The 72,089-nt window shown below is 38.3% G+C and overlaps 1 protein-coding gene across 1 annotated transcript; it reads right to left on the bottom strand.

Annotated features, from left to right (window-relative positions):
- Positions 1-34,943: 34,943 nt before the first annotated feature.
- On the bottom strand, positions 34,944-70,079 carry LRRN1 (leucine rich repeat neuronal 1). The gene is made up of 2 exons (XM_014063992.2): positions 69,664-70,079; positions 34,944-38,040 (listed from the first exon to the last, which is right to left on the bottom strand). The coding sequence occupies exon 2, from the start codon at positions 37,820-37,822 to the stop codon at positions 35,672-35,674; it is 2,151 nt and encodes a 716-aa protein (XP_013919467.2). The 5' UTR covers positions 37,823-38,040; positions 69,664-70,079; the 3' UTR covers positions 34,944-35,671.
- Between the last annotated feature and the right edge of the window lie 2,010 nt (positions 70,080-72,089).

Genomic DNA, 72,089 nt, shown 5'->3' with positions numbered 1-72,089 from the left:
GCAAATTTGTATTTGCATATTTATATGATTTTGGTCCATTTTTATGAAAAGCAGTCAGAAAGCAAATCTCAATGTAAATTACAAATTTTGAACTATACAGCAGGATAGCACAACTGCAGCACCACCATAAATGATACTGAAGCAAAATTCAGCTGAAAGTCTGAATGAACAGGTAAATCTTTCACTGAAATTGAAAGCTAATAAAATCTGTTGCCAGCCTGGCTAAATAGAAAAGACATTCTATAATCAGGAGCATCTTCTCCTGAATTGATACTCCACCAATTTCTAACAAATGTAGCACTATTAAGAGGCCACCTTTGCTCAAACTTCATGATCATACAAGTAAATTCTGGATAATGGATCTTTAAAATATCTTAATCTAAATCTTTATAGGTTAGTTCAAATATAGTGAGTTTTTCTTAGTTGCATATAACAGTCAATAACAATAAGTGTAAGCACTATATGGGGTAATGTAGCAATAGTACTTTGCACTAACTACATTTTCTGGACCATTTCCAAAGGCACCCTGTATAGACTGCAAGCAGATTAATACAAACAAGAGGCTATCACAGTGCATTGATTTCTATGGAAAGATGATTCCTTCCAGTAACAATTGCAGTTGATAAACCAATTGTGTATGTGCGTGGGGGGTGGGGGGGAGACACTTCTACGTCCAGAGAATACTTGAGTGTCTATTGATAATTATAATGCATTCTGTCTCACTTAAAGACCGCAGATAGGTTGGAGGATTCTCAGTCACCATGATCAACACAGTCTAATAGGTAAGAAACCAGACCATTTGAATGACCAATCAACAAGAGAATCAATCAGCTGCTTAGAATTTAAATGTAGCTCCAAATGAACAACCAATCACATCATTAAGTGACTACACTGGCACACAAGACATTTCTAAGCTAAGGGGAATAGGACAAGAAAATTCTGCTGCTGATGTTACCTACTCTTGGTAACGAAACGTTCAGAAACTAAATTGAAACAATCTTGGAGAGCAAACCACTGTCAAAATCTAAAACCTGACTACAAGTATTTTTTATTATTCCAAAAGAGTCTTAACATGTCTTAAATTTAGGCAGATTGACTGGACTATCAATATACCCAGAGTTGCTGACACTAATTTGTATTCATTTCAAGTATTTAGCGGAGGGGAAGGAAGAAAAAATAGAGAATATTCTGCAGATGGTGGTGAGTGACACTGTGAGTTGTGTAGCAACTGAACCAAAATGTATGAGCAACTTGCTTTTTTTATTTCAAATTATTTAAAACATGTGAACAGGCAACTGAATCAATCAAGATGTCAACACAGGAATCCCTTACCTAATGAGATTAAGTGGCAACTGGGTCAATGTATTATAAGTGCTCACAGAAGCACTTGATTGGTTCGGTTGTTTCACATTTTCCTTTTGAATAATTCACTTAAATGATACTACTGTAATTTTTAGCAGTTATACAGCATACATGCTTTCACAGCCCATCGCTAGTTGAATCCTGGTAGTGTAGCAATATTAGCAACAGGTTTTTCCATATTGATAAACTGTGGACAGTAAAATGAATATGGATGAAGACATCTTTTGTATGATTATGATGTTCCATGCTTGTACTGAATTTGACAGAGGAGAAGGGGCCAGCGAGTTGCTTGTTTTTCCATAAAAGCCTTATATAGTCTACCAACTGCAAACAAAGGTATTGAATGGTGCCTATGAAATGATTTATTTCCAAACCATTTGTAATCAAATAAGAGCCAAGGTGGTGCAGTACTGCAAGCTACTTCTGCCAACAGCCTGCTGCCAGCAATTTGGCAATTCAAATCTCACCAGGCTCGAGGTTGACTCAGCCTTCCATCGTTCCGGGTAAAATGAGGACCCAGATTGTTGGGGGCAATAGGCTGACTCTGCAAGCCACTTAGAGAAGGCTGTAAAAGCACTGTGAAGCAGTATATAAGTCTAAGTGCTATTGCTTTTTCTAAGCCAAATTTAGCTAAGAAAAGTTAATACAGGTAGTCTCGACTTACAACAATTAGTTTAGTGACCATTCAGAGTTACAATGGACTGAAAAAAGTGACTTACGACTGTTTTTATGCAACCATTGCAGCATCCCATGGTCACATGATCAAAATTCAGATGCTTAGCAACTGATTCATATTTATGATGGTTAAAGGTAAAAGTTCCCCTCACACTTATGTGCTACTTGTTCCCAACTCTAGAGGGCAGTGCTCATCTCCATTTCAAAGCTGAAGAGCCAATGCTGTCCAAAGATGTCTCAGTGGTCATGTGGCTGGCATGACTAAATGCCGAAGGTGCATGGAACACTGTTACCTTCCCACCAAAGTGGTCCTTATTTTTCCACTTGTATTTTTACCTGCTTTCGAACTGCTAGGTTGGCAGAAGCTGGGACAAATAACAGGAGCTCACTCCGTTATGTGGCACTAGGCATTCGAACCACCGAATTGCCGACCTTTCTGATCAACAAGCTCAGCATCTCAGTTAGCCACTGAGCCACCATGTTGCAGTGTCCCAAATCATGGGATCCCCCTTTTCAGCCTTTTGACAAGCAAAGTCAATGGGGAAACCAAATGCACTTAACAACCATGTTACTAATTTAACAACTGCAGTGATTTGCTGAACAACGGGGGCAAGACAGGTTGTAAAACACACTTAACAAATGTCTCATTTGTACTTGAGAGACCGCGTGCTGCCAATTACCTCCCACAGACCCATTAGATCTCACAGGGTTGGCCTCCTCCGGGTGCCATCTACCAGCCAATGTCACCTGGCTATTACCCGGGGAAGGGCCTTCTCTGTGGCAGCTCCGGCCCTCTGGAATGAACTCCCCGCAGGGATTCGGACCCTCACCTCTCTCCAGGCCTTCCGAAAAGCCGTCAAAACCTGGCTTTGCCGGCAGGCCTGGGGGTGATGAGTTCCCTCCCCTCTCGACATGTATGGTTGTGCGACTGTTGTCTACTTTTATTATTTGTATTTTGTCTTTTTATGTTCCCCCTTTTCCCCCTTGAATTGTTCGCCGCCCTGAGTCCTCTCAGAGAAGGGCGGCATACAAATAATAAAATACAAATACAAATACAACATAAATGGTGGGCTCAATTGTGGTCATATTCTGAAGAGTAACTGCAACTGAATATAGTGAATTTACTCTTGCACATAGCTCATGTTTCTTTTTAAACGCCACCTCTTAGTTTCTAATGCCCATGGAAAAATTATTCTATGAAATAATCTGCACAAAGTATCTAGAACCCCCGAACAGCTATTTCAGTATTATATCCTTGTTTTTACACTTAACTACTCGCTGCACTGACATTGTTTGGGGGAAAAGTACATTCATCTTAACAGCTTGAATATCTTTGCCATTCTCCCTTGACAAAGGAAACAGAAGCGTCAGATATAGTCATGCTTTCCCAATTTCCAAGAAAGTTAAGCTGAATTATTTTTGCTAGCTGGGAAGATAATTCTCAGTGATGGTATTTAATTGGTGACAGCAGCTGAGTTTTAAAAGACATAAATGTTAGCATCCATGGAAAAATAGAAACAGCAGTATTGCATTTTCTTGAAGAGGAAAATGAACATCCCCAACAGCATTGGACAGTGTGAAATAGCAAATGCTGGCAAAAGAACAGCAATGAGATGCTAAAAAGCTGAGCTGTGTGCTTTGCTCAGACTATCCTTTGTTCTGTGTCCATCCCACATAAGACCAATTGACCCAGATGTTCCAATCTGCCATCCAGCAACAAATTTTAAAAAGAAGTAAAATTGAATTGGTGGTAGGGGCCATGCATAGAATGGGGAAGGCATCTAGTCTTTAGCCTCAGACAGCAAAATGGTGCTTATTAAGAGTTAGGCTGGAATTAAAATAAACTACCAGCAACAATAAATACCCATTTTGGTTATTTGTGTTAGCATTTTCTGTGCATTGATTGTGACAATTGACTATAGTTCTTGATAGCCACATGTTAGCTTTACTACAGCTGGAAAGAATTATCCCAGTTAAATTGAATTATGCACTGTATATGTTGCTGTACACCAGTAGTGAAATTCAATTTTTACTACTGGTTCTGTGGATGTGGTTTGACGGGCCAGGTAGGGGAAGGATACTGTAAAATCTTCATTCTCTCCCCATTCCAGGGGAAGGTTACTGCAAAATCCCCATTTCCTCCCAATCAACTGGGACTCGGAAGCAGAGAATAGATAAGGTCGGGGACAGCCAGAGGTGGTATTTGCTGGTTGTCCAAACTCTTCAAAATTTCCGCTACCAGTTCTCCAGAACCTGTCAGAACCTGCTGAATTTTACCCCTGCTATACACTGTACATAGTATGTATCATATTATGTATATATTGTACATACCTATATACATCCCTTTACAACATATTATCCAAAATCAAAGAAAGGTTATTGATATGACTTGTCTTGCAAAGCAAAAAGTTGAAGTATCTGTATGCTGTCACCTTTGGGAATAATACATTTCAAATCTATTGGGGAAAAAACTAAGCTAGTCCATCTTTGATCATTGTTTTCCAGATGTCTTCGAATTTAAGAACTGAAATTCTGGGTAGTTATATCTAGAAGTACTGAGAGTTCAAGTCTAACACATCTTGGTACACATTAGAATGGGCTATCACAAAAATTCAAGAATTGACTTGGGTTGGTGGTAATAAGGGCAGAGTAGCTGGAATTGTGATGTTTCTGTCTTAACAAAAACCATTTTATTACTTATCCCTGGTTTAGTTAGTTTGCCTATTTTGATTAGGTCAAATATGATTTATTTTTGCCAATATAGTCTATTGTACAATCAAATTCCTGTAAAGCATAATATTGAGCTTATGGAGAATTCATATTCATATGCCAGTAATGGAACCACTGAATAATTGAGATTTACTTCTAATTCTAAATTTTGTATATCATTTCAGCCATGAACAAGGTATTAGCCATTGTGCCAAGGAGAAGATAATATGCAGGCATCAAATGCGTAATTACTGAGCTCCTACATGGTTATCACAAAAGTCTTTTGCTCTAAAGAACAAGATAATGAGGATTAATGTGTCATAAGACAGCTATGGGGGAGGAAGCATTAGTATTGATGAAAAACAATGATCTTCGAGGAGAACTTTGAGCGGATAGCGTTACAGACCATTGTTTACTAAAAGCTATGTATTTGGCAACATAGTGACAATTTGGCAAAATTTTAGGTGTGAGAAGGTGGAAGCAAAGCTTTTTGCTGCACTGCTGAATAATAGGAGGAAAAGCTGGCATTATTTGTCTGCAGCAAAGAGAAAACTGCTGTATTAGTTTGTTTCCCATTTTAGAGATTGTCATTTCAGATCCCAAGGAATATTGTCACTTTAGAGGAACTGATGTTGTGAAATATGTGTCACTTAATATGTTCTACAGAAAGGGTTTTGCAGATGGCAAGGGGTATATTCACATGATGTCTCTAGGGAAGATTTTGTGTTGCTTATACTGATTCCCTGTGCGATGTTAAGCCTTTTCCGCATTAGCTAAGCTCACAAAACTGGTCTCACAATGGCAAATCACTCAAACTATTCAGAGAAAAAGGCCAGATTTTGGAAAACAGAATGGAGGTATAAAATAAGCCCAGCATTAGGTGCATAAGATTATATTGATGGATTTTTAAAATAGTTTTTCAGTGAAATACAGGAAGGTATCTGTAACTCAGGATTGAACTGGTCCTTGGTGTTCTCTGTGCTTGGTGGTTTGCTTGAAGACGTTTCATTATACAATTAGGTAACTTCACTAGTGCAAGTGAGTGTACAGTTAATCTTTCACTTTATATCTCATGAAAGTAAAATCATAATCAAATAAAAATGATAATCACAACAACATCCACAATCGTGAGGCAGAGCAAAATCATTTACCCTATTTTTCAGAATATAAGATACACTCTCCCCACACTAAAAGTGGGTGAAAATTTCAGTGTAGACCAAATACGGGCCCATTTTTGAGCTCCTGAACCTTCCGCATGCCACATTTTCGCCCTACCCAGGCCCCAGAAGTGCCTGCAGGCAAAAAATGGGTGCATTTTTGGCAAAAATGGGACACACGAAGGGTTTGGGAGGCCAAAAATGGGCCTGTTTTTGGCCTGCAAAGTGCTTCTGGGGACTGGGCAGGGCAAAAACGCAACATGTGGATGCCAAAAACTATTTTTTTCTTGTTTTCTTCCTCTAAATCTAGATGTGTCTTATAGTCTGAAAAACATGGTAACTAATAATGTCTGCATAGCAGATTTACACATCGTCCTGACTCTAAAAAGATAGTACAATTATGACCATATAGACCTCAATCATGGAGATGAAAGTTAGTGCAGAGTCCTCATTCTTAAATATTATGTCATTTTATTTTGTTTCTATCCATGTGCTTCCAATTCACTACTTAATGGTACAGCATCTTATGAAGACAAGGCTATTCACCCAAAACCCTGAGCCTGGGTAAAAGCAAATCAGTTTGTATTTCATTTTTATCTACAGTATATTGATTTTGTTGTGTTCTGTTGTTTTATTTTAGGATTTTATGATTTTAGTGATTTTTATCTTGTTACGGATCTACTGACTTAGAGTGGTTATAAATATTTCATTAAAATAATGAATCAGTGATGAGTAACAAATATTATATATCCCTCAGTGCACAAAAATTACTCAGATAGTTAGAGTAGAACAAAGAAAAGCACAAGAAATAAACGTATGGAACAATAAAATAATATCAAATCATTAAAAGAGCATTAAAAACAAGTCCTGGCAATTTCAAAGGTCAAATTAAAGAACTGTATCTTAATTCACCTCTGAAAAAACCCCAAACTTTCCCCCTAAGAGGTAGCAAAACTCAATTCTCACTTTAAAATTAAGATATAGATTTCCCAATGAATCATTGAAAAAATTCCCTTCTCACCTCTATGGGTGACATGACTTTCTCAATCTTGGATTCTGTACCAGAGTCTTAATGTTTGAGGATTCTGTGCAATATCTTGGCACTTTCTAGCACTGTACCCTTCTGGACAGAGAGTTCTCATGCTTCTTGGGATTAGGTGGAACCACTCTCCCAAGTTAGGAGTCACAGACCAAAGAGCTCCTACCACCACGGGGACCACTTTGCTCTCCACTTTCTACATTCATTCTAATTTCTCCTTCAAGTCCTGGTTTATGTCACTCTCATATTTGAGGTGGGCAGGTGAAGCATTAGGGGATCTTTGATCAAAGACCCCTACTGGGATTTGAACATTTGTTTCCCATGTCAAAGGGGCATTGTAACCATGATATTATCTGGCTCCTAAGAGAGGAAATACATTTTAGCTCTGTAAAGCAAGATAAAAGTTTTCCCGACTGACCATTGTACACACACACACACACACACACACACACACACACACACACACCTAGCTGTCATTACAGCTTATGGTAGCCTTATTGAGCTATGTGCTATATAAAAATATTTTCTTTGATCTGTTCCGAAACACTTTTAGTTCAAATTCAGTGAATGATTTTAGTTTCCATGAGTTTATCCACATTAGTGATGAATCATAATAGTGATGTCTAGGTGAATGCTATAAATCTCTAATATAGATAGCTGCCAATATTATAAGCTAAGCCTATCCACTTTTTCCACACCATGCATAATAATAGACCCCTTTCTCATAGGAGAGCTACTTCAGCCTCTTGACCATTTTGGTGGCCCTTTTCTATAGGTAAACAATAATCACTATAAATTCTTGATATCTAGAGTCTAAAATTATTTTATTGCACCATTGACTACATGGAAAATCTACTGTGTTTTCCCGAAAATAAGACAGGGTCTTATTTTCTTTTGACCCCTGAAATAAGCGCTTGGTGTTATTTTTGTGGTGCAGGAGGCTGCGAGTGTGGTCATCTCATGGGGGGAGGGCCTATTTTCAATGGAGGGCTTATTTTAGTAGATGTGCTCAAAAGCTTGATTGGGATTATTATCTGGGGAGGTCTTATTTTCAGGAAAACAGGGTAGATCTATTTTTTATATATTTTCACAGGCTGTTATTAATAATGTTAAAAAAATGAGTTTCATCTATTACTTTATGATTCCATTAACCTTTACTTGCTTACTCTTAGTTCCTTGGAGCACCTTGGCCTATTATATCACGGTCAACCCTCTGGGTAGATGAGATCAATTTTGCTTCTTCACAGATACAGAGAAATGATGAAAACTGTACATTTGAAACCTTGCAGCATTTTTATACCCATATTCTGCATCCAAAATCCACACTATGCACCATTAACTCAGAAAAAAGAATCCATGTCTGCAAAACACTGCTTTTTGTTAATTAAGCCTCTTCTTGCTGGAGAAAATGAAGAATCATTAACTGCTGATACCGCCCCAAGGGTACAGAGCTATCCCGAGGGATGCTACTGTTTATTTTCCTATCTTAGTTAATCCAATTATTTTAAGTAGAATAATGCCCAAGGAGGTTTGGCTAGAGCCAAATGAAAGAAAGATGGTGCAACTGCTGCCCTTCTGGGGTCCTTTCTGAAAACCCCCTCGAAGCATTTCAATTCTGTGAAATACAGATGATGCCGTTAAACATTTATTTCCCTGTCAAAGACTAATTGGAAAAAAAATATATCCAGAGATCTGGTTTTGTTTAGCAGGTTTCAAGATCTTAACATTATAAACTACAAAGCTTCAATTTTTAGGTGAGTTTTTCCATATATTTTATAGTCTGCCAAGGCTTGCCACTATTTGACATACATGCCTTCTGCAAAAGAAGCGAAATTGAAAGAAGAAAACAGAACCCCAGAATTATAGAATAGGAAATGACCATTTAGACCAGTGATTGCTAATCTTTCCCGGATTAAGTGCCCAAAGCATGCACGTGCCCCCCGAACCTCCAAAATGCAATGTGCGTGCAGCCCCCGAGCATGCACCCACCCCTGTCATTGTGGACGTGCCCCTGTGCATGCACCCCATCCCTGTGCATGTGCCCCATTCCTTGCATGTGCCTCACCCCCCTCATGCTCCCCCACATGCACTCCGTCCTTCTGCACATGTGTGTGTACCCCCCATGCCTCCCCCACATGCATGCATCCCCCACACCCTCGGTCTCCCTGCATGCATATCAGATACCAAATGACTAGCTGGCTGGGGGGAGGCACATATGTGCATATGTGCGGTGAAGCTGAACTAGGGTGACAGCTTGCATGCCTACAGAGAGGCACTGTGTGCCACTTGGTGCACACATGCCATAGGTTCACCATCATGGATTTAGGGTATCAAATCCCTGCTCACTATAGGAATTTAAATTAAAGCCCATCTCCACTAGAACACATTAAGTGAAATGAAACTTATTCCCAATATTCTACAATCAATACTCCTCAAAACCTTAACTAATATGTATTAAGCATTGACCATCATTTTTTTTGCTTTTGTTTGTCCAATGTTATAAATGAAGATATTTTCAGGCATGTGCTCACTGGCCATAATATGTGTATATATGTGTAGAGAGAAAATATAGGTTATAATTTCCACTATAAGTACCTAATAAAGAAAGGAGCAACATCGCTGCCTAAATAAAGTATGTGCCTTCCTCTTTCAGGAAATCCTATATACCAGTCTGTGAGTGAGTGAGAGTGAGAGTGTGAGTGAGTGAGTGAGTGAGTGAGTGAGTGAGTGAGTGAGAGAGAGAGAGAGAGAGAGAGAGAGAGAGAGAGAGAGAGAGAGAGAGAGAGAGAGAGAGAGAGAGAGATGAGGACCCAGATTGCTGGGGGCAATATGCTGACTCTGCAAACCTCTTAGAGAGGGCTTAGAATGAGCTGTAAAGCAGTACATAAGTCTAAGTGCTATTGCTATTGCTAAAGCTTGATAGGAGACAAAAACTACTTAAAAATGAAGAGATGTGATCCATCTGAAAATATTCTCTAACTATGCAGAATCTTTTTAGAAACAAAAAAAAATGGAGAAAAACTTCTGGAAGAAATAAAAACGGTTTTAATTTAAAAAAAATAAAAATTCAAATAGTTTACATCTATAAACCTATGTGCATCTCTCTCTGTACACACACACACACACACACACACACACACACACAAACACACACACTTCTAGCAGAGTCTGACTAGGACATAAAAAGAATTCAAATGGGTTCAAAATTGCTTACCTTATCTGAACTAGACTGATAGTAGACACCAGCAGTACGTAGAAATAAAATTGACAATTCTTTATTCTCTGGGTGATGAGTGAACAGAGAAAGCAAACAGGAGTGCCACTGGATTTCAACAGGAAGAAAAGATAAGGAAGAGAGAAAAATAGCCAGAGAAAATCTGCTTTCTGATGGATTTTGTAATCAGCTATGAGGAGCAAATGCCTTTTGCTGAGTAAACAGGCTGTAAGAGGAATATAAGACACCCAGGTTCTAGGAATAAGAGGTAGTTCAAGTCCTGAAAGGTTGCTTGATCTTGGGTAGACCATTTAATTTTGAGACCTTTTTTTTTTCCAAAAGTTGAGTGTTTTTCTGGGGTTTTCAAAATTAGAGATCAACTGTGTATAGAAATGGGTAACACTTAGAAAATATTGAATATCTTTCAAATTTATAGACATTTACCATCTGACAATTAATTAATTAATTAATTAATTAATTAATTTATTTATTTATTTATTTATTAATAAAATTTATAGGCCGCCCAATCCCAAAGGACAATGGCTTAATACCTTTACAGGATCCACTTCTACTCCTTTTTTAGAGATCAGATAACCAAAGAGTCCAACTGGAGAAAATCAAATCCACATTTCATCTCCGTTAGAAACAGTTTGTGCCTGCAAGGGCATTCTAGGATGTTTTGTCCCATGTACAGATGGGTCTTCTGAAAAAATCCATATATCATCCAGGTATACTACTACATATTTGTATAAAATATTGGAAATATTTCCTTGTTAAGTGAACCACTGTGATCATTAAGTGAATCCAGTATCCCTTATAGACTCTGCTTGTTGAAAGCTGGCTGGGAAGATCACCAATGGTGATTACCTGACCCCGTGATGTTGCAACCATCACAAGCACGTCAGTTGCCAAGCACTCAAATGTTAATCACAAGGCAATGAGGATACTACAATGGTTGTATGTGTAAGGATTGTTTATAAATAACTTTTTTCAGTGCCTTTATAACTTTGAATAGTGCTAAATGAATTGTTGTAAGTCAAGGACTACTAGTACCTCAAGGGCTACTAGTAACTCAAAGTTGCTGGTAACTTTCTGGAATGCAAGGAATTGCCTTATATATTGCATGAGTGTTGCCGATGTGGGAGAAATCTGGACTGTTTTTTGGCATGGCTTTATTTCAACCTTTGTGAGTGATGAATTTGGAAAATGTCTAGTTATTAAGAGTTATGGGAACACATAATTAATTTCACATTGGACTTGAATTATCAGGACTACATTTTGCGTACCGGATTCTATTAATTAAAATTGCCATTATTCCATTGTTAGAGGAATGTTAATGAATGTTAGTATTCTGAACAAATTTTAATCAAGGAATTTTCTTTTGTGTTCTCTAATAGACAAAAACTCCAACAAAGATGAATTCACAGTTTGATTGGCCATATGGAACTGATGGATTGTGTTTCTATGTTGATTGCTAATGAGAAAAAAAGAGTGAGGAATGTCAGAAGGAAGGAAGGAAGCTGTACATAAAAATGGATATGAAACACCTTATAGACACATTCCTGGAGCTTTGCCTGATTAAATCAATCAGGAATTTTATTTCATGTATAAGGTGAAAAGTTGTCCTTCTATAAAGTAAGACAAATGACCACATATTACTTTCTTGTACTTTTTCAAGTAAAGCTTCTTCCCACTCAGTAAGGCCAGTGGTGGGATTCAGACAGTTTGCACCTATTTTGAACCGGTTGTTAACTTTCTACGCAATTCAGAGGACCTATTGTTGGAAGAAATCCCATTTTGTTTTTTTCCACTTTACAGGGCTAATGTGTAAGGAAGGCAGGAAGGAAACATTCTGGTGTTGTTTCTAGCCTAATCTTTATTGTCCTGCTTAAAGAAACCGCCTCTCCGGTTAACCCTTATTACATTGTAATAGCTAAGGCGAAGCACCCATCGACGTGAGTAACATTGAGTTGGTCATGTCCACCCGGTCACATGACCACTGAACCACATCTGCCCAGCTGGTCATTAGGGCAGAGAACCAGTTGTTAAATTATTTGAATCCCACCACTGAGGAAAGCCATGTATCATATAGATTTGTACTCTTCCTAAAAATCACATTATATGAGATGGGGGGGGGCAAATAAATTTGCTAATGTATTTGCAAATTAGGGTTATACTAATGATGATGCTGAGCTGGATTCACCTGATTTCAAACTTCCAATTTATTATTTATTTATTTATTTTTCATTTATTTATCCAATTATCCAATTATTCATCCATTTATTCATCCATTACTTACTTACTTACTTACTTACTTACTTACTTACTTACTTACTTACTTACTTACTTACTTACTTACTTACTTACTTACTTAGTCAGTGGGCCAGCCTTCCATCCATCCAGCCAGACTTTGCATTGTCAATCTAGCCTACAATTGTGCTGTCATTGGCAAGAATTCCTATGTTGCATCTCCTCCTGACTATGATGCCCAAAGAGGAGATTACTTTTTCTTTCCCTGGTTCATACCTAGAGGCTCAGCCTTTCCTGGACCTTGAAGTGTATATTTGTCTCCTAGCTCTTCCATTCCAGCTGTTTATTCCTTGATTAAGCTGTTGGGATAAGTGTCTAACTCGTATTAGTCAACTAAACGGATCCTTGATTGGCTCATATGGTACTTCGTCTTCTTTCAGTGTTGCTACATTTTTAGAACTGAAAATCACATGACTACCTTCAAAATAGTTTGGAGAATTGAGGAAACTGCAGTGTGAAAATGATCACATCTAAAGTATGGACTGCTTTGTGTAGGTTTCATTTGAACCCAGATGTTGTCTTTTTATGTTTTATTACTTAGTGTGAATTGCAAACATAGCCAATTAGGGTTTAATTTTGTTTAAAAAAACAATGAGATGGGTCAGGGCTGTCTGAGACTGGCTCACCCTGATGGGCTTAGCCCACCTTGTGCCAATAGAAAGGGCATGCTGCAGACCCCATCAGCCAAGGAATTTTTACTGGTGGGATCCAGTAGAAGAGCATTTTCTAATATGTCTCCTCCTACCTTCTGGGACATCTTGGTCTCTGAGGTCAGATCCTCTCCTACCTGTTAGCCTTCTAAAAGGCCTTGAAGATATAACTTGCCAACTACCTTGGGGGTTTGGCATATTGGAGGTGTCTAATGGTGTATAGAACACAGACAGACATATAGATATGTGTTAAAACCCAGTGTTGGGATCTGGGAAGACTAATAGAAAAGATTGATTTCTGATAGAAGAATTATTTCAAGCTCCGCTTGAATTTTAAAGAGGAAACAGATTTTGAATTTTGTGGATTCGAGTAAGAAACTTTTCCACATCAATTATCCTTATCATTGTTTCAATTATACTGTAACACAATATTGCATAATTATTGCTGATAGCAATTGTTTTACTGCTATTGGCTTTTTTGAATAATTTACAGCATGGAATTTTGCTTATATATACTGATAGCTATGCAAGATCAATCTTAAGAGCTTTCATTATCATCAAGCAAGCAGAGTCATGAATGGTTGTACTCCGTGCTATTTTGGACTTGAGGATTCATTGAGGAAGAAATTAGATTCTCTTCTCTATTATTCCTTAAAATAGTTCCCAGCTGGGCTCTAACACTTTCACTGGAATTCAGGTCTCATTCCTTGTTCATCTTAAACTCTGCTTAATTTCTAGGCAGTTTCTTAAGATCACATTTCCTTTCTCTGGGCAATCAATTGGCAAGTATTTCTCTCTGTTTGGTAGCAATTAAAGTTATTCTTTTATAGAATAAATGTTACCAGTCAGCCACGTGAGTTTCCGTGTGACAGGTTTAAAAGTTGACACTCACTGTATAGCACTGCCCTTTTGCTCAGTTGGGGATGAATAATAATTTCCAGATGAAACTAAAGGCTCTTCATATTGGTTTGGCACTCTTGCAAATTTAATTTTTTTTAAAAATAGTTTTTATTAAATATTTCAACTTTTACACCACATTTCCACTCTTAACAGCATTCCAGTATCAATATCGCTTATATTTACATCGTGGCTTTTTAAAATTTCAATTGTATACATCACTATTCTATATATTGTATAATTATTCATATATGTATGATAATACCCTTTAATTTTAACTTGTATCAATATTTACAAATATATACAATTTTAGTATACCTCTTAAATAATCTTTATGTAAGTTCTTTACAGCCAATTTTTTTAAATATATTCCAAATCATGTAATAGTCTGTTTCTTCTCTATCTTTTAATTCCGTAGTTAACCTGTCCATCTCAGCACAATCAAGCACCTTTTTATTACCATTACATCAGAGGGAATATTATCCTGTTTCCAGTTTTCAGCAAATATAATTCTAGTTGCAGTTACTATATGAAGTATAATATGTTGGATTTCTTTACTTAGGTCTTCTCTTATTATACCTAATAGAAAAAGTTCCGGTTTCAATTCAATTTTTTTCATGATTTCTTCTAACCATACCTTTATTTTGATCCAAAATAAACTTCTTAAATAAAATTCTTATTAATTAGCATGGACTAACATAGATCTTCCTAAAGTGTATGGTTAGAACTCCTTGTACACTCCATCCCCCAAAGTAAAGAAAAGGAGAAACCTTTGCCATCTGCTTAAGATATTTCAAGTTTCTCTAATGAGTGTTTTGGTGTTGTGGAACCACTGAGCAACAGCTGAAGTCTCTCTTGGGCATGTTTGCCAACCTTGGTGACTCTAAGATATATGGACTTCAATTCCCAGAATTCCCCAGCCAGCATTAGCATTAGAAACACTGGTCTAGATTGCATATTGCAATTAACATGGAACTTCACTAGCCAGGGAACACATATCAACATATTGTGGCTGTTGTATGCAAAAAAAAGGAGAGGTCGCTTTTAAAGGTGGGTTTTTTGTATCTTTAATGACAAGATAATAAACAGCAGAGGACAAGTGAGAAAAGGGTAGGAAGCAGAGGTGGGTTGCTCCCAGTTTGGCCAGGCTCCACCAACTGCCTGAATGGTTCTGCGCATGAAGAAACCTGAAACACACGAACAAGCAAATTGGTAGTAAAAAAAATTGGGAACCCACTACTGGTAGGAAGAGTTGTGGTGGAGCAGTGGTTAGAATGAAACACTGCAGGATAACTTATTGCTCACTCCAGGAGTTCGATTCTGACCGGCTCAAGGTTGACTCAGCCTTCCATCTTTCCAAGGTGGGTAAAATGAGGACTCAAATTGTTGGGGGCAATATGCTGACTCTGTAAACCACTTAGAGAGGGCTGTAAAACACTGTGAAGTGGTACATAAGTGTAAGTGCTGTGGGTATATAGTATAGATTATATTTAATATAATCCTAAACAGGTTTACTAGAGAAGAAGTCCCATTTAAAAATTAGTTTTTTTTACTTCAGAACACAGCAAGTTTGGTGTAGCAATTAAAGCACCAGGTTGGCTTCTATGTATCCAAATGTACAGCCTAAATATTGGAGGTGTGGTTCTCTCGATGCTACATATTATCATATATGGTGGACCTGCCAAAAGGTTAAGGCATTCTGTATAAAAATATGGTGGGTTATGCAAAATATTTTTAAAAGAAGGATAAAGTTTATTCCTCAGTTATTTTTACTAGGTATATGTACTGACTTTACAGTGGTAGAGACTAACTTGATTTTGCACCTAATAACTGCAGCAAGACTGTTGGTGGCGCAATACTGGAAGAAGGAAGACTTGCCTACAATCCAAGAATGGACATTGAAAGTCACAAACTTAGCCGAGATGGCTAAAATATCGGCATATCTTAAAGATCACTCAAATGAGAGATATAAACGAGACTGGAAAAAATGGATTGACTATATACAAAATAAATACGGGACCAAGAAATTCCAGTTAGCCTATGCTTAAGATCAGAAATGATTTAAACTGTTAAAAGTTAGTTCAGTAAGAAGAAGCTAAGGTCAATGTAGAATGTCATTAATTTCTTTATTTCTTTTTTCTCAATAGATTTTAGACTGTGTTAGTTAAAAATCCATACCGTGTACGGGTTCTGGGAAGTCGGGGGGGGGGGGGAAGGAGGAGGCGGATTGGGGGGGTGGAGGGAGGGAGGGGCATACAAAAAAATGTACTTCAATGTTTTAATGATTGATGAATGATGAAATATTTGTGTTTTTTAAAAGAAATAAAACCTTATCTAAAAAAAAAAAAAAAGCACCAGGCTAGAATCTGTGTCACTGTGAGTTCTAATTCTATCATCATATTGAAGCTAGTTGGTGTCTTTGAGCCAGTCACTTTGTCTCAGCCCAAGGAAGCAGGCGATGGCAAAACACTTCCAAAAATCTTGCCAAGAAAATTGCATGCATTGTTCAAATAATCACCTTGAGTCAACATTGACTTGAAAACACAAGCACAAAAACTGAAAAAAACAACAACCCAGTACCTTCTGAGAAAATGTGCTGCCCAATTTTCCCACCTGGCAGAATTTGTCATTTTGGACAGCGAGATGAGTGGCATATAAATAAATAAATGTTAAAAATTCATTCAATGGCAGAAATTTAGAAACATTGAAAAAACCCTGCTTGTTTGCCCCCCCCCTTCTCTCTCCTATTTACCCATCATCTATTTATATCATACCAGACTATATGCTCATGATTTACCTTTTTCTCCAAATCTTAGTTATATTCATTCTCAAAAGGATGCTGTTGTATAATTCAAACTTTTCAGGCTAGCATAGGTTTGTGGAAGCTTCTCCAATGAATAGCTTTGCTGTATTTGAAAGGCTAACAAATGTTAATTTCTGAGAAATATTGCCTCCTTTGGCAGATGCATCTGGCAGTGTGGATAATAGGATAAAAGCTCAGGGCAGACTCTTTGTTCGCTGTATGTTTAACAAATGCTAACTAGCTACTCCTCTTGAATGCATCCAGTGAAGGAAAAGCTTTGTTCAAAGGTGCCTGATTATTTTCAGAGAGGCCGAAGAGTTGCATGCAACAATTCAGAGGCTACTTTACTCTTAGGAAGCTGCTTAGGACACAATTCAGCAAGGATAATGCTCTGCTACCCTGGTGGATGAAAGGTTGCTGGCTTTTTCAGGCTGAATTGATTCATATGCTCCTTTGCCTTCCGAGCAGGAGGGGTGAAAGAGGCATGGTTGGCCTGAGGCTGGAAGAAGAGATAATAAGCAAGATGATGAAGAAATGACCACAAATGTTATCTTTCAAAAATTTAGGCTGAATGACAAAGCAACACATGGAAAATCTGGTTTGCAAAGTCACATCAAATGTGGTCTGACAAACATTTATACTAAAAAAAAAAAACATTCCACTCTACAATTTAATAATTGCAAGATGGCATGACATATGTGCAATACACTCCCAGTAATTCCACCAGCATATTCAGCTTCTGGCAAAAGATAAAGTACAGACTTTTGATTATTCTGTGGAAAGCTCTGGTGTCAAGGAATTTAAATGAAGGGAAAAATAGGGGACAGTAGCATTTATTTAATTACACATATAAGCCTACTTTTAGCAATATGTACTTAAGTGCTAGAAACATTAGAATACTCACTGTAAATATTTACATTGTTGAGTCAGCAATATATAAAACTAATATTTTGTTCATTTACAGTGATTAGTCTAGTAGTTAAGGCGTGAGGCTAGTTCCACCTTAGACACAAAAACCAACAAAGTAATCTTAGGCCAGTCACTTGGGACAGCCCAAACTCACCACACTGATTTGTTGTAGTGGGGAAAATAGGAGGAGAAAAGAGTATTAGATATGCTCACCACAGTGGTGGGTTGCCAATTTTGTTACTACCGATTCAGGCACGCTCCTGCACAAGTGTATGATGCTTCTGCGCATGCGCAGAAGCATCCAGGTGGGTGGGTGGAGCCTTCTGCCAGTTTAGCCAATCTGGGCCGAACCAACAGCAACCCACTTCTGGTTCACCACCTTCGGAGTTCACTGACGCAATAAGGGTTTGTGTGTGTGTTTTGTCCCGGATTAAAAAAAAACACTTCCCTTTTCTCTTTGTTCAGTTCTTTCCACTATCCATTTTCTTTCCCACTGATCCATCTTAAAATGGCAGTTTAATCTTAACTTACTGAAAAATTGTAGCATCTAAGGAAAGTGGAAAGGGCTGTGGCTATGTATCATGTTTTAGGGAAAAGAAAGTTGTTGCAAAGGTTCAGTGATTCTTTTACTGGGGAACTCCTCCTTTCTGAGTTGCCCGTGTGTGTGTGTGTGTGTGTGTGTGTGTGTGTGTGTGTGTGTGTGTGTGTGTAAGAGAGAGAGAGTTTGAGTTCTTGGGTTTTTCATTATGAGATGTCTCGGGATTCTGGGCTCTCTCATCTCCTACACAACATTTCTGACTGCATAAAAATCATTTTTCAGCTAAGGTGTTAGGTATACAATGAAGGCATCCAGTTATATATTTGCATCCTGGGTCAAGCAGAAAAGGCAATTGCAATTTTGACATGATGTCTGGAGACTGTATCTGGATTGGGGAGCAACAGGCTTAGCATTAATCACAGTAAAATGGAATGGCTATTGATTCAGAAGCCAACCAGACCAATAAAATTATGCTTTTGGTACTAGCAAATTAATTCAGGTCTGGAATCTGGTCTTGCTCTGAGGTCCGATACACCACACTGCAAGATGCATGCTTTTTTAAAAAAGAAAACGTGTGACATTCCAGTGATTTTTTTTAATAATTAAAAATTCAGTCTGTGCAATCATAGGGCCAGATCTTAACTCATTAAAGCAGTTTTTCTTTTCCTGGGATTATATGGCAGACTCAGAAGGCAGCTGTGTGAACACACACACGCACACACACACACACACACACACACTCACCCTCTCCCTCCCCCCCTTCTCTCGCTCTCAAGAGTTGCATACAGGTGTTCTTGCAGGCTCCAGAATACCATTTTCCAAACTATTTTTTGAAGCCTGGATAGCTTTATTACAAATGATGGCCAAAGCTTGGCTGTCTGCAATCAAAGCAGGAAATGAATTGCAGGAGAATATGAAGAGCAGGGAGAAAGCAGAGATAATTAGGACTCAAACATAGAAAAGCTTTTTTTTTTTTGGAATAGCCTCCTGGGTCAATTGCATTTTAACAAATAAAACAAATGGAAGTAGCTAACAACAAAATAAAATTGAGCCTTGGTTCCCAGTGACCTTTTGGCAAAAAAAACAAAAACAAAAAAAAGCTGTATCAGAGTTCCGGCCAAATTAGTTTTATGGTGTTATCTACTCTTGTTGATATCTTCACATGATAGTCAGTGTTTGGCTAGTCACTGTATCTCACATTCTTATTAAAAAAGGAGGAGAGATGCATTTCTTTGTAAAAACCCAGCTTTCTTAGGTCAAACCAATAAAATATTACGCATGAGGCTGTTGACAACCTGCTTGTTCTTTCCACAGGCTTGGATGTTTGAAACATTCACAATAAGAACTAGGAAAATATCTTGATTTTGAAACAATAACATGTTTACTTTATTTCTTTTTAAAGGAAGTGATGGTAGCAAAAAGCGGCAGTACTACTGTGATGTGTCTGTGCATGCTTAGGAAGTACAAAACTTCCTTTGCATGATATTGTGGAAAGCCCCTTCCCCCCAGAAGAATAAAATATTTTTGGAAATATTAAAAAGGCTGAATATTATATTTCCCTAATGGATGAACATGATTTTTTTAAAGATAGAAAACAGACTCAGTTTTTTTTAATATTTTATGCGCCTTAAAAAAGATTGGGACAGTCTATTCAGAAACCAGCCACAGTTACCCTTCCCCCCAAGCAGAAACTAAGGAGGCCAGCTTTTAAAAATGCAGATTTGGTAATCCATTCAGAAAGACTGGGTCAAGACAGAAACTCAGACAAGCAACAAATAAAAGCTTGACAAAATTAGCTCAGACAAACACCTAGGATTTGCATTTCCTCTTTTGCCTGTAGAGCCAGCTATGACCCCTGCATAACCCCTACATGACCCCATAGGAATCTGGCAACAGCCAATAGAATATTTAAGGACATGTTCTTGCACAGGAATAGGAAGCTCAAATGCAAAGCCCAAAAGAAGGTATAAAATCCATCTACTCTCAACTCCATTTTATCAGCTGCATCAAAACCTGATGGTTCTGTTCATCATTAAACCATCTTTCCAATCAGCGTCCATGTTTCCAGTGTCTCTCTCCCAGATTGGAACTGAACCAGATGTTAGATTCTATTCCAACAAAATAGAATCTGTAGTTCTAAATTTAGATAAAGTGTTGTATTTGAGCTCGGTGCTTACAAATGTTTGTTTTGTCAGCTGCCCCTTTGTTTTCTTAGTTTGCTGCAAAGAATCATTCTGTAAGTCCTACTTGGGGAGATGACACAAATGCTGCTGATGGCTCCTAATCATCACTCTCTTTTTAAATATGTGCAGTATATCCTGCAGGACAACCTCTGTGACAGAGAGTCAATAATACTTGAAGGAAGATTTTCATAAACTGAGATAAGGCTTAGCTGAGTTAAATGCTCATCTTGTGGTATGTGCCAGTCATTTCATCGGGAGGCATTTCTTTTAAGAGATTGTAATCAATTCTTCACAGAAACCATCATGTACTTATAAAAAAAATACATTGGTCTCTCTTTTTTTCAAAAAGTTTTCTAGGTCACAATATTACTATATTTTACATGTCTGGACCAACTTTTTTGGACATACACCCAAAAGGAAAATAATTGTGCACATCCACACACATGCACCACATGCATTTCCTGTTTCTCCTTCTAACTTCAACAACCAAACCAGGAAATATGAAAAAAAACAAGCAGAGCATGGACATAGGCCAAGAGGAAGAAGTGTATTGCAAAGGATAGAAAAGAGATATTGGAAACAAAATATGATGGAAATAAGGCAAAGGGAAGGATAACTAGAGGAAAAAGTGCAAGAGAATGGAGAAATAGCCCTAGTTAGGAAGTGCAATATGGTGGCAAGGCATCCTCTGAGAAACACTGTGAGGGAGAGGGGTGGTCTCCAAATTTGATGCAGAAATAAAATTAAATCTACTTAGAGCAAAGCAGCAGTTGTTGGTACCTTCTACCCATTCCTTTGTTTCATCTATTTATGCAAGTTTAACACAGCCCTCACAGATAATTATGGGAGGGAATATCATCTTCCTATAGGTAAATTTCATATAAAAATTTCTACAGTAAGCATTAAACGTGGGTGGAATTGTCACATTATCCTGAAACAGCATACAATCAATCAATCAATCAATCAATCAATCAATGTACGGTCCAGGACTTGGACAATTTGTTTAAGGAACCCCACCTTACCCTCCTGGGAGGCAGATCTAGCTAGCAATTTTTGATCTGGAGAGCTAATAAAAAGGTAACATCTGGTTAGTATTTGGATGGGAGACCAGAGTCCAGAACTGTGGTCTTGACTGGGAAGTTTAAAAAACATAAATCTAGTAAACTGCTTTGGCTTCATGCCAAGAATATTGCAATGATCTATCCATATAAATTATCAGGAATCAAGATGAATGAAAAGATAGGATTTCTTTTATACTAGCTTCTCTTCAATGGGTCCATGGGTCTTAGTCCTCTTACTGCTATCTCTGATTATTATTTGTAAAGGAGATAGATGTGAGTACACAGTGGTAGAAAATTATTCTATTTATTATGAAGAGTTTGTTCAGCAGTAAGTGTGGAAACTGAACCAAAAGTCATCTGGCTGATTCCTGAATCTGTCATTAATCACTCCATGACAGTGGAAGCAATTCTCTTTTGCCTCAGTGCCAATTTGCCTGTGACCTCCCTGAAAAGAGGAAGCTCAGAGCCGCCTTCATTAACTTTCATGGCCCTTGAGTAAATCTTGTATTAATCCTGAGGTAACCCAGGAAATTTGTGTGTTACTTGAGGCCTTGTTACCTCACAAGCTTGTCTTTTACTGGTGCATATGAGCAGAAGTTCTGCATGCCTGTAAATAAGGTTATTTATCCAGATTCAAAAAGGGTCACTTGCCAGTTAGATAACCTTGTCAAGGGGGAAATGAATAAGTGCTGCCCAGACTCTCCCAGTGATTGTGAGATTTTTCTCAATCCCATTGAAATCTAGCCACTATGTATGCCTTGGTCTCCCAAAAAGCCTATTGGGCACTGTTGGCAACAGAGAACTCTGTCTCCAAGTTTCACCCCTTGTCTTCTATATATTTCATGTTCCAAGCAATCCAGCCTCTTTACTGTGGTAGTTCAAGCAATGGACAACCAGCAGGCATAATTAGGACATGTCTACATTTGTGTCTCTGCATCATTCCTATCTGCCACCTCTGAAACTTGCTGTGGGTAGGAATGGGATTGGTCTCTACCTATTGCAGTCCTGTGGGGAAAAAAAATTCTATCTAGAAAGTAATGCAGAATAATATTGTTGTAACCATAATGGGTTATAGGAAAACCATAATGGGTTATAGGAACAACTATTAGAAAATATACATGAAATGCATTTAATTTATACAAGTGTTTAGTGTTACTGCTGTAGTGAATTTCTCTGCTAGGCAGTAGTTAAAGTAGATGATTGCTAAAATCTCTCCCTAACATTCTATTCCACTGTTTTATTATATATTATACCTATTAGCCCTGCTCACTAGATGCATTAACAGATAAGGAGATAAATAACAAAGGCAGTGTAAGTAGCTCTAGGTCAGGAGTGTCAAACTCAAGGCCCAGGGGCTGGATCCAGCCCATGCTTAGATGTGGCCCAAGGAGCTGCCCTGGAAACAGCAAAGGACTGGCCTGTGATGCCTCTACCAGTGAAAAGGGAGCTTGGGAGGCTGCATGTGGCCCTCGCAAGCTCTGTTTTTTCTGGCAAAGGTTTGCAGGAGCCCACTGCCGTTGAAAACAGAGCTTGGGAGTCCATTCTTTGCTGGCAGAGTGCTTGGGCTACCACAGGCGCCCCCGACATGAGTGAAGTTAAGCTGGCCATGCCCACCCCAGTCTCCCAAGGTCAACACAACCCTGATGCAGCCCTCAATGAAATCTAGTTTGACAGCCCTGCTCTAGGTTGTTTGCATATTTGCATCTCATCTTCTAGAGTAAGGACTTAAGTGAATCAATCTGGTACCTTGTTTAGGATGTTCAACATTTTCTCAAATATGAAAACTGTTGCTTGAGTAAGATCATCTCTATGTTTCTACATTTGCTTTACAGTTGAAACTAACTTGGGATCTTTGGACACATTTGCAAAGACCCAGCACTCTGGAAAAGGCTCTAAAGCTGGGAAAGGTGGAAGGAAAGAGAAGACAACCAGGAGCAAGGTGGATGAATTCAATTACCATGGCAATGAGTGAGCCATTGGGAGACTTGAAAAAACTGATTTGGGATAGATCATCATAGACAAAAATCTACTTAGGTGGTCACTAGGAGTCATTTACAATGACTAAATGGCATATTAATCATCAAAGTCTTAAAGTAATTTATGGACTAATTCTTTTCCCTTCTGGCTAGCAGACAATAGATACCTAGCAATAATAAATGGACTCATATTTAAATCTCTCTATACAACAGTATAGATTTACTGTATGCCTTTCAGTGAATTAGTTTTTACAATATGTTTATTTATTAAATGACAGTCACATATAGTGAAGCCAAAGCACTATAGCTTCATTCATTTCAGAAAAAAATATTTTCCTTTTGTAAAATAATATTAAATAACTTACACCATTAATTCCCTTAATTTATTTAGTTGAAATCCTTTGCTGTCACTGCTTTAAAAGTTGTCCTGCATTTAGTACAAACATCAAATGTAATTTGTTGTTTGATGTTCTATTTAGTTACTTTTCTCATGTGTTTGACTACACCTCCTTTGGGAACAGAGAAAAACATTCAATATCATTACACCCAACTTCTGGAACACATGCCAAAGAACCAAACTCCCAGCCTATAGGAGCAAAATGCTCTAATTTGTGTTGCATTTGTCCTCCCTTTTTGTTAGTGGGTTGGCAGATAAAAGAAATAAAGGTGTGGAGGAGATGTGAGGTGATGTGGGGTTATAATCAGGGCTGGGTTCTGGCATCCAAATAGCTGACTTTTTTGGTTTATTTGTTTGGCATTTGAAGCTGGGTGGCTTCTGAAGTTAAAGGAATTGGCAATGGGTGTTCTTGTGTGTCGCTGTTCTTATGTCATTTGCCTTGGCACCCAACAAGCTTCCTGCCAGCTGGATGTTTCTTTCTACAATGTTTTGCATTAAAATAAATAAATAAATACATAGGAAGCTGAAATCCTAGCCTCCAGAATGATTTTGTTTCCAATAATACCTCTGAAAACAAATAGGTTCCATAAATATTCTTAGTCAAAATAATTGTGACAACTGTCTCCTCCCTTTTTTTTGTATGTTTGGATATGTTTCCAGCTGTCCAGGAAAAAAATGACTCCAAAATATCCCAGGGACATCCCAGAAATGCTGCTGAAGGAATGTTTAACCATATTTTTGGCCATGGTAGTCATTTCATTAATGTACCTTCTGCAACCTTTTAAAAAGATCATCTACAGAATAGCATTAACTTCATTTCCTAATAAATTTGACATTTCACTGATACAATTCATGAATATGGTAAATAATCTTCTTTTCCTCAAACTGAGAAGATCTTCATAGTTTGCAATGAACCATTCAGCACTCTCGTACTACTCACACAATCTTATATTCAGCTCTGAAATAATGTTACCTATTTCTGTCCAAATAGGTATAGGATTCACTCCCTAAAGTTCCTGTTTACTAAATCAGCGAAATGTCTGAGAGTCATTGAAGGAACAGGTAAGAAGACATTGCAGTTTGAGCAGATTTTACTGCTTTTTTTCTTTTGCCTCGAAATAGTCTAAAAATCTCCAAATTTCAACAAAACCCTGTAAAGCATCTCCACTCATATGTAGACGCATTCTTTTAATGGATTTCCTTGCAATGATTCCTTGCAATCATATGTTTAGTAGCTATACAACATTAAAAAACAGGCTTGTATAAGAGTGCAGCTTTGGTGCATTAGGCTGTTATATGGGTTAGTTTGCAGACTATTTGCTTCTTAATGTCTGCTGTAGGACCTGAAAAATCACAAAAACTTCATTGCCTTAATACGGTAATGGAAAGCAGCTGTGAATTGTGCCTGTCTTAGACCATCATGTTCAAATTCTGTTCAAAGTACTTTAGAAAAAAGTTAATACATTGTGATACTTGTTCTTATGTTGTGCTGTTTTTTTTAAAAAAAATAAAATAATCTAACACTGTCATGGGGAATAGTTTCTCCAATTTACAAGTTACTGGATATATTTTCTGCACGGGTTATTGTTAGTACTTTAATCAGTTGGAACTGCAGGTCTTTTAAAATCAGTCTAACTATTGTAAAAGCCAACTCTTCTAGATCCAGTGTTGCTTAGCCAATAGATAGAACCAGAAGGCTTTGATGTGAAGTCTTAAGACTATATGTTGTTGCCCCCCACCATTGTGAATCTATACAATTATGTTTGACAATTTAGTGCCCAATTGGAATCATTATTTGGGGGTTAGCCTATTTTATTTATTTTGATAAGCCTGCTGTAGGCTGTAAGGAGGTTCAAGGCCCAGTGACGTCAGTGTATTCATGGTATTCATCTCTAATAAGCTATAATACTTGAATTTGAAAAGTTTGTGCATATTTTTAACTGTTATATGGTTATATAAAGGATCAGGGCCAAAAATTAGCATGAATAAATGAATATGGTTTTGAACCAGTTTTATTTAGGGTGTTTAATGATTTCTCTGACTATTATTTCTTGATTGTTTTTGTACTTTTAAAAAAATTGTAAGCTGCCCAGGATCACAGCAGTGAGATGGGCAGCCATATAAATTAAATAAATAAATAAACCTTGAAAGCCATATATTTTATGAATGAGTTGTTGCTGAGAACAGCAGTCTCACATACATATCATTTTGATATTTTCTCAGGCACTAAAATGTCCTACCACCAAGTTGATCCACTTTGGAAATTTCCCCTCAGTTCCATTCTGAATCACAACCACAATATCAGAAGTAGACTTCCCATCATTTTATAATGCTTTACCCAATCCAGGATTTTTTTAGAAAAAGAAAGTTTATCTTGATTTAAAATAGAACATTCAAAATGCTTGCTTAATTTTAACCAGGCTCCAGAGGTCTGACATATTGACCTTTAAAGTAATAATAGTTTTATATTATGGGGAGGATCACATTTTTATGTTGGTCATGCAAAGGTCACTGTGGTGGGGATGGACATTTTTATGTTATGTATGTATCCCTATATTTATTTCAGCAAGGACTGTATACACATAAAGAAAGAAGAAATGCATTCATACAGAATGTACCAAAATGTTTGGTAGTTCAGTCAGTAGAAATGGTTTGGTGGAATAAGAATTTATCATTCACATCAGTCACTTTTTAAATGCCATTTCAAATACACATTCTTTCTTGGCTGGCTTCGAGGCATTCTGACAACCCAATCAATGAAACCAATATAACTGTAGTAGAATATGAAAGTGAAAAATATTTCTGAAATACAGGCTCATATCTAAGATAGTCATTTATTGGGAAGCTTTAAAAAAATCACCAAGGATTGGATGCAGAAGATCTCTTAGATATATGTTATATATTTTGGCCAAGTATTTGCATGACAAAATAATTAACTTCAATATGATACTTATCTACTGGGACCAAAATTTTTGAATTCGAGGAGATCTAAAAGACTGTACTGCCAAGTTCGTTAAAAATATATATATGCTGATAAGCATATTTCCAACATGACCGAATCTTATATTAAGATCAGAATGGTAGCATTCTTCCATACAATCAGAGAATGAGAAGACTGAGACCTGAACAGTTCAGGAATGGTAACTTGGAGAGATTTAGGATTGTGGATGCCTAAAATTATTGAACTTTTATTTCTTAAAAAAAAATAGAGCCTTACCTGCATATTTGCATTTGAATTGCTTTTCTTTTTTTTCTCATCTGTCTTTTAGTTAAATAAATCCCAATTGTGTTGATTTCTGGATTATTGTTGAATTTCTCCCTTGAATATTTTAGTGTCTCAGACAATTAGTAACTGTCTAAATTTATACCTCCCTGGTGGAGATGAAAGCCTAAGCCAGGGGTGTCAAACTGGCAGCCCACGGGCCAGATCACAAAGGCAAAAATGTCACACTGCATCACACGATGCCACATGGCATGATAGAGTTTGACACCCATGGCTTAGGCCAAATGATTTTCCAAGACTTCAAGAAAATTTTTTGGCTGATACTTCAATTACTTTCTTGAATCTGAACATTTTTCTTTTTACAGAGATTGACTTTTGAAAACAAGAAGGAAGGCTGTTGAAGGCACTGAAATACTAATATCTCTCTTTATATTTTTCCAGGTGTGCCAGCTTGACATCACTTGTCAAAGTAGGTTTGCAGCTTAGAGAATTCAGTAGGAGAGCTTTTCACATGATGCCGTTTTTAATCTTTTATCAACCGTGCTCTGTAGAAATAAAACATGTGCCAGCTCATCTGAAGTTTAGTGCTTGTTGAAATAACCTTTATTTCCCAGAATTTTGGGATGTGCTGCTGCTTTCATTTAGAATGAGAGCCAGGGGCATCTGAAAGGGCAATTAAAAAAATCAAGATGGCAGTCACAACCAAGCATTTGATTGATTATGCACCGTCAAGTCATTTCCAACTCCTAGCAACCACACAGATTTCCTCCATGACAATCTATTCCCAACCTGTTCTTTAAGGTCTCCCAACAGTCACTAATTGCCACTGTAACTGAGTTGCAATGAATATTGTAGTGGAATTAAAAAGGTTTTAATTGAAGGCATATAGCTGCCATACTGACTTTTTAATATCACTTCTCTGCAGACACCCATGAGCATAACTGTGTACTCTACAAACATAATTTAGAATTATATTTTTGAAGACTTTCTGGCACTCTGAAAAAAAAGTAAGACTATGTAAGACTGGCATGAACTTGAATAAGGAAGTTCTCTAAAGCAGCCAAATTAATAGCAGAAAAGTGCTCTGCTTCAGTGTTTCTTCCCAATTATATCTGACATGTGCAAAAGCTTATTTACAACCACTGATTATATTGTTATTTGAATGTTTATTCTATTGTATTTTAAGGTAATATTACCTTATTGGTTGGCACAGCAAGAACCATAGCGTAAAACTTGCAAACTGTTAGTTTTAGAAAGGTCATTAAATGGCCACAATAATATTGTGAAATGGTCCTTCTCATAATCTAGGAATTGGTTGAAACAGGAGGAAGATGATCTGTTGAATATGTTCACTGCCTTGGGTTGTTTGTAAAGATAATAGATAGGATACAAAAATAGTTACTTTACTGATCTCTGATCAGTAAATTTTGATTTAAACCAGTTTTGTTACTACTTTGTGTATTATCACATAGTTGTGGTGCAGTTGTGGTACATCCATTGTTGATGGGAGGAAGGGAGGGAGAGAGAATAAATACGGATCAGACCTTATGTAGCTTTTTCTTTTTTCCAAGCAAATTGAATTTAAGCAAATTTAAGTTCATTGTACAGTATGTGAAGTTGTGGATTAGAGTTGTATTTTTCCATTCTGATGCAGAATGGCTAACTGAACTGTATTTTACCTTTTATTCTATTGCTGTAGGAAATTAAATGTTTTTCAATAGTTATAGCTTCCCTCAGGACAGCTCAAACTGGAACTGAAGTGCCCGAAAATCTATTCAGGTTTCTGCTACGAAGTTAACTTTAGATCAGAAATGAAATGTAAAATGAAAGGTCAAAATACTGGAGATGTTTACAATGTGAGTTATGATCTAAAAATCAGACCATAAAGATCATAAAGCCTTGCAGCATTTCAGAAATCGTTGCTTAGAAAGCTAAAATGATAATCTATTGTGGAGGACAGAGATAAAAATGAATTTCAGTGGATTCCACTTTTAATCCTCAGCATTGTTGTTTCAACACCACTATAATAAGCAGCATTGATTGAACAGAAGTAGCATCATTCAAGGTGTGACAATTTTATCTGCCAAGATCTTTTTCTGATTTTGCTAGAATTTTGCCCCAATTTTCCAGTTAATTGTTTTTGATGTTTTGTTGAACTTTAATAACTAAACATCAAGCTATAATTTTGCTAGCTGAACTAAGAGGGGTTGTTTGCTTTGATTTGAACGTTGGGTGCAAATTAAATCAGAAATGACTCACAGAAACGTTTAAATATATTCCTGGTGAATAAATGCCTCTTGATTTGAGAAACTTGAATGTGAGATAAATAATATCATGTTTATAGGGTGCTTTTATTGATGCTAATCCATGTAGAAATTGCATAGTATTCTACGTAAGAAGCAGTAACATTTTATTTCTAAAATAAGAATGGCTAGAGCAGTGTTTTTCAACATTCTGGGAGTTGAAGTCCAGACATCTTCAAGTTGCCAAGGTTGAGAAACACTGGGCTAGAGGAAAAACAGGAAAAATCATGTGCAAATACATTTAGTTTTGGAGAACAATTACACGATCAATGTTATGTGCTCAAATATCTTTTTATCACCCAGGTTAATCCACAATGAAATCATCTTGGAAAGAGATGCTAAAAATGTAGTTTTCTTTGCTCCCTGTCCTGCAAAATACACACTCAATATTTGTGTCAAAATCAATTTTCCATTAGTCACAATCAATGGATACTAGCAGGCAGAATTTCACTACCTGTTCTCCCTAGATTAATTCCATAATAGATGGTATATTATTATGTAGAATAGTAAGAAGGCATAGAAATATCTGGACAGAAATATTTAATTTTTCTCACCAAGGCATAAAAGAAGACAGTGGGAACAATGGAAATACATTCAGGAACCAAATCAATTTTTTTGGGAGATTACATCATGAATTTTTCTACTTTTATCCAGAGTTTACTATTGTAACTTTCTTTGTATTATCTGGAGGAAACTAAATTGTCCTAAATTGTTATTCTGTCTAACAGTTTGTTGAATGTGAAGAACAAAGTCCAACATCCTAAAGTTTTGCTTCATGACTACTGTTGATAGGCAGGTAGAGGGCATGGGGACTTTGCTTAGATCAGCTGGTGTACCCTTGCAGTCTTTCCTGGAACATGATACCCTGGCAACAGTTATCCACATCATCATCTACCCATGTGCCTACATTTGAAAAGTATCCAGAAGCTGCAATTGGTACGTAATGCACCAATTCATTTAAAGACAAGGAAACCTTGATATAACTCAAGTGGTGGCTGTGGCATTATTTCAATTTAGATTAAGGCCAGCCACTCATTTACTGTTATTGCCAAGTACAAGTCAAAGAAGCCTTTGGAGTTTGATGACCAGGTAGAACCAACCATTCCAGTGTTTATCTCAGTTGACATTGAGTGGTATCCTTCTGCGACGACTGCGGGAGGTGGGGTTGGGAGGCACCGTTTTGCGGTGGTTCTCCTCTTACCTCTCGGACAGGTCACAGTCGGTGTTAGTTGGAGGGCAGAGATCGACCCCTAGGCCCCTAACATATGGGGTGCCGCAGGGTTCGGTCTTGTCCCCTCTACTTTTCAACATCTACATGAAACCGCTGGGTGAGATCATTCGGCGGCACGGGATAAAATACCATCAGTATGCGGACGATACTCAGTTGTATCTGTCCGCCCCGTGCCAACTCAATGAAGCGGTGGACGTGATGAGCCAGGGACTTGAAGCCGTTAGGGACTGGATGAGGGCCAACAAACTCGTGCTCAACCCAGATAAGACCGAGTGGCTGCTGTGTTTCCCTCCCACCAATTTGGCAAGTATTCCATCTCTCAGGCTGGGGGGTCAAACATTACACCCCTCAGACAGGGTCCACAACTTGGGGGTCCCCTGGATCCACAGCTGACTTTTGAACACCACTTGTCAGCTGTGACCAGGGGGGCATTTGCCCAGGTTCGCCTGGTGCACCAGTTGTGCCCCTACCTGAACCGGGAGGCTTTCACAACAGTCACTCGTGCCCTTGTGACCTCTAGGCTGGAATACTGCAACGTGCTCTACATGGGGCTGCCCTTGAGGAGTATTCGGCGACTTCAGCTAGTCCAGAATGCAGCCGCGTGAGCAATTGTGGGTGCACCTCGTTTCACCCACATAACACCTATCCTCCGCGAGCTGCACTGGCTACCTGTCGATCTCCGGATACGCTTCAAGGTGCTACTTGTCACTCATAAAGCCCTCCATGGTAGTGGATCTGGGTACTTGAGAGACTGCCTACTACCAATTACCTCCACACGACCTATCAGATCTCACCGATTGGGCCTCCTCCGAGTTCTGCAGGCCAATGCCGACTGGCGACCACGTGGAGGAGAGCCTTCTCGGTGGCAGCTCCGACCCTATGGAACGATCTCCCCATGGAGATTCGTACCCTCACCACCCTCCAGACCTTCCGCACAGCCCTCAGAATCTGGCTATCCCGTCAGGCCTAGGGCTAAGATTGTAACCCGCCCGAATGGTATGAATGTTGTGCTCTTAATTATGTATTGTCGTATATGTAAAAGTTTGTTTTTCCCCTCTTCCCTTTCGGATTGTGAGCCGCCCTGAGTCCCCCCAGGGAAAAGGGCGGCATACAAATAAACTTCTGAATCTGAGTGATAGCATGTCATGTATCCTACAGAACACCTTGTCTGCAGAAGTTCAGATGAAGCCTCCCATACTGTGTTTCAGAGGGCAGTCATGACAGAACATTACTGCAGGGAATTTGGTGGTGGATGAATTTTGGATTTGAATGGAGAAAATTTTCATGTTTGCTTCTAGGTGATGTGTTGTAAACTGCCAGTTTGATTAGGCAGTCAATACATTATTAAAGCTGGATGCAGTTTGTGCGGAGACCAGCACCTATCATTATTTTGAATGCCACGTTTAGAGAAGTAAAATTATCAGAATTAGAGAGCTTTTTTTATTACTGTACTTGACAGATATCTTGGTTCAGACAACATGAACTAAAATCACTGGTTTACCTGAAATGCTGTAGACATGTTCCTTTATGGTAACGGGGATGGTGTGTAGCAATTTAAAATGTGTGATATCACTTAGCTGTGTACAGTAAAGATCAAATTCATTAACAATCTGCTTTCAAAAGGGTTTTGTAGTGGAATATAGTTGGGATTCTGTCTATAAGTGAAGAACAATAAAGAAAACTCCTTTTAAACAACTCCACATGTTGTTCTTGGTTTTCAGGCCCTGACAGATTTAGTCCAATCACTGATGGGAAGTATAATCAAAGTTGCACTGGCTGATTGCTTGGGATGGGTCAGAAATCAGCTAAGTCTTTGCTTACTATTTGTAACTTTTAGCTGGCCTAGTAAAACTATTTCCTGAATTAGATTTGAACTGAGGCAAAATGTTCACATGTATTTTTATGCAGCACATAACATTATTTCTCAAAGCAGTATTTAACAGCCAGAACTCTTATTGCATAACTCAATCTTCAACTTATTGTTCAGCACTCAACTGCCATTTGTGACACTCTTGTGTCAATGTTCATTTGTTTTCACAAACGGGAAAATTAGACTTTAATTGGCTTCAGAACATTCAGAACAAAAAATGTAAAAAAAGAGAGAAACATTTGGCCTAATCTTGCTTAGCTAGTTACGCTATGAAAAATACATTTGAATGGCACTGTGGGAGATAGCTGTCATTCATTTAAAGTAAAAAGTGCAGCAAGGTAGATTATACTGAAGGTTAAACTCCTCTGGCTGAGTAGCTTGTGCTTGATCTGAATCACATTGACATACTCATCCATGGTTGGGGTCCCCAAGGGAAAGCACATCCAAATAAATAAATTGAAAGATTAAAAAGGGAAATATTCTGAAACAAAACATACATAAGGCATTAACCAGAGTCACTTGCTAAGCTATAGCATAAAATCTGCAGTAGATGGTTATCTTCTCAAATAATGAAAAAATGGACTTGAATGCAGGAGGCTAATACCAGTGCTGCTGCCACTACTGACTTTATTATTTTTGCTGCACTCCCAAAAACCTCAAACGCAAACCTTTATTAACATATGTAGGCATTAGTCCTGTTGAATTAACAAATCACAAAATAATTGTTTCTGTACACTCATTTTTGTTCTAAGAATCCAGATACGTTTTCATCTGCATAGGTCAGGGTCGTTATTCTTTTGGTTCTATAAAAGGACAGGTGGACACCTATTTCATTTATTCCATGTCACAATTACACAATGTTTTTTGTAATATTCCATATTTTTCCCAACATACAGGTCTGGACCTAAGCAAACTGGGGCCAGTTAACATGAATGAGTGCAGCACATGATGAGAAAATATGCATTTTTCATACACTGGAGAGTAAGGGCAAAACATACCAACCATGTCCTACTTACTCCATAAACCTATTTCAGAATAACTTCTAATTTTGGTTTAGGGAAAATCTGGAACAATCAGAGTGCTATGGATTTTATTTCAGCTGTGCTGCAGTTGATCTGAAAGGATTTAGCAGATCTTCAGGAACATGATTTGTTTCAGATTTGAAATAACACAAATTTTGTTTCACTACTGTATATGTTGCTCAATTACATCTTCCAGCTAGTGTAGCTTTGTAAAAATGTTAGGGAGTTATAATTAAGCAAGAACTGGATGGGTATAGACTTTCAACATCTAATTTTGCTAATGCAACTTTGATTATGTGATTCAAAAATAAATCAGAACCCCGTGATTTATATGGCTGTTTCATCATAAATACTAAAAAGGCAGCTGCTTAAAAAAAACATAGAAATTTTAAACTATGGACAAAAGAAACTGGACTGGAATTTGACTTAGAACCTTCTTCCTGTCATTTCATTTGATTTTAATAACAATATAGATAGTTAAAGTGGAATCTCTTTAACTGGACTTTCAAAAAGCTTTTTTTCCCCAAAGATTCATCACAGTTTTTTGAGTAAATGCAGCAGTTCTAGAGGAAAAACCACTAATAATAATAACTGGCTGAAGAACACAAAGCAGAAGTAAAATAGCCAATTCGTTCTCAAAGAAGTAATTAAAAATATGTGTTCTTTAAGATCCTTATTGGAAGCAATTAATCCACGACCAACTTGACCTAACAAAGAACTGTAAGTTGACCACATTTGCTTCAGGTTATCAGTAGAGTATGTGGCTTAAAAATGTACTTAAGACTCCAGTGCTAAAGAATATGGCTGGATCCTATTCTCTTTTTAACTTACCTTAATGGCAATGGTAACTTCTGTGTATTTCATGCGTCATGTTTTAGAAAGTAAGCAAAAATAGCAATAAAAATAGCACTTAGACTTATATACCACTTCATAGTGCTTTACAGACCCCTGTAAGCGGTTTACAAAGTCAGCATATTGCCCACAACAATCTGAACCCTCATTTTACCCACATCAGAAGAATGGAAGGCTGAATCAACCTTGACTCTGGTGAGATTCAATCTGCCAAATTGCTGGCAGCCAGTGATCAGCAGAAGTAGTCTGCAGTACTAAATTCTAACCATTGAGCCACCGCGGCTCTAAATGTATTTCTAAATGTAAAAATGTATTTCTATAAGCATACCTATTATGAAATTTATATAAAAGCTAAACTTTTTCTTCAGCAGGCATATTTCTGATTAATCAATATTTCTTGATTTACTATATAAACTGTGAATAAATTCATATTTACTAAGGATTTTTAAAAAATGATTCTAATTTGACCTTGGGTATCATTTTATAGAAGATTGAATATATTTTATGTCAAAATGTAAATCACCCAATAAAGCTGGTGATGCAACCATCATTATTGCAACTCTTCTAAAAAACAAACAACAAAACTATAATTTATTGTAATCTCATCTTCATTCTATGCCAGGTGTTGGTGGAGTACACAGAAAAAACTACATTATTTAAAGTTTCTACTAAATATAATAAAAGATAATTAACATTTAGTTTGTTACATTGTAAAAGTGTACATATTTTAATTGTTTTGTTAGCTTTACCTAAGTTTCTTCAACTATTAAAAAAGAAAAATCAATTGTTGATAGTCAAAAACATTCAAATCAGTTGATACAACATTACAGTACAGCCAACTAAAATTGTTCAAAATCTTGTCATCTTATCTCAAGTTTAAAAGAGTCCTTAGACCAGATTATGACAAAGCTGGTTTAATGTATTTTCAAGTTGGAATCATTAAGATTTTGTAGGATACTGTACTTCCTGTTGATGGCTTCAGAAGAAAGGGGACCAAGTGACTTGAAAATCAAAGGGCAATCCTAGCCTTTAATTTTTTTTAATAGTTAGATCAACTTGTTAAATTAAGCACAACTAAAAAATTGGAAGCTAGGTGAAGCTGCCATTTTTGTGTGAAAACAATTGCGATACGCTATACTAAAAAAAATTGAAATATCCACCTGTCCTCACCACTCTGCCACAAAACTAGCAAAGTCAGAAAATACAAAAGTCTTCAAACTTGTCACTTTTGCAGAATAAAGCAAAAAAGTCATTGTGCTCCTTACTACCAGAAGCAAAATATTATCTGAGTTACCACATATAATAGCTTCTGGATGTGTCCACTTGAGTTGGCTTGGTTTCTGCTGAACCTTCCTTTTCTTTTTCGCAGTCACCTTCCCAGAGATTAATAAGTGGAGGATAGAGTTCATTCAAAGGAATAGAAGAGGTCTTTTGCATATATTTTTTCAATGAATGATGATAGTTTTTCCTTTTAAACCTTTTTGCAACATAGACAGAAACAGAGGCAAGGCTAATAACAGCAAACATCGATCCCATGACTACAGCTAGGGCTGTGCTTGTCTCTTGGTCAGTAATATCAAGGGCAAATGCTGCGTTTTTTGTAGTAACATTTACACAAGACTTTTGAGTTTGCTGATGGATATTAGATACTGTGAGACAGACTTCATAATCTGTGGAGGGTTGCAAATGGGTAAGATTGTATTCATGTACATCAACTGGGACCCTTGCAGTGTATGTAATGTGTGGGTTATCAATCTTCATTGTTGCAGATGACCATTTTAAATTAGATGTCATAACATTAGAGTTAGCTTTCCAAGAAACCAGGATGGAATGAGACTCTGCTTGCTTGACATAAATTTTCAGCACCTGAGTACCATCAAGAAGTGTTCCATTCACTCTTATAGTAGCCACTCTTGTATCTGCACCTTCTATATTTTGAGCTACACATGTGTATCTTCCTGAATCCTCCATCTGGATATTTGATATTTCCAGTGTGCCTTCACTACTAATCTTAAATTTGTCTGAAAGAGTTTCCACAGTTATTTTATTCCCAAGTGGAGTAACCCAATAAATCTCAGGCTCAGGTTCTGCCATAGCCCGACAATCCAAAAAGACAGTCATGCCAATGTCCAAATTCAAATGGTTTGGGAAAGTATCGTGTGAAATCATTGGAAGACACTGTTCACTGGAATCCTGTACTAATACCTCCTTTACTTGTTGTCCTTTGTATTCTGGTGGCATAGCACAAAACATTGATAAGGGTTCCATGAAACGAATATTGGTCTTGTTTGAGTTGATCCAGTGAATGACACAGTCGCATCTGAGTGGATTACTGTGAATACTAATCTCCCGTAAATTTGGAAGGGATTCCACTGTTTTTTGGTAGACCGCATTCAAGGCATTATTATTAAGCATCAAGCTTTCCAGAGCAGGTACATTCCGAAATGCTAAACGATGTATGTAAGATAACTTTGGATTATTGGTGGCTTCAAGCTTTGTAAGTTCAGGAAGATTGTCTAGTGCATACCTATCAATAGACACCAGCTCTCCCATGTTGTTGATCCCAAGTTCTTTCAACCGAAGCATGTTTTTGAAATCTCCTTCTTGAATTTTGTGGATTGGGTTTTTGTTAAGATCTAAAAATTTTAAATTTGGGACTTTCTCAAGTGCAAGCTGAGGAACTTTAGCCAATCTGTTATCATAAAACGAGAGACTTTCAAGACTATCCAAGCCCACTAGAGCATTTCCAGGGATGTCAGTCAGATACATTCCAGCCAGAACTAGACTTCTTAAATTTGATAGTGATTTGAAGTTCATATCTAGTATTCCAATCACAGGATTTTCTCCAATCATCAAAATTTCCAAGTTAGGTGTAGAATCAAACCAACGACCATCAATAACTTTTAATTTATTGGAATTAAGATGAAGCCTTAGAAGATTCTTCAAGCCTGAGAATGCATTTGCGGAAATTGTACTGATTTGATTATGGTTGATATAAAGTTCCTGTAGATTGCACAGATCTTGTAGGCAATAATCTGTCATCTCTGTGATCTGATTTTCCTCCAAGTGTAAAGTGGTTAACTGAGAAAGATTTGATAATCCCACATCTTTTATGCTAGTAAAATTATTTTGTGAAAAATCCAACTCTGTTAAATTGAAAAGTTGCTGGAGTTCATCTGTGGTCTTGGCAATATTGTTGCTTTGTAAGAGAAGGACTTGAGTATCAGTGAAAAGGTTACTGGGGATTTTTGTTAAACGAAGATCATTGCAGTCAACTGTTGGAGCTTCTCTGTAGGTTGACTGAGGAGTAAACCAGGGTCTTATTTCACAGACACACAATTGTGGGCATTCATTATTTTGTATGGAAGTTGCTTGAAATGAATTTATGAGCAATCCCAGTGCCAGCTGGCAAATCTTTAATGCAAAACTAATATGAGCCATATTGTTTTCTTCTAGCTTCTCCTTATTAATCACAAGAGCAGATAAAATATAGCCTGACAGTGTAGGAAATCAAAAGTTTTTCTTTTAAATGTTTGTGCATCCAAAGAATGGAAGATTTTTTTATGATTTTATGAACAGCAAATATTCCAATGATTTTTTCATCAACCTTATTGTTTCTATTTTCTTTAAGTTGCTTCTGTCACTATAAAGCAGTATGTCTGAAAAGAAAGAAAAATAAATTTCAGTTCACACATTTCAACATTAAAATCTTTCTTTACTTTCTTTCATTTAGTCCAAATATCAGTACCTTTCTGCATTCAGACAATATTTAATGCAAAATTATTTAAAACCTGCTAAAATCTGAAATACACCAGAAATTTACAGAATTGACCATGAAGTGGTTGCATTTTTCAAACAAATTTTTTTTTAAATGCAGAGTTTAAATTAGAATCCAAAGTAGTTAATTAAAAAAAATCCTCTGGCAATATGCCACATTTTTGTACCACTTGATAGAGCAGCCTCAAAGCACATAACATTGTTTTTTTACAATGTGATCAGATGCAATATCTGGAGTATAGCTACATGGTTTTATTCAGCAAATGAAAGTTGTAGATTAGTAGTAGATAATGTCTATAATTAGTCCATTTGAAAAGCAGGATGCAACTAGCACATTTTACTGAAAAATCTTTGTAAAAATGTATAACAAAGTCTGTAGTTCCTTACCCAAAACATTGAATAGCATTATTTTGTGTTCAGTAGTATCTTATGCTCATTACAAGTTCAACCCAAATAGATTTTGAGAGTTTCATAAACAACTAGGTTGTCCATGACAATTTTGAAAGACCTAAAAGAAATGGTTCTATGCTTAGGGCCTCACCTGTGTTCACTAAGTTATTTCTTGATTGTACCAGTGATGTGATATTTAATATTTCTCAGATGCTTTATATTTTAAGTTTTGTAATGCTTGACATTGTTTTTATTTGATTTTAATACTGGTCACTGCCCAAAGTTGTTCATTGAGATGGGTGGCCATATAAATTGATTAAAAAAATTAACTAAGAAAACCATTTTCCTCTGTACACATATTTTTCTTCAGAATAATCAGTCAGATAGAGATGAATCAGTTGGGTTTTTGATTAAAACAAAAACATTTTTAGTTTTCAAATAACATTAGTTTTAGTACAATTGATTCCATAAATTAACACACTCTATATGAAAATAATTCAGATTCAATTTTATTTATGAGATCGTTGGTTTTCAAACTTATATTTAAGGAATAAAAATGATTCTTGCTTAGTTATACTGTATTAGTTATACAGTAAAACAGAAACACAGCATGATTTAGAATGAATATTGTTCCTGTTAATATTTACATACCATTAATTGTGTATCATATATTGTGCTGTTATATTTTGAGTCCCCCCAAAAAATAAATATTTATTGTTTTAGGCAAGCAGCACTTAGTTAGCCGACCTTGGTTGAACAAGGTAAACAGGAATATCTGTCTAATATATGATAATATATTGAACTATGAATGCTAGAGATTAGATTGGGAAATAAAACAAATTCCATCACGTTACAGGAAAACTTAATTTGCATACTTACCAGGAGTCAAGATTGACTCAACAGTCTTCACCTAATCCTTTACAAGTTAACAATGAGTTAAAATTTACAAATATAACTTTAAAAAGTAAAATTTAATTCCTACTTAGAGAAAATGTTCTTTAGCAATATTCCTATATATACCGTATGGCAAGCCATTAATTGTACAAATGAATTAAATCTATTGCATGCTAATAGATTACATACCTAGATTGATTTCACATTTCTTCTTTGTTAAATGTAATTTTGCAAAGAATCGCTTAAGGTGTGAACAGCAAAAAACAGCAGAAAATGCATTATAAATAAATGGTGGGGACTTGAACATATTGGAGTATGATTATATTTATAAATACAGTTTTTGGCCATTCATAATAAATCTCTACTTATCCAGGATTTTTTTTTAAAATGAAGATGCCAGTTTACATAGCCAATTCTAATTTAGCAATGGCTCTATTGGAAAAAGATCAAATTTTAGAAATGCATCATACAAATAAATATACCAATGAAAACTTATCCGAACAAATAAATCTGCAATTTTCAGCTGACAAACATTTTGCAGAAATAGAAATGCATTTTTATGAATGGATATAATGATGCCAGGCAGCAAAGTATATTGGATTAAACATTGCAGCAAGCAGCTGATGAAAATCAACTTGAATTAGACAACTGAAGACTTTTATTCTATTCAGAATTTTAGAACGTGCCTTAATAAATTCAGGCAAAGTTCTGTTTCTTGCTTTGTTTCTTTAAAAAGTGTGTACAACTTTTATATAGTTACATATTTTATCAAATGGTGATCTGGCAATTGTCTGGACTTGAAAATCTGGTTATGCACGAATATACAGCAAAGTGGATATCTCTTAAGAGTAAAGATAAAGTAATAATAAAGGATTTTCTTTGCTCTGATAATATTTGAAAGAGGTCTCAGTTTGCAAAGACTAATAAAATTGTCTTAAGAAGGAATCATTTAAGGAATTCTTAAATAACTTGTTTGAAAATTGGTGTATTGCGCTTAACAGATCTGCAACTGTTCTTGGCCTGCCTCTGACTAACTAAACGTATTTTCACCCATATAACCCGCGGGTTATATGCGTTTTTTACATGCACAGCGCCCCCCTGCGGGATATATGCGTGGGCGGGGTATACGGAAAATATTTTACACGATCGGAGGCTTGCACAGGCTTCTTTCTCCGTTTCTTCCCCCACCCCGATCTCAGCTGTTTCCTTCTCCTCCGTTCCTTTCCTCTTCCCCAGCTTGCGCAGGCTTCTTTCTCCGTTTCTTCCCCCACCCCGATCTCAGCTGTTTCCTTCTCCTCCGTTCCTTTCCTCTTCCCCAGCTTGCGCAGGCTTCTTTCTCCGTTTCTTCCCCCACCCCGATCTCAGCTGTTTCCTTCTCCTCCGTTCCTTTCCTCTTCCCCAGCTTGCGCAGGCTTCTTTCTCCGTTTCTTCCCCCCCCATCTCAGCTGTTTCCCTTCTCTCTTACTCGTCGCGGGTTATATGCGTGGGCGGGGTATACGGAAAATATTTTTCACGATCCCGAAAACCCGCGGGTTATTCGCGTGGGCAGGTTATTTGCGTGGGCGGGTTATATGGGTGAAAATACGGTAGTTATTATTCTATTCTACTCTTATTTTGTTGATGATTCTATGGCAATGATAGGTAAATAAAGCAATTAATTTCATATACAGTTGCTTATATTATACCAAATATGTTTGTGTAATTATTTTTAAGTGCTGGATGATTATTAAATGCTTGAGACAAGGAACTACATGTCAGTTACAGAACATGCACACAAGTTCTATAAAAGAGCAATTTTACTTTGATTCAGAAAGCATTTGGCATCTTTAAAGCAATTTTCAAGAGACCTGTTTTCAAACCAAGTCTGTCCAGCAGATCAGAAAAAGCAATGTTCCATCAAATTATGCTGGGGTATTAAAATATGTGATTTCTAAAAGTTAGTCTTGGTTAGAAAGCTCCACTTTGTTAGTAAGCATCCAGGTATGAATATATCCGTATGGTTAATAGTGAAATTAGTTATAATAAACTAAGCAGATTGGTATCTACAAATGATTAACCATCAGGTACTGCTTGAAAGGGGCTCAGTAAATTTCAGGAATTAAGTACCTTTGAAAACCTTAAGACATTGTTTCCAGTTCTGACTTTTTATGGAAGAAAGAAACCATGCTCTGGAAATTCGTATGTTAACCTTCCTCATTTGCTAGAAGGAGCCTAGCAAGAATATTCAATAAAGAGTGCAACATTGTCCATTCATATTTGAAGTATCTCAATAACTCAATAACTATCTGCAATGTAAATACTCTGTTAAACTGAAATTCCTTTTTTTTCAAGAACTCCAGGTTTAAAAGCTTAAAGCTATTAAAGCTTAAAAATAGTATGCAACTCAGAATTTTAACAATAATCCTTAAATTCGTCAATGCAAGAGATGGCCATTACATTTCTGAAGGGCAAATTATTTGAAGCCAAGTAAATAGCACAGGTTTTCTATAGTAGCCCTTCTCCAATTTTGCACCATTAGAACTTATTTAGCCCAAATTCCTAAGATTGGCACTTCAAGCCCCAAAATGTGTCTCTAATGACACTCTGAGGCTAAACACAGGGTTCATGAAAGTAGAGATAACACATACTAAACTACTGGTTTAAACAATTCTTTTTCCTTCTTGGTCTTGTCCAACTAACTATGAGGGATGATTTTTAGTCAACATAGAAAATGATAGGTGACTAATAACATTTCATCCTTGGGATTCTCTCCAGGTCTTCTACTCAGCATGGGATAATCAGGTCCAGGCCCTCATTAAAAGTGTGTAGCAGGAACAGAGCATCGATTAGACCTAACCAGGTCTCCAATCTAATCTCCAATGAATCCAACAAGTATTCTGCCTCTCTTATGGCATATGTGACCATTCTTGAAGTACCTAACCATGCAGTGCCTTTACTCTGGTAAAGGCATGCCCTCACACAGCTGTTCTTGAAGGCTGATACAGGAAGTTTCCCTATCCAGAGAGACAATGCCTTTGTAACTTTAGAAACATAGAAAAAACAAAACATATATTTCTCCAGTGCCTGTATTACAGAGACATTTGTATTAGCCTAATTTTATAATTATTGAATTAATGGTAAATTTACATACGACAATTCTACATCTGCCTACTTCTCTTAGATATCAACCTTGCTACAACATTCAACGTTGCCAAGTTCTGCATAACAGCATTTAATACATATCAGAAGATGACCTGTGATAAACCCGGTTTTAATGCTTTGTCATATTTTTGTATCCATTTATTTTCACACAGCTTTTACATTATTTTTGGAGGGTTTGAGATATATATATATATATATATATATATATATATATATATATATATATATATATATATATATATATATATATATATATATATATATATATATATATACACACACACACACACACACACACATACATACATACACACACACACACACACACAAGCTTTTTTGTAATTTTATTTTTGTGTTTTAGATTTTTTATGGTTTTAAATACCTTATATCTCCCTCCCCTTATGTTGTTGACAATAAAAAAGTTTGATTTAATAACAATATTTTTTGGCAAAATGGAATGCAGGAATGTGTGCCCACAATAAACCATTTTGAGACTATAACATTATACAGCAATGTAATAACTACTTAGGCATTTCCAACTTTGTGTGTGAATGTAAAGGCACACGATTAAGACCATCCATTCAGGATGATGATTCAGTAAAACTGGCAGATGATCTAGCCAAATGAGAGCATTTCTTTTTAAACCGTATACACTATGGAAGATAACACAAGATGAGGTGATCACCACTTGTTTATATGACAAAGTGGAATTGAATTTCAAAGTCTAGTCTATTAATGGTGGTTACTCATGATAGATATATGCAAGTTTTAATTTCAAAAGCAGATTGCTTATATTTCTAAATATCAACCGCTAGGTATAACAGCAATAGCGGAATCTAATTGGCCATTGTAGAAAGCAATATTATAATAAGCTAGACCTGGCTTGATTACAAAAGGCTCTTTCATTAATTTCTCCATAATATAATTTGCTTCTATGCTATTACTTTTGTTAGATCATTTTGTTGGATTGTTACCATGCCAAGTTTGTTGCCATTTGGGAGGCACATGAGGGAGTGTCAGGTCTATTTGGAGGCTTTTTGCTGGCTTGGTGGCACAATTAATAACAACTGCATTTTTAACTGTAACAGTTATGGTGCACAGTCATCCAAAGAAAGCAAGCGATAAACTGCAACACTGCTTTTTCCAACAACCCTTAGCTTATTTGGCCTTAGCAGAATAAGCTTCACCAAGCCATATTAGAAAGATAAGAAATAATAATTTCAAGGATTCTACATAATCAAACTGATTTTGTTCTGTTCTCATTGGGAGCAATATCCTCATAAGCATTTAAAAACCATGGGGAAAAATTAACCCTGGGTGGCAAATACAGCTATATATTAGTTGATTTTGCCATGGGAAACTATAGTTAATCATTTCATTTCCCCCCAGAACAAAGTCTTATGCCAGAGAGCCAAGAATTTCATCATTCTATACATACATGGGCATAGGAACGTACTGGTTATGAGATACTTTGAAAGGGAATTAACATTTTTAAAATAACTGCAGTGCAATTGAGAAATTGTTAACAATTGTTTTCAAAGAACCTCAGAAAATACAGTTTCATATTATTTCCATTACCTCCATATTACAATCATTTCATCCAGTGTGGGGGGAAAAAAGCTAATATTAAAATCATCCCCTCCCCTCAGGTTACTACATCAAAGTAAATTCTAGTTTAGAATTCTAAATATTAATTGCTGTTATCTTTCTTGAAGGAAGATTTAATGCCATTGCCTTTTTCAAATAATTCAGTGTGCATCATATAGGATTCTGGGGGACTTATGTCTTATCATAAATAAGAAGAAACTGGGGCTCTCTATAGTTAATTCAGCAAATATCTTTCCATAAGTCTTAGGAAGGATTGTGAAAGTTAGATAAATAATTATATTTACTAAAAACTTTACCATTATACATTACTTGATGAAGGACACTTTCAATCCAATTGCACTAGCATATTATGTAACTATACTGGCATGATTGGATTGATAAATGACAATTTTCAAGACTATTATATCACAAAGGTAGAAACGTTGTATATAAAAAGTTTGAAAGAATAAGGTCATAAGAAATATGATTTTTCAATATATTGGATAATTCAACAACAATCTTCACAAATCATTTTGGTTAATTTGCTTAGTCAACCTGCAAATAATCCTCATGCCATCATTTTCTTAACTATTCCCAACCCTCCAATTATCAAATTTCTGCAAAGTAGGTGGGAAAGGAGAGTAGAAATTGCAATTGTATTTTATTTCTCTTTCAAAGAATTTGAAACCCGGGGTATAGCAACCTGATGCCCTATTATGCAAAGAGTTATCAAAAAAAGTAAAACAATTAGTATGGAAATTAGACTATCTGTTCTATTAATTGAAAGATGGGGAGATTTCTACAAATGCTTCCTACAAAATCCAACCCCAAATTATATCCTATTTCAGTTATCTAAGGTCCTACAATAGAGCAAACATGAAAGATTAAATAGTCTGTTCATTTGCTTCAGAAAGATATTTTTCAATAGGGTAAATGGGCCTTAAAATAGTCAATCCTAATTGGAATAAGCATGAAGTGTTGCTCTTGGAGCAGGACAACCTTGCACTCAGATTATTAGGACCTGAGTTGGAGATAACTAAGCAGAGAAGAACTCAGAGTTATGCCAGCTGGCCATGTGAGTCCAGTTTGCAGTTGCTATGAAGAACCATAAATTCTGTGTTTAAGATCATTAGGAAGTGAAATAAACTTTTAGCAGCATCATATGAATGGGTGTTGCATCACATTTTATGAAAAGAAAATAGTACAATTGGACATAAAGTGCTGACAAAAGCGAACAAATAATCAGCAGTTGGCCAAAGAGAGAGTTTAGGGCAGTGATAACTAAGCTTTTTGTCGTCATGTGACAAAAATGCACGCATGCGAGCGACGGCGCCGCATGCATGCCCTATACCCATAATGCAATATGCACCCCCCGTGAGCCCTCCCCACACACATGTGCACATGCCCCCCATCCCTCCATGCATGCTCACGCATCTCCTGCATGCACTCCACCCCTTGTGCATGAGCAGCAGAGACCCAAAAATCAACTGGCCGGCAGGAGGTGCACTTGCATGCATGCTGGAACTGAGTTGGGGTGACAGCTCGAGTGCCCGCAGAGAGGACTCTGTGTGCCACCTGTGGCACGTGGGCCATAGGTTTGCTATTATGGCTTTAGTTTGTTCAATTTAGTTACAAAAATCCATAAAATGTTATCTTGAAGAGAAAGTTGAAAACCAGTGGACTGTTTCAAATAAATAATAAGACAAAATTGTTCATGCAAATCATTATTGTCAATTCATTATTAATTAGGATTGGATGATGGCCTCCAAATCAGATCAGTTAAATACATTCATAGAAATTAAAACTGACTATCACTAATGGTTAACAATAAGCAGTAGTAGGAACTAACAACACTGCACCTTTCAAAGACAATAACTCGGGTCCAACTGCTGTTTGGTATCCTTAATGTGTGCTTATCAAGTACATCAGGTTAGCCATAGTTGGCATTAAGATCCTTAAGATCCAGTATATAAACCTTTGGAATAATTAAGCAATGCAATTATATAATGGCATTTATATGACAAAAGCCAGGAGCCAAACAGCAAAATTAAGCATTCGTTTTTAATTCTTAAGAAACAAGGATGGCGCTTTAAAAAGAAAAAAAAGAAAAAGTAGAACTAGAAAAAATGAAATTAAAAAATGTTCCAGATACAAACAATCTTAATAGTTTTACCTAGAATTATTCTTTCTGAAATGCATGTATTCTTATTTGAATGCAATGCACCTTCTGGGAGTTTCCTACTACCAAAGAAAACATTTGTAGATTTAAGATCAAATCAAAATTAATGATACCATTCCTAAATGTGCATTTATTAAATTACTAATGGGATAGGCTATTAAGATAATATAAATTGTGCTATAATAACAATAATAATTTGTTTTTTTATAGCTTGTCTCTTCAAAAATAAACTAACCTGGAGAATATATTTTCTTTCAATTTAAATGATTGCAAACTGTTCATGCAGCCAAATTATAATTTACTGGAAGTGTTCTACTTATACCCCAGAATATGATGAAGGAAATGTTCATTTGAAAACTGCAGAAACTGGATAAAAATAAACTTCATTATTGATACAAATAAACAGTAAATTTATCTTGTACTAATTTAAATCTTTGTTAGTTGGAAGTCCTTTTTATTTTTAGATGAAGCTTGATTAACAAACTTTGAAACAGGTTTTGTAACATTATAAATAATACTGCATTAAAAATAACAGATTTTTTTCAGTATTGTGACTCTACATCTCAAAAATATATTATTTTATGTCTGTCAAAAGATTTATTTTAGCTTTTATCCTCCATTTGCAACAGTACAAATTCATGGCATATACTACTGCATATATATAAAAACTTCCAACTCGGTTTTCCTGCTGGAAGAAAGAATATTTGGCACTTGTATGTAATATACTGCTAAGAAATATATCTTTGTAACATCTGTTCCATTCATTCTACCTACAAAATATTTTCCAATATAGTGACCTTTGGGCTATTACTATCTCTTAGTTTGATGTAATTTGTGCACATACTAATTAGGCTCCAAAATGTTGCTGTTTTGAAATTGAAGTACCATTAAAATAAGATATTCATAAACTATAGCAGCACAAGCTTTTTTATAATGAATATTAAAAAAAATAGCAAGGCATTGTTGTATTTTGTACTATATTCCATAAGCTTGTTACATAAGCATGCTTCTACATATGCTTATGAAGATTTATGATTGTTCTTCTTTATATTTGGGAAGTATATTTCTCTTCTGTCCTCACCCTGGAAAAATGTGTTTATATGTAATTATATATACACATATATGCCAATTAATTTCCATCTACTAGTCCAGCTTTCCTTCCTTTTTACAAGCTTATGTGAATATGTGCTTGTTTCACCCAAAATGCCTGGCTAATTAACATTTCTTAGAAGGAATATAAGCTTGTTTCTAAACTTATATAAACTCAGTTACTTTAAAACACCAGCTTACAAACATTTTAAAATCTAAAAGCTATTCCTCACATACAATACGAAATTATCTTTTATTAAGCTTCTGTACAAAGGAACAACTGTGTATTTTCAGGAGTCTTCTCAAACATCAAAGTTCAGAAGTGACAATATTCTTCATATCCAGGAATGGGACAACTCACCACAGCCAACTTGCCATGGGCAACTTGCCACAAGACAACTCGTTGCTGGACAATTTAACAATTCTATTTAATTATTTAAAATAAATAAAAATTATTTTAATTTTTGCCATTCAAATTTCATTCTGTCCCTCCTTTTGCATCCTTCCTTTAATGATTATATTCCATCATATCTTAGATAGAACTCTTGCCCCCCAGCGAATTGTCCTGTGGTGAGATGGCTGTGGTGAATTGTCCTGCAGGAAGTTGGCCGTGGCATGTTGGCCATGGCAGGTTGATCATGGTGAGCTGGTGAATTGTCATAGGCCCTTCTATCCTGCTTCTTCATAGTCCATAGGAAGTATTACCAAGCTCTGAAAGGTGCTTAGCCAGCCCATTTTATTATGCTAGGGAGACATATTTAAGCATCACTTTTAACATTCCTGCACTGTGGAGTATCTTCACATTATGCATGCAGATCTTGGGTGATGGTAGCTAAACAGGAATACAGTATAAACTGTATGTGATTATACCTGATAATAAAAGATTAGCAATTATGAAGGAATTTGTGTAGGACATGTGTTAAGATGTTGAACTTGGATTGGAGAGACCAGGTTTTAGATGCTCTTCTACTATGGTATGAGCCAAGTATGAGCCAGTTACACTCATCAGGGCTCACCCACTATCTTATCCAGTTATGTGAAAAATAGGAGGGAGTCTGTATGCTTCCATGAACTCTCAAATTAAAATGAGGCTATACTAATAAATATTCATTCATTCAGCCCTTCTGTTTTTTCAAATACGTAACACTGAATTTATGTGTGTTTTGTGTGTCAAACTAAGATTAAAAAGGTAAAGATTCCTCTGCACATGTGTGCTCGTTTCCAATTCTAGGAGAGGGACTCATCTCCATTTCTAAGCCGAAGAGCCAGACTGTCCGAAGATATTCCTGTGATCATGTGGCTGGCATGACTAAACGCTGAAGGAACACAGAGCGCTGTTTCTTTCCCACCAAAGTGGGCCCTATTTTTCTACTTGCATTTTTACATGATTTCGAACTGCTAGGTTGGCAGAAGCTGGGACAAATAATGGGAGATCACATCATTACGCAGTGCTAGGGATCCAAACTGCTGACCTTCTGATAAACAAGCTTAGCATCTTAGCCACTGAGCCACCACATCCCTTTTCAAACTAAAATTAAGTCCATACAATTTTGAGGTGCAGGTTTTAGAGAATTTGAATGGAACAGCCAGAAATACAGAAAAGCAACCCCAAAATTGTTTATAGATATGAATCTGTAACAAATAGAAAACCTTGTTTTGTCTCGTAAAATCTTCATATTCTTGAATGTTACAAAGTCAGACAAACAAGCTTACTTGTTTACCAGAGATGTCAAAAAACAAAATACATTCCATAATTAAAACATAGTAACTGTCCACATTTAAAATTAACATACTATTAAAACCAGTTCAAAAAGCCAAGCCTGTCCTGAAAGAAACAGAAGTATCTTTATTATCATAGTCTATTCTGTCCCTACAACTCCTATCTAAATTTATTTTTGTAGAAATTGTTGTAAGGACTGGGTTTAGTTCTGTACTTGGGTAACAATAAGTAATATTTCTCAGTATAAGTATGCTTTTTCTATAAGCAGCTCTGGACTATTTTACAGCACTGCAATAAATACTTTTTGTTGTTTTGAACCTGTAGCAGTTCGAAATTGTGTAAAAATGCAAGTAGAACAATAGGGACCACTTCATGTTTTCCCCCTCCTCAAATAGAAAGAAGAGAGCACTGTTGGGTTGGGTATGTGTTTGTAAATAAAGGAAACAACATTACTGGTTTTGAGGAAAATTTCTTACGTCTCTACAATGCAGCTCAAAGAATTCAGGAAATGGAAGTTTTGGCAGCTCTGTCAATTTAGCTTGGCCCAAAAGGAGACATTTATCTAAAAAGCTTGTGGCAATATTTCAAACCGTGTGTACATAGACCCTGGCATATAACATTATCCGCATTGTAGCTTTAAAAAAAAAAAACATTGTTAGCAGTCTTTAATATCATTATCCCTGGTATCCTTGAAAGCATAATTTACAGTAATTCTCCTTTTTCTTATATTTATTTCTTTTTATATAACCATTTCCAGAGGGTACAATAGGGAGATTACTCCTTACCTCCAAAATAAGTTGAGAGATTCCCTCTCAAATGTTTTAATACATACAAAATCTTTACTTGGGATATATTCACACAGATCATTTCACTTTTAAATAAAGTAAAAAAAATCAAAGTGTGCTTATTTAACCTTGAGAAGCAAAAAAAAGCAGGGTATAATAGCACTCTTCAAATATAACCCAGGAGATGTTACAGACATGAAAGCCAAGATTCTAGACAGCAGAAGATAAAATAATGGACTTAAGTTACAGGAAATCTACGGTAATTCCAATTTAACATTATTAAAAAAGCTTTCTAAAACAAGAATATTTCAACAATAGGATGAAAACTGGTGTCCCTATTCTCTGGAACACTCCCTTCTCCTCCAAGTTACATATGGCCATATTCTAAGGAACTCTGAAAATGACGGTCTAAGACCAACTGTCATTTTCTAGAGGAATTTGCAGGATTAGCCAGGATTGGGACATACCCAAGTTAACTTCCCTCAGGGGGGCACTATTGGTCCTGGGTTCCTCATATGCTACCACCTGTTGTAACACCCTATACCCAAACACCGCATCAGCTGATACATAAGCGTCTAACCTGTAGTGCCTGATAAAGGGAGACGGGGACACCCACGTAGCGGCCCTACAAATCTCCGCAATAGGCGCCTGTGTAGCCCAGGCCGCCAAGGTAGCCGCGCTCCTGGTAGAATGTGCCATGATGTCCTGGGGAACCGGTAGGTGCTGAACCTCATAGGCCAGCGCGATGGCCAATTTGATCCACCTTCCTATGGCAGAAGAGGACACCCTCTTCCCCAAGGAAGATGAGTAAAAGGAAGTGAAAAGTGCCTCAGATTTTCTGAGGCACTCAGTGCGCTTCAGGTAAATGCGCAAGGCATGCCTGACATCCAGCCTGTGCTAAAGGCGTTTCCTAATGGGTCCGGGCAAAAATATGACAAGACCACCTCCTGTGATCTGTGAAAAAGGGAATTTATCTTGAGGAAAAATGTCGGATCCAGTCGCAGGATGACCTGATTATTGTGGAATGTGCAAAGATCCGACCTGGAGAACAACGCCCCCAGTTTGGAGATGTTACAGGCTGAGGTAACTGCCATGAGAAACATTACTTTAAGGGTCATGAACTTCAGGTCAACTGTCCTCAGTGGTTCGAATGGTGCCCCTGTCATGGCTTAGACAACCGTAGTGCAGCTCCAAGTTGGAAATCTATGGCCTACCGGGGGGCGGAGGTTGCCCGCACCCCTCAGGAACCTCTTAACCAACATAAGCTGGGAAAGTGGAAGGAGCCCTTATCCCTGAATGATCATGGATAGGGCTGCTACCTGCCTCCTAAGGGTGCCATGTGAGAGCCCCTTATCCAACCCCTCTTGGTGGTACCAAAGCCTCGCGGGGATCCGCTCCTGAGGCCTGGCACCACTCTGCAAAAACCCGCCAGGTGGAATCATAGATCCTGGTGGTGGAACCCTTGTGTGAGGCCTTAATGGTGGAGATTACTCTCTGGAAAGCTGGGCATCCCTCAGGCATTCCGGCTCAATCTCCACACGGCTAGTTGCAGCCACTGTGGCTTGGGACGCACCAGGTTCCCCTGCCTGAGGTCTACATCCCTCCCCGGGATCCTCCACGGATATGACACTGACAGGCAAATGAGGTCTGCAAACCACACCTGGCGTGGCCAGTAAGGCGCCGCTAAGATGAGCTCTACCCTCTCTGAGATCACCTTCTGAACTACCCCAGGGAGAATGGGAAGGGGAGGAAAATCATAGAGCAGGCCCTCAGGCCATGGAGTCCGAAAAGTGTTGACCCCTTCTACCCCGAGTTGGGAACCGAGAGAAGAAATGTTTCACCTGAGCGTTCTGAGGTGTGGCAAACAGGTCAACCTCCGGATGGCTGAACCTGGAGCAGATGGATGGGAACAGTTCCGGAAGAAGAGTTTGAGTTTATTAAACACTTATAGGCCGCCCTTTTCCCTGAGGGGACTCAGGGCGGCTTACAATAATGAGGGAAGGGAGTGCAAGACAAGACATAAAAGAAAATGTGAGTAAAAAAAATAATTAACCATAAAAGCACAACATTCACTCAGCATTCGGGCGGGGAGAGAGTAAAGTCCTATCCCCAGGCCTGACGGGATAGCCAGATCTTGAGGGCGGTGCGGAAGGCCTGGACGGTGGTGAGGGTACGGATCTCCATGGGGAGAAGACTCCACTCTCCATGGTAGACCACTACCCCATGGTAGTGAAATACTCCATGGTGGACTGACTGAGCCAGTTGGCTTGATAATTGTTCACTCCTGTGATGTGCTCCACCCTGAGTGATCGAAGATGCCTCTCTGCCTAGCCGCCATCACCTCGGTATGAAGGGCCCTGGAGTGTGTGCCATCTTGCCGATTGACATGGGCCTTCGCTGCCACATTGTTGGTTAGCACCAAGACGTCTTGGTCTCGAACATGGTCCTTGAAGTGCCGCAGTGTCAAATGGATCAGTCACAGCTCCAGCCAATTGATATTGTGCTGGAGGTCCATCCAAGTCCAACGGTCTTGCACCATCTGGGACTCCAAGAGAGCTCCCCACCCGTAGAAGCTGGTGCCCATTGTCAGGATGAGGTGCTCCGTCTCCCTGAACTCACAGCCCTTGTGTAGCGCCAGGGACAGCCACCAACTCAATGACAGCTGCACCTGTGGCGTCACTGGAACCCTTGCCTTGGAGTTGGACCTCTGAAACGGCAGGAGATGCCATTGAAGTGGCCTCACATGCAGATGAACCCAAGGCACCACGTCTATGCAAGAAATGAATTTCCCCAGCAAGCTGGAGAGCAACACTACAGGTACAAAATGCTGATGTTTAACTTGTCTAACTAAAGTTAACAAACTAACCTAGCTGTCGTGGGACAGGAACACCTTCCCCAACCTGGAATCTATGAGAATCCCCAGGTGAAGAATCCTGGTGCTGGGGACCAGGGAACTCTTATCCAAGTTCACTGAAAAACCTAACTGTTGGAGCGTAGTCACTACTAACGAAATGTCCTCCCTCGCGCGTTCAAATAGCAATAGCAATAGCAGTTAGACTTATATACTGCTTCATAGGGCTTTCAGCCCTCTCTAAGCAGTTTACAGAGTCAGCATATTGCCCCCAACAATCCGGGTCCTCATTTTACCCACCTTGGAAGGATGGAAGGCTGAGTCAACCCTGAGCTGGTGAGATTTGAACAGCCGAACTGCAGAACTGCAGTCCGCTGAAGTAGCCTGCAGTGCTGCATTTAACCACTGCGCCACCTTGGCTCTAAATGATGCTGCCTGGACCAAAATGTCATCGAGATAACATTGGATCCTGACAGAGTGGTCTTGGAGGGAAGCCACCACTGCAGCCAGGACCTTAGTAAAGGTCTGAGGCTCAGATGCCAGTCCAAACGGTGAGGCCCTATACTGATAATGCCTACCTAAATAGGAGAACCTGAGATATTTACGATGGCCAGGGAATATGGGGATATGGAGATAAGCCTCTGTCAGATAGATGAAGGCCATGAAGTCATTACGACTGATCCCCGCCAAAATGGATTTAAGGGAAGCCATCTTGAATCTCCTACAGACCAGGTGAAAATTTAGAAGTTTTAGATCGAGTATTGCCCTCCATCCCCCCAAACTTTTTGGAACGCCAAAGAGATTAGAATAGAATCCTGACCCTACTTGGTCCGGTGGAATCAGTCCCACCACCCTGATATCTAAGAGGTGTTGGATAGCCTGTCTCATGAGATTGCATTTATCTCTACTCTTGGCAACTGAAAACGTGGTTCGGAGGAATGTAGAGGAACTCCAGGCGCACGCCAAATCTGATGGTGTTCAGAACCCAGGCATCTGTAGTAAGCTCAGCCCAGGAGTTGGCAAACAGGATCAGTCTGCCACCTATGGGTGGGGTCGCCATTGACCTATCTGCCTTGGTGGTAGGGACGGCCACCTCACCCCCGAAAGGGCCTCTTCCCCAGGGGTTGGAACCTAGGCCTATCCCTTGGATAGTGTTTATCCGACTACCTATCTGATCTTGAAAAATACCTGCTTTATTGAACTTCCTGATCTGACTAACGATAGGACTGCTCCGAAAATAAGGTGCAGACTTCTGCTCCGACTTCTTTGCGGGCATGGGCATGACCTTATTCTTATTCTTGTCCTCAACGAGGATTGGGTTCAAGGGGGCACCAAAAAGGGATCCCCCAACATAAGGTGATGAGGCCAGGTGCCACTTCGCCTTGTTCTCAGCTTGCCACCCCCGCAGCCACAGGAGGCGTCTGGAGGTCGCTGAGGAGGCCATTGCCCGGGAGGCATACTTCATGCTCTGCAACACTTGTCCTGCACTTTGCCAGCCAAAGTGGAGGTTCGCAGGTAGGAGTCTGCCACTCTGATGCAGAATCACCCTTTGCTTAGAGGTGAGACTGACAGACCTTGTAATACGTTTGACATTTATTGGGAACAAGATAACAAAATATGATTCTTAATACAGGTAGTCCTCAACATACAACTGTAATTAAGCCAAGAATTACAGTTGCAAGTTGTGCTGGTCATTATGTGCTTATCGCATGATTTTGCCAACTTCATTATTTTTGTGGTAGTTATTAAGTGAATGCTGTGATTATTAAGTGAGCCCATAGTTTGCAATGGATATTTTTTTGCTAGAAAATTGAAAAGTATGGTATTAAATTATGGTCCTGACCAGAGAACACTACATATGACTGTAAATGTGGTCCGATTGCTGAACCCAAAGTGCGATTGCGTGACTCCGGGGAAGTGGGGAGTTCTTGGATTTCCTATTCAGGTCATAACTCCCTCTTTTGGAGGTCCATTGCAATTTCGAACAGTCACTAAGCAATGAATCATTAAATGAGAACTATCTAGAGATAAAGAGACTCTCTAACAGTGAATGTAAAAAGGACTATAGCACAAGAAAGAAATTTCTACAATTAGTTTGCTAGGACCACCCTTAGAATGAAAATTAGTCAATATTACCTATGTTCTCTTCAGTCTCTTATTATTAAGAAGCAGCACACCATTGGAAAGCTAGTGCAGACCACAGGAATGATCAATATACTGCAGTATTAGGCATCATTAAACAAAATGCAAAAAGTCAAAGCTACAGTCCCCAGAAAAGATAGAGAATGTTTATGAAACCCCATAAAACAACACACCCAGCAAATTAAAATCCAATTTGATTTTTGAAGGCCTACTGAATGATGACTAGAAATAGTGGCCTTCCTGACACAGAAGTGCCACAAAACTGAGTTCAGAACAAAAATGGACAATTTAGTTCAGAGTCATGATCTACTATAGGCAATTACGGATTGTTATGGAGATCAAAAAGCAGGATAAAGCCTTCACCAAAATTTAGCAATGTTTTTACTAGAGGCTCCATGTACTTGTACTATATTGTATTATCTCATGTAGCATGATAACTACTGATGGTATTAGATATAATAGGGAGAATTTTATTTTGTGAACATAAATGGAATTTAAGAATTCTCACACCTAACATTTCTTAGATCAGGCATGTCCAAAGTCCGGCCTGGGGACCAATTGTGGCCCGTTTTAAAATTCTGAGCGGCCCACAGGATCTTCTCCCCGCTGGAGTTATTTGTTTAGTCTTTCATAAAATAGTTCATTTGCATTTAATGTTAATGATTCAAAGAATGTGAGGCTGAATGGGAGGCCTCACACATTTTCACCTCACCAAATCTGGTCTTCCTTGCAAAAAGTTTGGACGCGCCTGTCTTGGACCTTTGTATTCAAAATAGAGGAGTCTCTGGAAGAACTCTTGACATGCAAGTAGTTCTTACAATGTCTATACAGGGTAGAATCCTGACATATATTTTAGCAATTTAGGCATTAAACAAGATGTCAAAAGTTTCTTCCCAAAATACATATAACTCTCAGATAAGGCAAACAAATGTTCCCAGATACAGGTAAAAAAGCTGGTGAATGCATATTGTCAATGTATACATTGAAAATATCCAAATGAAATTGTGCTTCTTGTTCAGAATTATGAAATATACTTCAAGCTTTCATGAAAAGTATGAAGCTTTTCATTTCCTTGAATCTAAAATTTTCAATTGATACAGCTGGTAAATGTAGAGCCTGACATAACTATTTTGCTTCCTAAAATTATTATTCCTTCATAGAAGTAGACCTATTTTTTCCAGTTGTGTAAAAGCCCATAAGGGAAATTAATGGAGAGAACCAACCTAGAACTGAAGAGAAATTTTCTGAAAATTATTAATCAGTGGAACATGTTGCCTGCAGAAGTTGTGGGTGCTCCAACACTGGAGGTTTTAAAGAAAAGATTGGACAACCATTTGTCTGAAATGGCATAGGATTTCCTGCTGGAGCAGCGGATTGGACTCAAAAGACCTCCAAGCTTCCTTCCAACTCTGTTATTCTGATAATTTCCAAAGTGTACCAGCATGGCTATTGGGTCTGGGGGGCCTTGGATTGTCCATATTGCACCACTGCTCAGTATTTCTGGGGGATATTCAAGATGCTGATTTTAAAGCATCTTGATGTGGAGCCAGGTTACTTGCTGAGTCATCTCTGATGATATCTGTCCATTCCATTAGGTCAGACAGGATGGGCATATTCTAGGACATTTCTCTTAAATGTTAACATCTAGGCGAACCTAAGAAGTATATCTTAAAATAATGGCTCCTGCCAGGTGAAACACCCTCAACCCTGAGAACTGCCAGGCCCTTCTTGGTCTTTCAGAAGGCCTTAAAAAGCTAGTTCTTCCCTCAACTGGGTTACAGGTGAAATTGGAGTGAATCAATGAAATTGGTTCTCAGGTTTACGTAAAGGGGATTGTTGGTTTAGGGCCACATTTTGGGGGGTAGGTAAAGATAAAGGTTTCCTTCGCACATGTGCTATTCATTCCCGACTCTAGGTGGCAGTGCTCATCTCCGTTTCAAAGCCGAAGAGCCAGCACTGTCCGAAGATATCTCCGTGGTCATGTGGCCGGCATGACTAAATGCCAAAGGCGCATGGAACACTGCTACCATCCCACCAAAGGTGGTCTCTATTTTTCTACTTGCATTTTTACATGGTTTTGAACTGCTAGGTTGGCAGAAGCTGGGACAAGTAATGGGAGCTCAGTCCGTTACGCAGCACTAGGGATTCGAACCACCTAACTGCTGACCTTTCTGATCGACAAGCTCAGTGTCTTAGCCACTGAGCCACCACATCCTTTTTGGGGTATGTTTGTTTTATTATTTTATATTCTTAATGATGGTGTGCGCTGCTCAGAGTTTATACGGGTAGTCATATAAATCTCGTAAATCTTGTAAATAAATAAAACATAATAACCACCATTGTGTTGCAAGACCTTATAAAAGAGGCAGAACAATCACCTGCAAATTATAATGACATAAATATATAGCTGCAAAGGACCGCCCCCTCTGAGAAATAAATCATGTATCATTTTCAGACCTCACAATGGCCTGTCAGCTGCAGATGTCTCAAATTTGTACTATAATTTGTGCAATATGTTTTCCCAGTTTGTGAAGTAATATAACAGTTTTTGTTACAATCAACTAACCACAACCTTAATGGAAGAAAGAGCAATCGAAACTGCAAAATGAATTCTGAAAAATGATCATTTTTTTTCTGGTTTATATACAATAGAAACTCTCACCAATGTTGAACAGGTTGGGTCAATTGGCCAATAACTACAAAAATCAGTTCAGCTATTATAATTAAATATAAAGGCAATTTAATATTTTTGCTTCACTATAACAAATGGGGGGAAAAACTAAGATAGTCCATGAGAAGCAAGTGCATGAAACAGAATCTGACACCTATATCCTATGTTGCCAAAAGTATAAATGGCAGGTTTAGTAAGAAGGTGGTGATGCCTATGACTGGCACCACTGAGATTCAAAAGTCTTGCTTTAGGCATGAAAACCAGGTAGGTAACTTCAAGTCAAAAAGTCTCTCTCAGATCAACTAACTTCATAGGATTATTATTAAGAGGGAAATAGAGTCGTAAGGAGTTTGTTGCCACCCGGATCTATTTATAAAAATAGTTAAGGCAGAATATAGACACATTAAAAAATTGAGACAAAAACTGAATACTCTTGAGATGTAGGTGCTGAGGGATTTTGATATCTATTTTGTGACTAATTTGGAAGAGGCTGAGAATTTTTAATAATCATAAGTCATGTTTAGGAAGAAAAAGTTCCATTCTGTTACTTGGGAAGGACCATGTCACATAAGGAGAAACTGTTGAAAACAAAATAATACAGGTAGTCCTTGACATATGCCCACAACTGAGCCTAAAATTTCTGTTCCTAAACAAGACAATTGTTAAATGAGTTTTGCCCCATTTTACAACCTTTCTTGCTACAATTGTCACTGCAGTGAATCACTGCAGATGTTAAGTTAATAACCACACTGACTTTGCTCATCAGATCACGAAAAGTGATCACATAACTTTGAGACACTGCAACCGTCATAAATATGAGTCAGTTGCCAAGTGTCTGAATTTTGATCACATGACTATGGGGATGCTGCGGGAGTCTTAAGACTTAAGTGTGAAAACCAATTTCGTTGTATTTAAGTACAATGACAATAAAGATTATACTTATAAAAACAGCCATAAGTCGCTTTTTTCAGCATCGTTGTAACTTTGAACAATCAATTGTAACTTGAGGACTACCTGTACTATGTAATATAAATGGCTGTACAATCCTTGCTGCAAAGCAGGAATGCCTCTGAAGACAAGCCTGAAATTAGATGCTTTGGAATCATTGTTTGGTGGATGTATGGGAACCCCTTTGCAATGTTTAACTTTACCTTCTCTCCCTTTCCTTAGTTATTGCTTTCCTTTGCCTATCTGAGCCATTCTTTTTCCTCTCTTCCTTCTGCAATTTCTGCCAAAAAGGAGGGATAGATTCTGTATGTAGTTCCCTTTGCATATGTATATGTGAGAATGGTTTGTGTATGCAAGCCTGAACTATGCAGATGGGGACTAATTAATTTTGTACACGGGTACCTTATTTTACAGGCAGTTAATTTAAATTAGTAATCATTATTCAGAGTAATATAAATGTGTGTTCTTACCCAGGCTCTGTCCTTTTCTTGAGAGTTTGGCCTTTTATAGAAATCTGCATGATTCTCTAACCACCTTAAATTAAGAATCATCTTTCTTTTGTGCAACTCTCTCTTCTGATGCACAACTAAAACACAATGTAGACTATATGTTTAATTTCTTCTGGTTGTCAAGTGACAGGGATATCTCAAATCTTTCCCCCACAATCATGAATAGATTGTCAGATTTCTTGAAAGGGTGGTGATCATAATATGATGGTATACTAAAACCATAATACATGACTTAGATGTCTGAATGCCGTTGTGGTTAGTCTTACTAATCGCTGATGTTCTACTTGGAACCGAAAATAGAGAACTTGGTAGAGGTGTCAATAAGACTTGTAGGTGACTTCTGTGATCTACTTCAAAGATCTTTATACTAAATTTGGAAGTTGAAGTATGAAATAGATCGATAGAGATATGGAGAAAGAGTTAATTCCAAGACGGCTCAGCATAAATCTCATTATGAAGTTTCTAAAGTCTGCTGCTGCAAAAAGGTTTTCTTTACCATGTTCTAAACTCAGCATGCTCTGTTGAGTAATTTTGTGCCATGAGGACTAATGTCCTCATTTCTTTTCCCCAAATGTAATTACTGAACTCTTAGAAGCTTATTTTTAATCAGTTTTTGCATGTGGCTTTGAATAAACTTACTTGCATACAAACCAGTTTGGATCATACCATTGATGCAGCATTAGTTTATTGGGGTTATCTGATAATGCTTCTTATACAGTTAGTTAAGAGCAGTTTCAGTTTTTGGCATTTGCAAACATAGAAAAGAATATTATAATCCCTTTCCTCCAAATTCATCCAAATATAACTTGCAACTTCTAGTTTTTAAGCTATGAAAGGTATCTTAGTTAATTTTAACATCATCAATGCTTTTCTGAGGAAGATGAAGGTACTTTGTTTAAAGAAGACAATTATCAGACTACTACTACAGAAATCTGCATTACATCTCTTGGAGCCAGACAATTTTAGTCCAATCTTTAATGTCCCCTGGTTGACAAAAGAGTGGTTGCTTCTGAAAGTAACAAGTTAACTTCACCATGTTAAGCCAACTTCATAATGGGCTATGGGATAGAGGCTGCTTTTATTCCATTAATTTCGTTCCAAACTTCCATTAATACATTTCAGACTGATCTTTAGAAGAATTCATAGACACCATATTATACCAGTGCTAAAAGCATTGCATAGACTGCCAATTTGCTACTGGACAAGATACAAAATGTTAGTTATTATCTTTCAAGCCCACTGGCTGCCAATTTATTTCTGGACAAGACACAAAATGCAGTTATTATCATCAAAGCCCTACGGCACTTGAATTAAGCCTGAGAGGATACTTTTTTTTGTAAGTCTTCCCCTTGGTTTACACACTTTTGCTTTATGTGAATTCAGTATTTTGCAACTGATTGTTTTTGACCAAGAGTATTTGGATAATGTAGTGCTCAAAACTAGAGCTGTAAAATTTATGAAACAGATGTCAATGGAGCTGGAATTACCAAATCTGACACCATACTCTGTCATCCTCTTTCTTCCATTCTTTCAAGATCTCACCTTATCTGGATTTGCTTTTAACCAATTCTTTTTTTAAAGAGAATGTAACCCTAATATAAAGCAAAGGAAGCCCACCCCTCCACCAATCTATCTATCTGTGCTTCTCTGTATCTACCGATCATCAGCCATTCATCATTATCTACCTACCTACCTACTATCTCATTTTTAAACTGCTCACCTTTACTAGGGACTATATTACTTACATGTACCCTTGAGGTAATCTAAACCAGTTCACCTATAGTTGCCATAGGCCATTGATGGCAAACATTTTTGGCACCGTGCCCAAACTGGAACTTGCGTGTCTGTTCCAGAGTCCCGGAAGCTGGAAGACCAGCTGGCCAGTGCGCATGCTACCTGGCCTTCAGGTTTCTGTCATGCACATTCGCACTGGCAGCTGGTCTTTGCGCATGCTGGAAACCTGAAGACCTGTTGTTCTTTGGGTTTCTGGACCTCCGGCATGTGCAAACATCAGGAAGAACAGCTGGCAACAGTGCACATGTCTAGAATGGGCTCTGCATGCTACCTCTGGCATGTGTGCCATAGGTTTGTCATCACGGCCCTGGGCTCATGTCACAATAAGCTGTCTATGTTGCTATTCCAGATTTTAGAATGCACCCACTAACATTCAGAACGTTACCCTCTTTACTGACTTTTTAAAGTTCCAAGTCATAACTTTTAAATCAGACTTTATATTCCTGATTTTAAGTGTTTACAATAGTTATTATTCTTGCTTTAACAATAGTTTTGATTTATTGTAATGTATAACCGTTCTTAATAATCGGTGGTATAATATGTTCAATTAACAAACCATGTAAAATATGAATTACTTTACTGAATCAGATCACTCTGCGTGGTGGCGCAGTGGTTAGAATGTAGTATTGCAGGCTGGATCAAGATTATCTCAGCCTTCCATCCTTCCGAGGTCAGTAAAATAAGGATTCAGATTGTTGGGGGCAATCTGCTGACTCTGTAAGCCATTTAGAAAGAGCTGTAAAGCACTGTGAAGCAGGCTATAAGTCTAAGAGCTATTGCTAAACTGATTAGTGTTCCCAATATGTTATGCATCTTACTGTTCCATTAAATTATAATCTAACAATTGCTATTCATTTGTGCCTTTTAACAGAAAAAAATGGGCATTGTGATACACATTAGTAATGAAGATTATGAACATAAATGATTTATACCATGAACCTTTTGAATATAAGGATTTTATGGATGTCTGTTTTTATATTCTTCCATTTAGTTCAAAAGTAGTAGTAAACTACTCCCTGAAGACCTGCCTTGTGGGGCTTGAGGGTTTTGCCCAAAAGTTTTTCTGAATGGCTTCATTCACTGAAAAGATAAAATGGCCTTAACTGGCATTGGTTTTCCATCATGGCTGCATTTGCAAACCTGTTCTAAAGCAATTAGTTAAATTAAATTTCCAATATTTCAATGCCCAGTTTTAGATTTATCCATTAATCTTACTGACATTTTTATCTCTCATCTATTATTTCATTCCAAATTAAAATTAATTCAGCAAAGGGAGCAAAAACTCAGTAACACAAGTTTAAACTTCACAACAAGCAGATATCTACTAGATAATTTCACATTACGAAATATAAAAGTTAATGTTCTGATTGTTCCATTAGCTAGCATTAAAGAAACTAAACAACTAATTACTTCAGAATCCCAGGGATATTAGCAGCATAATAGCATGACAACATCTTGTACTGTAATGTGGTTCAGTTTGCTTTTTAATCAATTCAACCAGTTTTATATCTTTAATGATAGCACAGAAAAGGAAATAGTTAGGAAAGTTTTTCGTATCATTCTGAATTCAAAAAAATGATTCTCACTTAATATATTTACTAGATAACATTTCAAATAATCTTCCTAATCTTATGTTTTCTTTCCTCTTTCCCATTTTCAGATGCAAGTAACAAGAAACCATTCTTATTTACACAAGTTTTTAAAATGGAAAAGTTTATGTTTGATTCATTTTTTTTTCACAATGCCACTACAGTCCTCAAGTTACAACCACAACTCAGCCCTAAAATTTATGTTGCTATGTGAAACATTTAAGTGAGGTTTTCCCCATTTTACAACTTTTCTTGCCACAGTTGTTAAATGAATCACTGCATTTATTAAGTTTAATAACATGGTTAAGTGAATCTTCCCTATTGACTTTGCTTGAGAGAAGATTGCAAAAGGGGATCCCATGACCCCAGGACTCTGCAACCATCATAAATATGAATCAGTGGCCAAGCATCTGAATTTTGATTATGTGACCATAGGGATGCTGTAACAGTTGTATGAAAAACTGTCATAAGTCACATTTTTCAATACCGTTGTAACTTTGAACAGTCAGTAAATGAACTGTTGTAAGTCAAGGACTACCTGTATAAGACAGTTTTATTTTTATATTGGCAATCTACTTATAGCCACATAGTAAAGTTACAAATTAAAATCAAGAATTTTGCAAAATTTGTTCATCAACTGATGAGATATTGAATTAAATAGTCAGGGACATTAATCTATCAAGCAGTAGCAAGTTCTTGGAACATACAACATCCTTTTGGATAAAGTGTTTAATTAGATGGTTGGTTGCAATTAACTTTTTCTGAACTGAAAAAAGCACAATGAGATTATGAAAAATAAGTAAAAAAAGGAAGAAAGTTGAGATATGTGGTTTATAGCTACCTTTCATCTAATTTCCCCCCTTGCTTTGTATAATTTTTCACTCGCAGAATTGAAAACCCTTTTTAGCTTGGATGGATGAAGCATCACACATATATTGTTCATGTAACTATGGTAACCTACAAATAACACCAATGTTCTTGTTTTATACACAAATGAAAGGACAGCTGTGGGGATCACATGCTTGCCAGAAGGAATGATATCTATGAATGCACCAGTGTAGAATAGTAGTAAAAATGTTGGACTGGAAAACACAGGTTCAAATCAATCCTTAGCTACAAAGCTTACTGGATGACTTCAAACCAATCTATTTCTTAGCTCAATCTACCTCACAAAGTTGTTGGGGGGGATAAACATGGAGGACTGTGTATGTATTTCACCCCAAAGTCTTGAAGGAAAGGTGAGATATAATTCCAAGAAATAAATGAATAAACTGGTATAACCTCAGTCTTAAATTTACAACTTGTTTTTTCTTAACTAAAGGTCTTCAAAAATATGTAAATTAAAGCAGCAGTGGAGGAAACATTTATTCAAAATATTCATCACCTTTACTTCTGTTTATGTGGTATCTACGGTATTTTCTAATTGACTATGAATGAAAGTTTGGGTGGAAGTTTTCACCCAGCTCACATTTTCTCTTCCTTTGTTATAAATTAAATGGGCCTAATAAAGTTTAAGCAAATTAAACTCTGAGGAAGATGGGGAGTTTATAAATTGGATGGATAGATGGATAGATAGATGCTTAACAATAAAAGCCATATTGTTAGAAACCCTCCACAGCCTCAAATTACATACTTTTTCTAATAATTTCTAGGATTCAAGTAATTAAAAGGATAGGGAATTTCCTATTGTTAATACTGTCCAGAATAGAAATGTAGACCCCCCCCCCCCTTAATTTCAGCTATGCTTAAGTCAAGTATAGAAAACAAACCAAATTTTCTATTGGACTGTATGCTATATATTTAGCCAAAGCGATATTGATATCTCCTTATGATGCATTACAGGAAGCTAGTCAAATAAATCAATTAACTTCCTCATTTATTTAAATTATTTCCAAAAAAGGAATTTTTATGATTATATGAAACTTCAGAGATGACTACTTTGATCACTTCTTTCAACTTTAGGAAACTCAGATTAGAAGAGAAACAATGTATGACTTTTATACTATATTAAATTGCAGTGGCTTTTATACTATATTAAATTGCAGTGCCCCTTTATAATTTATGAAGCCAATAATAAAGCACATACTTTCACTATCACATTACATGGAATTTATCATTCCATTTTCATGAAGAACTTGCCTCATCTCAATAGTCAGGAGTTAAAAGCATTATGTTACTGAAACTCCATTCCTGTACAAACTTCATTGTTTCTGACAAGAAACATTAACTACCAACACAGAAATGAACAAGTATACTAGTAAAAATGTGCCATGAACTAACATCATTGCAGCAACAAAAGGAAAGATTTCTGGACATCTATTGTATTGTAGGCTATGCGAGCTGTGAGTTCCTCCACCTGCATACTGGACCCGTGTCCCTCTTGGCTGACTGCCAACAGCAGAGAGGTGACACGAGGCTGGATCCAGGCGGTTGTTACCGCCTCTCTTCGGGAGGGACACCTCCCCACCGCGCTTAAGGCGGCGGTGGTGAGGCCCCTCCTGAAGAAACCGTCCTTGGATCCAGCAGTTCTTAACAACTATCGTCCAGTCTCCAACCTCCCCTTTCTGGGGAAGGTTGTTGAGAAGGTGGTGGCCTTACAGCTTCAGCGTACCTTGGAGGAAGCTAACTACCTTGACCCCTTCCAGTCTGGCTTCAGGCCCGGTTACAGCACTGAAACCGCTTTGGTCGCATTGACCGATGATCTCTGGAGAGCCAGAGATGGAGGCTATGCGTCCATCCTGGTTCTCCTCGACCTCTCAGCGGCTTTCGATACCATCGACCATGGTATCCTTCTGCGACGACTGCGGGAGGTGGGGGTGGGCGGCACTGTTTTACAGTGGTTCTCCTCCTACCTCTCGGACAGGTCGCAGTCGGTGTTGGTGGGGAGGGAGAGATCGTCCCCGAGGCCCCTAACCTATGGGGTGCCGCAGGGCTCGGTTCTGTCCCCCCTGCTATTTAACATATACATGAAACCGCTGGGCGAGATCATTCGGAGGCACGGGATTAAGTACCATCAATATGCGGACGATACGCAGTTGTATCTGTCCGCCCCGTGCCAACTCAATGAAGCGGTGGACGTGATGAACCGGGGCCTTGAGGCTGTTAAAGACTGGATGAGAGCTAACAAACTGGTACTCAACCCGGAAAAGACCGAATGGCTGTTGTGTTTTCCTCCCAAAAATTTGGCTAATGTTCCATCAATCAGGCTGGGGGGGCAAAATTTATCCCCCTCAGATAGGGTCCGCAACTTGGGAGTCCTCCTGGATCCACAGCTGAGTTTTGACCACCACTTGTCGGCTGTGACCAGGGGGGCATTTGCCCAGGTTCGCCTGGTGCGCCAGTTGCGGCCCTACCTGAACCGGGAGGCTCTCACAACAGTCACTCGAGCCCTTGTGATCTCTAGGCTGGAATACTGCAATGTGCTCTACATGGGGCTGCCCTTGAAGAGCATCCGGCGACTTCAGCTAGTCCAGAACGCGGCCGCGCGAGTGATCATGGGCGCACCACGGTTCGCCCATATAACACCAATCCTCCGTGAGCTGCGCTGGCTACCTGTTGATCGTCGGGTGCACTTCAAGGTCTTACTTACCACCTATAAAGCGCTCCATGGTAGTGGATCTGACTATTTGAGAGACCGCCTCCTGCCAATTACCTCCCTGCGTCCCATCAGATCGCACAGAGTAGGCCTCCTCCGAATTCCATCCGCCAGCCAGTGCCGACTGGCGACTACGCGGAGGAGAGCCTTCTCAGTTGCAGCTCCGACATTATGGAACAACCTCCCCGTGGAGATCCGTACCCTCACCACAGTCCAGGCCTTCCGCACAGCCCTCAAGAACTGGCTATCCCGTCAGGCCTGGGGATAGGATTACTCTAACCCCGCCCGAATGTTGAGTGAATGTTGTGTTTTTACGATTAATTTTCTTTTAATCACGATTCTTTTCTTTAAGTCTTGTCTCGCACTCCCTTCCCTTATTGTTGTAAGCCGCCCTGAGTCCCCTCAGGGAAAAGGGCGGCATATAAATTTCCAATAAAAAAAAAAAAAAAAAAAGTATTGTATATTTATTATAAAAAGAGTAAAATAAAGGTACTAGGTCACTGAAACCATCTCCATGATTATGGTCTAATTAGGAGAGGAAAATCGACCTTCAAATAAGGTGCCACAGATTCAAACATTTATTTCTAGAAAGATTTTTCCCAATTTTCCATATGTTTTTTTTAAACTAGAGCTCCTGCCATGCCTGAATGCTGGTCATATTATTTCAGGCTACATGATGTCTAGAATACCTGAAGGCCATCAAGCTGGGAAATGTTGATCTAAAAGGAATAGAGGAAAGCTGGAGGGCAAATCTGGACTTGGAGAATTAACGGTTGGCTAAGTCTGTCACAAAAAAGGAGATCACTGAACACAGAGACCATCTGTGTGTCTTGCTTCTTTCGGTAGACTTTTGATTTGTAATTGATTTTAATGACCCATTTATTAATGTTATAGGGTTTTAAAACTTTTTGCATCCCATTAGTCACCTTGAATGCTCACTTTCATAACAAAGTGGGACATAAGTCATTCGATAAAAGTATACTTAGAAGAAACGCTCATTGACTTCAACTGAGATCCATTCCTAGGGAGCAGGATTTCAGCATCCCTCAAACATGTAAAAAAAGCAGACAACATCTGTTGTGCTTTTCCACACAACAATGTCATGACTAAGACAATGGTCTTCCTTCCCCAGCTCTTTGTGTAGACTTCTTCAATACAGCCTTGGACCAGAAGGGTTAACTGCTTTCTTGGTAAATGGGGTCTTTTATTTTAGCTATACAGCTCAACAAAAGAGGCAGCAACTGGTGCCTTGTGTGCAAGGAGGCATATACATCCACATTCACTTGCAGCCCAGACTGCATGGTTTTATCTAACAGGGCTGAACAATATCAAAAGGTGAAATATGCAGGCCAAACACTAACACATGTCTAGGAATCGTGAAGGAAAACCTTAAACTCTCCCTTAATTTTAAATAAATAAACTCTCTAAATAAACGTTTTTTAAAAGGTCATCATTAAAAAGTGACCTTTTAGGATATTGTCTTAGCTGGTTTGGATATAAGAAAGATTGCTTCTTATATCTTTTATTTGGGGTCAGTATCTTGAACATAAGTGAAAGAGGGATCGTACAAAAACTACTAGAATGAAACAGAAAATGTATTCAGGACGAAGGTAAAAGTGTCTCACAGTATTAAAGAACAACACAAATACTTGTGTAAAAATTACTTTGAAAAAGTGTTATATACATTCTGAAAATAATGCATAGACAACATTACATTAAAATTAAAGTAAATAAATATATGTTCTGCTTACTTCATTTATCAAGGAAAGAATTGGTTGTACACTGATAATATTAGGCAAAACAAAAGAAAGAACTGGAAAATGAAGATTGAAAGTTTGGTCAGCCCAAACTAAAATTTACACTTAGCCATATGTTACTAAGTTCTTGTCTTCTTTAGAATAATTAGAATTTTGTTCAGCTAAAATGAAAAAGCTTTCTTTGGAACTGGATTCTTTTTCAATATGGAGGCCTCTTCCTCAACTTTGCCTTCGGAAGTGATCTTGTGAAAGGCCTAAAGTCCTCACTTTGAGAAATCTCGCACTTGACTTTCAGGTTTTGGTTTCTGCATAACACTATAAGCATGCAAGTTCATAGGCAGATGTTATCTTCTCCTCCTCTTAAGCATTCCTGATCATTTCAACAAATTTGGAAAGTTAAAGTTGCACTTTAAAGGCAACTTGGAATCAGTTAAGTTACAATATTCCCCAGAGTATACAGTACAAAGTATACTATACAGTAGAAAGAGAGAAAGCCATATAAATTTCTAAGCAGAAAGGTGGGGGGGAATCCTCACACTGAGCCTTTATGCCATTTTCTTAAGGTCTATTGTTAAACTGAAGCCTCCTTGTCTGTTTAAATACCTCCATGTGAATGGATGAGCAAGACATCTGCCAGGGTCCACTCACATTTGCATGCAAATCAGATATTTATGGAGACACACATGCTGGTCCCTGGACAGGCAACACCAGTCTCTTTCCCCAGACTAAAATGGAATCTGCAGTTGGGTAGACCTTATTAGGCTTTTTAATGCAAATTCATTAAAAAGCAGAAGGGGCAAATTAAGGAGGAGAGTTGCAAAACACAGAAGCAAAATACATCTTAGAGAAGGAAAGAACTAAAGTCAAGTCCATGCCACATGACCTTCTAGAAAACAATCTTGCTTAAATCTTTGTGGCCAAAAGAGCTTCAGAAACATCCCTCCTGGACAGCTCATATAATAATACCCCAAGGCAACTTTCGGAATTTTTTGGACAACTTTCTTGGATATTGATAAAATGGTTCAATGTGCAAACAGGACAATAGGCAGACCACATGGGGAGGTTTTTTTTCCACAAAGGAGGAGGAATCAGTCTTTAGGCTGAAACCTTCAAGACCAGGAATCCAGCTCCCCAGAATTTTAGAAGAAGAAAAAATAATAAAGAAAGGAAGGAGCCACCATTGCTTCTCTCCCATCACAAAGGACACTAGCTGGCAAACTTTCCACACTTTGTCTGCCCGGACTAAATTATAGCTGGCAGGAACAGCTCCCTTTAGACTCTCCACCAGCTGGATGGAAGACAGTAACTCTTTGAAACCCGCAGGCACACACCTTATCCCCCGATTCCATTTCCCCTTCGGTGAAGCAAAAGGGCAATGGGGGTCCTTTATTGCTTCTTCGTAAGGGAGGCGAATCATTTCAGCCGGCCCTTCACCGTTCTTCTCGCCACCGTCAGCCTCGGGAGCGTTTGGGACCTTCGCCTCGCTCCCGAAAGTCTTCCAAGCGCGGAGTCCCCCGACAAAACCTTTGCAAAGAACAAGCAGCAGCTGCTGCTTAGGTGACACACATCTCGCTCGCGTCCCTCGGGGAACTCGCGCACGGCTCCTTCCCGGAGAAAACCCATCACCTTACATGCATCGAGGGCACCGAGCTCTTTTTTTCTGCCCCCCCCCCACGTTTCCCAGTTTTTTGCTCCCTCGCTCGCCCGCCCACCTCCTCCTGGCACAGCCACGCGCTCCCTTTTCTTGCACTCACTCCATCGCACTTCGGACTTCTCCGTTAACTCCCCCCCCCCAACACACCTTGCCGGCCAGCCCGCCGCCTCCCCCTTTTGCCCCGCTATCAGGTCAGAAATCAGCACTTACCTAAAGGGGGAAGGGCACAAGCGGCAGATGAGGGGGAAACCGCTCTTTGGGTCTCCCCATGCAGAGCCCCCCAGAGCGATACTCCCCTCCCGGGGGAGAGGGAGAAACGGGGGTTGTACAGGTGCCACCACCCTTGGAGCAAGAGATGGTGCGAAAGATGCCTAACACTGCGGCTCCATCCGTTCAAGTTTGAAATGCTTGGCGAAAAGGCAAGAAAAGCGGGAGCGCCGGCCAGGCGTTGCCCACTCCTCCTTCTCCACGCGCTGTAATTCCCACACGGAAAAGCCGCGGCTGGTTAGTCTTCTCCCCCCTAATCGCCTTCTTTTCTTTTCTTCTCTTTCTTCCCGCTGCTTATCCGCTCCGCTTTGCCTCCTGCCGCCTCCTTTCCAAAGCTCCCTTTGCCTTAGCCCGCAGCCGGCGTGCAGCTGGTGTAAGCAAAGCGAGTCAGCTGACGAGCCGGCCGCCCATTGGCTGCCCTCCCTCCGGCTTCTCTACCCCCACCTCGCGCCTCCATCCACCCACCCACCCCCTCCTCGCGCCTCAATACACCAGAGACCCTTAAGGCCGACACCATCTGTAACGGGCTGGAAACAAAGGAGGAAGAGGCCGCCTGGCTTAATAGGGCCGGGTGCCGCTCTTGGCCTGTGGGAACGGAGGGGCTGAGGGAAGGAAAGAAAGAGAAAGAAAGAAAAGAGCCGTCTTGCTCCCTTCCCCCGCTACCTCCTCCCCTCCGGGTCTTTGGCCCTGGGGCCTGAACGAGGGGGCCGGGTGGGGGCTGCTCCTCTCGTTTTGTGCTGGAGGTAGACAATGCGCGAGGGAGGCAACAAAGGCGAACAAAGCTGACCGAGGGAGAACGCGCGCTTATCGTTAACCTGCGCGCGCGCGCGCGCGTTATATATATATATACACACTCACGTGCTCTAGGATAGGGACTTTGGGTTATTTTCAAACCGTTTGCTTTGCGCCGCGTCCCAGAAGAAGGCTGGGGGTGGGTCGCTTTAAAATGATTTTATTTATGATAGGAATCAAGATAAGGGGGGAAAGACTGATACCTTAATGAGAGAAGGCGTAGGATTAGGCGCTGCATGCAGCGGTGTCCTTTTGGGGGAGGGGGTTGTTAGCCTTATGGATAACTGCTTTCAGGAAACAAGGAACTAGTGCGCAGTTTGCGGTCCTACTGTATGAGAGAGGCTGGTGTACCAAAAACAACCCACCACCAATAATACTTGATAAACCGATTTTAAATATGTTCCTGGGGAATTACTTAAAAAGATAACCAGAAGGTGAGAATCCACACTTAAGAGGGCTACTCACCCAAAGGTTTTATCTCTGGTAGTCAAGATCGAATAAAGAACTTTAGCTTTGGATAGATTTAGATTTAGGTAAATTAGGATCCAGGAGGTTTTATACTCATCACTAGTGTGGAAGAGCAGATGAGTAGTCTGTGAACACACCTTGATCCTGAATAATCTTTAGATTTATTCCTGGTGGTAGAGGCAAGGAATATCTTGACTCAGTTCCATCTGGTTCCCACATGGACCTGATCACAGCATTTAGACATTGACAAGTATTCTCCATTGAAGCTTCTGTTGGTGCATCAATATTTGCTTACCAATTTTAAAAAGTCAATTTACAATGGACAATGTCCAAAATTGCTTTTGAGAGTGAAATGGGTGGCATATAAATTTAATAAATTAAATAAAAAATATTGGCAACATCTTGCTCTCATTGAAAGATCTGTTTCCCAGAGCAATTTGGTCTAGTGGTTAAGGCACCAGGCTACAAAGCAGGAGACCCATGTGTTCTAATCCTGCCTTAGCTATGAAAGCCATCTGGGTGACTTCGGGCCAGTCACTCTTTCTCAGCTCAAGTCAACTTACAGGGTTTTGGGGGAAATGGGAGGAGGAAAGTGTTGGATATGTTCTCTGCCTTGAGTTAGTTATAAAAATAATAAAGATGGGATACAATTAAATACATTCTTGAATCTATCTTAACTTTTAGGGAGTGTGATGACTGAAGGACATCTCCTTCCCTTTTCTTTTAATTATAAGTTGTTGGACTCTTACCACACTTTAAAAAAGTTCCTTTTTTTAATTTCAGCACCACGTTGCATACATCTTGCTGATCAAGCATGAATTCATCTAATACATTTTTCCATTAGCACATTAATACTTAAGTGGTGTGGTTTTTTTTTCTGGATCTCTCCCATACGTGCTTCTGTTTATTTCCCTGTTTTATTGAATCAAAATTATATTGTGAAATTTATAGTGATTAACATCAAACAGTTAAAGCCTAGTTCATCTAGGAGCTATGAAACCAGTATTCAGTAGAACAGAAATTAAATTACTTCAAATAAAGAACTATTAATCCTATTTGACATTAAAGCAGAATGAAGCAAAATGGTCTTTACCAGAAGGAAACAGAAA

The sequence above is a fragment of the Thamnophis sirtalis genome, unplaced genomic scaffold (genome assembly GCF_051295495.1).
Source record: "Thamnophis sirtalis isolate CommonGarterSnake01/CBP01778 unplaced genomic scaffold, rThaSir2_p1.2 scaffold_3, whole genome shotgun sequence".
Taxonomy (NCBI): Eukaryota; Metazoa; Chordata; class Lepidosauria; order Squamata; family Natricidae; genus Thamnophis; species Thamnophis sirtalis.
Note: the sequence above shows the minus strand (reverse complement) of the source record. Positions and strands in the feature narration are given on the sequence as shown.

Excerpts from the sequence above, each read along its gene's own strand:
- LRRN1 (XM_014063992.2), bottom strand. The coding sequence starts at position 37,822 with ATGGCTCATATTAGTTTTGCATTAAAGATTTGCCAGCTGGCACTGGGA.